Source organism: Xenopus laevis, chromosome 3S (assembly GCF_017654675.1).
Source record: "Xenopus laevis strain J_2021 chromosome 3S, Xenopus_laevis_v10.1, whole genome shotgun sequence".
NCBI lineage: Eukaryota > Metazoa > Chordata > Amphibia > Anura > Pipidae > Xenopus > Xenopus laevis.
Genome location: NC_054376.1, coordinates 102793242 through 102847929, shown reverse-complemented (window position 1 = coordinate 102847929; position 54688 = coordinate 102793242). Strand labels below are relative to the sequence as shown.

Below are 54688 nucleotides of genomic sequence, written 5' to 3'. Positions count from 1 at the left end.
TTTTGAACTTCGAAATTCGAATTAAAAAACACCAATTCGACCAATTGACTCCAGATAGGTTCTAGGAGGTCCCTCATAGGCTAAAACAGCAATTTGGCAGGTTTTAGATGTCGAATGGTCGGAGTCTAATTTTTAAAGAGACAGTGCATGATAAATGATATTGGAATTTTCGATTTTTTTTCAAATTCGAATCAAATTTGGAAGATTCCCCAGTCGAAGTACACAAAAAGCTCGAAATTCAAATTTTTATAATTCAAATTTTCACTTCGGCCTTTGATAAGTCTGCCCCTACGAGTTAAATTCTAGGTGAAGCACCCCTTTAATACTAGAAACTTTTTGTATGTTGGCACCTAACATTTATAACACACCTCATATGAAAGGCCCATTGCCGCAAGGCTGATCAATGCTATAATTCACGTTGCATGATGGCTTAGAAATCATGTATTGTGTTTATTACTAAGCAGCCATGCAGTAAGTGGCTTTTATAAGTGCATTGGCATTAAATGGATAATGTGGCATTCCTTATTTTTAGCTTATCTGGAAGGGGAATATTAAACACATTTCATGTGGAGCAGCATGATCTATATCTTTATCTAAAATTATTAACTAACTGATTTTATTTAAGATAATAATAGCCTACTTTGCCATTGTCCATTCACAAATATACATACATTCCCTGTAACTTTCTCAAGAAAATAAAATATAATACAATTTTTAGAATTTTAGAACTAAAAAGACTTATTTAAAAGGGACAGGTTTCAAGTGTTTAATCTTACAGTCATATGAAAAAGTTTGGGAACCCCTCTTATTTCTTTGGAGTTTTGTTTATCATTGGCTGAGCTTTCAAAGTAGCAACTTCCTTTTAATATGTAACATGTCTTATGGAAACTGTAGTATTTCAGCAGTGACATAAAGTTTATTGGATTAACAGAAAATATGCAATTTGCATCATAACAAAAATAGACAGGTGCATAAATTTGGGCACCCCAACAGAGATATTACATCAATACTTAGTTGAGCCTCCTTTTGCAAACGTAACAACCTCTAGACGCCTCCTATAGCCTTTGATGAGTGTCTGGATTCTGGATGGTGGTATTTTTGACCATTCGTCCATACAAAATCTCTCCATTTCACTTAAATTTGATGGCTGCCGAGCATGGACAGCCTCCTTCAAATCACCCATAGATTTTCCATGATATTTAAGTCGGGGGACTGTGACGGCCATTCCAGAATATTGTACTTGTCCCTCTGCATAAATGCCTTTGTAGATTTTGAAGTGTGTTTAGGGTCATTGTCTTGTTGGAATATCCAACCCCTGCGTAACTTCAACTCTTTGACTGATGCTTGAACATTATCCTGAAGAATTTGTTGATATTGGTTTGAAATCATCCGACCCTCGACTTTAACAAGGGCCCCAGTCCCTGAACTAGACCCACAGCCCCAAAGCATGATGGAACCTCCACCAAATTTAACAGTAGGCAGCAGTGTTTTTCTTGGAATGCAGTGTTCTTCTTCCGCCATGCAAAGCACTTTTTGTTTTGACCAAATAACTACATTTTTTTCTCATCAGTCCAAAGCACATTGGTCCAAAACGACTAAGCGACTCTGTTTGTGGTGTGAGTGCAGAAAGGGCTTCTTTCTCATCACCATGTCATACAGATGTTCTTTGTGCAAATTGCAGAACGATGTACAGATACACCATCTGCAGCAAGATGTTCTTGCAGGTCTTTGGAGGTGATCTTTGGGTTGTCTGTAACCATTCTCACAATCCTCCACATATGCCGCTCCTGTATTTTTCTTGGCCTGCCAGACCTGGGTTTTAGAGCAACTGTGCCTGTGGCCTTCCATTTCCTACTTCCATTCCTTACAGTTGAAACTGACAATTTAAACCTCTGAGATAGCTTTTTGTAGCCTCCCCCTAAACCATGATACTGAACAATCTTTGTTTTCAGATCTTTTGAGAGTTGCTTTGAGGACCCCATGCTGTCACTCTTCAGAGGAGAGTCAAACAGAAGCACAACTTGCAATTGGCCACCTAAAATACCTTGTTCTCATGAATGGACAACTGTCTATGAAGGTCAAGGCTTAACGAGCTAATCCAACCAATTTGGTGTTGCCAGTAATCAGTATTGAGCAGTTACATGCATTCAAATTAGCGAAATTATATGGGGACCCACATTTTTGCACAGCCAGTTTTTCACATTTGATTTAATTTCATACAACTGAATACTGCTTCACTAAAAATCTTTGTTCAGAAAACATCCCAGTACTGGGAAATGAAAGACATACCACTGTTATCTTTTTTTGTTGAAAGTGGAGTAAATTATTATGCAGGCTGAGAGGGGTTCCTAAACGTTTGCATATGACTGTATGCCTGTGTCCCATGGGGTATAATCTATGTAGATACAAATGTAACCCAAATGTCTTGATTTTTCTAAATACACATGATTGGAAGTAGGTTACATAGGAGACTTGCAAAATAGAGATGCACCACTATCCGACCTTAGGGTAAGTCCACACAGGGTGTTTTGGGGAGATTTGGTCGCCTGGCAACTAATCGCCTCGTTTTTGCGGTGACCAATCTCCCCAAACGCCTTCCCTGAATCTGCGCCGCCTAAAATGAAAAAACGCTGGCGCTAATCATGCGCGGCCATTCGTTTTCCGAAGTCGCCTCGAGGAAACAGGAATCTCTCTGAATAGGATTGCTGTTATGACTGTATATTTTTGCACAATCAGAATCAACCTATTCAGTAGCTAACCATAGAAATAAATATACAGTACACATCCCATGAGCTAAGGTAACAATACATTTAATTAAAATGTATCTGCATTTTCCTGTGCTCCGTTGGTGCCTTGGTATTCAAGCTATCTTCTCCTGTAAACTATATCGATTATCTTATATCATATTTTAAAATTACTTCAAAATAAAAGAATTCGACATGTGGGTGACATATATTTTTAATTCTTTGTACACGCATTGCAAAAATATATAATAAAAGAGTTAGGGAAAGAGGAACACAGTACTTCACTATCCTCGTTTATGTTTTATAAGTTCCCTAACAAGAACAGTTAAAAAAATAAGAATAAAAAATATTTACAGCCTTATAAGATAGAGCAACTTTTAGACTGTGGCGCATCTTCAGGAACAGGGATGTTTCCTCCATTTTCTTTTACTGTGGGGTGTGGAACTATAAATGTAGAAAGATAATAATATGTTATTGTTACATAAGAAAACAACATATAATCATTTTGCAAGCTTATTCTTAAAGGAGAAGGAAAGGCTAAAATTAAGTAAGCTTTATCAGAAATTTCTATATAAATACACCATTTTGTGTACAAATGGGCTTCTGTATCACACTTCCTGTTTTCATCTTAAACCTCCAGGACATGGGCTTGAACATGCTCAGTTTGCTCCTCTCTCCCCCTTCCTGCTGTAATCTGAGCCCAGAGCTATATGGAGCAGGGATTCAGGCAGGAAGTGATGTCACACCAAGAAAATATGGCAGCTGCTATCCTAAACAAACAGAGAGCTTCTGGAGGTTTTTACTTGGTTATGGTAAAGCATTCTACAGAATAAATATAGTGTTTTAGCTTGTACTATTGTGGCTAATCTATTGGCAATAAACTCCCTTGGTAGCTTTCCTTCTCCTTTAAGGTAGCAGATACTGGGTGCCAGTTTTGCCATTGTGTATTTCCTCAGCCTGTGTATGAGATTCAGCTTTCCCAATCAATCTGATCCATCTGGATCAAGTAAAAAGCCTCTTGTACATATACTTTTTAAAGGTGATCTCAAGGGTAAGAGACCATGGTCACTAAATAATTACATTCCTAGCTCCTGTGGTTTTGTGCCTTCATTGTGTTAATTGTAGCCCACAACCCCAAAGTTAATCACTCTGCTTTTAGTTATTACTGCACTAGCATAGATTTGTATCTTGTTACTAAATGAGCACCCCAACCCTGTTTATTAAACATTGTTTAATATCCCAGATCAGATGACATTTTAGGTACTGGGTTTCTCTCATCTGTACAAGCTTGTCCACTGAGGTCAATAAACTGGAGGTTGCAAACTAACCCAATAGACTTCTGCAAGCATGCAATTCAAGTTTGTTGCTATGATGGTTTTGCAAAATATACAAGTATTGGGACCTATTATCCAGAGTGCTCCAGACCTGGGGATTTCCAGATAAGGGGTCTTTCCATAATTTAGATTTCCATACCTTAAGTCTACTTAAAAATTATTGTAACATTAAATGACCCCAATAAGATTGTTTTGCCATCAATAATATTGATACTATATCAAGTACAAGGTACCGTGTTTTATGACTGGGAAAAAAGGAAATTATTTTTTAAATGTGGAATTATTTGATGAAAATGAAGTCTATGGGAGCTTTTTGGATAATGGCTTTCCAGATAACAGATCCCATACCTGTATAGACCCCAGTGGATGTTATAAGAAATAGCTGTTGTTGCTAATGGACATGTCAGAAAAAAACTGATTTTTATAAATAAGAATTTAGGCCACCTCAGGACTTTCTCCTTAAAGAGCATGTAAAGGCAAAAAAAAATAAAAATAAAATCCCATCTTTACTTTCTTTAATGAAAAATAAACCTATCTCCAATATACTTTAATTAAAAAATGTGTTTATAAGAAACCTGACTGTATGCAGTGAAATTCACCCTTCATTTACTGCTGTGGATAGGAATTGTCAGACGGTCCCTAACTGCTGAGCAGGGAAACAATCATACTTATGAACAGCAGGGGGAGCCCCGCCTTACTTCCCAGCCATGCAGAACTCAAGCAGCTTTGCTTGTTTCCCTGTAGAGCAATCAGCGAATCAGTGTAAAGATTTGTATTGGATTTTATTTTTGCCTTTACATCCCCTTTTCTGTTTCCAACTCCAGCTGCAGGGACAAAGATCATGGAGCCAGATTTAAACAGATAAATTGGGATTCTATTTGGAGGATTATTTTGCTGCAGCCACTGGTTCTGCAGAGTTGGAGAAAGTTTGTATTAAACAATACAAAAACTATAAAATCCACATTAGATTACATGACAACACAGGACCCAGTGCAGTCTGTATATTCTGATTATTGAACAGTCTTGCTGTATCGGTTTCTGGCAATTATTTGACTTGTGCTGTTTTGAAAATTTATGACGATCCCTAAGCAGCCCAGACCACACTGAGCATGTGCACAGTCTTGGTCTTGAAAAGACGTTTAACAAAGTTGGTGACCCCTGGTGGCCAACTTTGAAAGCATAAATCATTTGTTTAATTAGACTTGTGGTGCAGTAAATTCATGTTTATGTTTAGTATACAAAATACAGCATTTCTAGCCTTATTCTATTTTAGACTTTACTTCTCCTTTAAATAAAAGGCGAATTTGCTTCATTGTTCTTTTATACATGTGCCCCACATACAACAACTGCCACCCCCAGCATAGACATTCTCTATTTTATTAAATAAATGCTAAACTCTAATTATAAGGAAGTGGTAAGTATTTCATCTAATTGTGTTACCTTGTTTTGGTGGTTGTATCCCCTCCCGTTTTTGCTTCTCCTCTTCCAGTACTTTCATTTTTGCATCATATTCATCTGCCAACTTTTTCCACTCCTTTTTATTATTTAGAATCCCATCATACATTGGCTGTATCTCTGGATGAAATCTAGAAAATTCCTGAAAAAAAGAGGTTTTATTTTAATATTTACTTGATCAACATGATTTCATTCGTCAGTGACATTTCAGCCACTGTTGTTGCTTGCAAATGCAAAAAATTATGTTACATAGTTTAGAAGACGATTTATGATTATGAAATGTGTCACTGGCATCAAATTCCAAATGAGCGTATATTTTTCGGAAATTATTAAATTTCTATGTTTCCATTCATAATAGGTTGTCTTTGTATAATTTGCAATTAAATATAGGGTTTGAACGTGGAAAGCAAATTATCCAGTTCTCTTTTTATTTATATTTTATACAGTTTTCCAAGTTTTTTTGGAAATTAGCTTGTAAATCATAACGATTATTCCATCTCAAATACTACAACATTAAAATGCTATTATCATGCTACTGTATGTTCTTCAAGTTAAAGGCATACTGTCATGGGGAAAAAATGTTTGTTTCAAAATGTATCAGTTAATAGTGCTGCTCCAGCAGAATTCTGCACTGAAATCCATTTCTCAAAAGAGCAAACAGATTTTTTATATTCAATTTTGAAATCTGACATGGGACTAGACATATTGTCAATTTCCCAGCTGCCCCAAGTCCTGTGACTAGTGCTCTGATAAACTGCAATCACTCTTTACTGCTGTACTGCAAGTTGTAATGATATCACCCCCTCCCTTTTCCCCCCCAGCAGCCAAACAAAAGAACAATGGGAAGGTAACCAGATAACAGCTCCCTAACACAAGATAACAGCTGTCTGGTAGATCTAAGAACAACACTCAATAGTAAAAACCCATGTCTCACTGAGACTCCTTCAGTTAAATTGAGAAGGAAAAACAGCAGCCTGCCAGAAAGCATTTCTCTCCTAAAGTGCAGGCACAAGTCACATGACCAGGGGCAGCTGGGAAGTTGACAAAATGTCTAGCCCCATGTCAGACTTCAAAATTGAATATAAAAAAATCCATTTGCTCTTTTGAGAAACGGATTTCAGTGCAGAATTCTGCTGGAGTAGCACTATTAACGGATGCTTTTTGAAAAAAAACATGTTTTCCAATGACAGGATCCCTTTAAGATTCTTCACCTAGGGTAGAGTCCTGCAGCGCGTCTGGGAACCCACGGCTTACCCGCAAAAAACTGTGGTACCCTGTGGGTTGCATGTAGAAGTTTTGGGAGCGGGTATAGACACGGGTCGCCGGTTCTCTGGGTTTGCGGGTCACAGATCTTCTCAATAGTGAGTTTTACTCTTTTTTTCTGATCACGGCCACTTCTAATGATGTCACTTCCGGTTGACAGTGACAGCACTTCCTGTTTCTTGATGGTTAGCGGGTCGCAGATCAGGTTGCGGATAAGGTACTTGCTAGTCGGGTAGCGGGTCCAAGCGGTTAAGTATGCGGGTCAGGTTTAGCAAATTGGTTCCGCAGGACTCTAACCTAGGGTCACACATTTTTGTGCCAATATATAATGGGTTGTTCCTAATATATATATATAGTTTAATATATAGTTTAGTACCTTTTCAAATGCAAGTATTGTCTTGAACACACAAGATATTTTGCTCCTACCTTATATACAAATGTGCACACAAAGTCAATGAAACCGCACTGAAGCTTTGGGAGTTCATCTGCTTTTTTCCTGTCCATCATTGGCTAAATAAAATAATAATACATTATAATGTATTTGGAACAGTCATTTAAAACACGGTCATTATTTGCAGAAGTATAGTATAGATATGACTACACTTCACTTTTTGTCTACAGGAAGGACCCAAAGAAAATCCCGATGATAATCAAAATCTGTTCGTTGTACCATGCAGTGTATGTAGAATGATAAAACTTATAAAAACCATAACAAATTGAATCACTTAAATCTGTATTGTTCCTATATATATCTGCAAATTGTCTGATGTTATATCATATACTATAAAGATAGAGCACCAATGCCCCCTGGTGTTTGTCAGTAGTTAATAATAATAATAATAATCAAAGATAAAACTCATGTCTAACTGTAACTGATATTGTTGCTTAAACTGTCACTTTTCAGTAAAGGCTTATTTCCTTTCTGTAACCCATTTTTACGTTATTGGTGCTATACTCTCTCCCTTTATACTAGGTGGGCTGCATGGGTTTATTAGGCTGGAATAAAAGCCAATAATATCCTTGTTCCATTGCGTGCACAGTGTAGCACAGAACAGCAATGGGAGAAAAATAATATACAATGAATACAAATTTAAAAAACATATTTATAATAGCTCACGCTTTGCTAAAGACAAACCCCCCTACATAGTTGGTGAAAACATTTCTTTGCACTTACAATTGGGTTTTGTTGCAATACAGTCCTTTCCAAATCACCTTGCTCCCAGAACTCGGCAGCAACCAGCAATGCAACCTGTACAAACACAAAGAGAGATTGTGCGGTTTAGTTTTATGTGTCAGCTTGTAAGAAGTAGAAATAGTTTGTGTTAATAGTTTTTGTAAAATATATCTGTAGTAGTTTACAGTATTTGTGTAAATATTGTACATTTGTATCAATAGTAATAATATTATTTGTTTTCCAGTCACAAGATGGTGCTGTTAGGTAGGGAATCCCCTTGAGGAGGTTCTAGAGCAGGGGTGTCCAAACTGCGGCCCGAGGGCCACATGCGGCCCAGGATGCATATGAATGCGGCCCAACTTGAAACGCTTGGTTCCCGAGGAAATGTCATGTCGCAAAGGATAAAGGAGGAGGGGGGACTCTGTCCATTGCCCAGTTAGTAATAATAATATAATAATAATAATAATAAGGTGTCCCATATTCCACTGTATAGCTCCATCTGGTTATCCAACTGGCATTGTAGTTCTTTTCTGTGTATTTCCTTAACTTTTACAAATCAAACGTGTTTGTGTATTTCATGTGTGGCCCCAGACAATTTTTCTTTTTCCAATGTGGCCCTGCGAGCTAAAAGTTTGGACACCCCTGTTCTAGAGCAGGTTCTCAGTGGCACTTAAAGGGGATAGCCCTAGAGAGGGAAAGGCTATATACAGAAGATAACAATGTACCAACTCCTCTTTGACTGATGTGAGAAGCATAGTGAATGAGCCTGAGTAAATAGGGTAGAGAGTGATAGGCTTGATTTGTGGATCTTATTGTAAGTGGTGAGAGTTTGTGGTAGGCCACTTACACAAGCAATTGAGAAGCCAACAAGGAGTAACGAAGGTGGCCACTGCTCTGGTGGTACCTCAACAGACGAGGGGCCATTGTAAGAGGGAACTAGCTTAAGCAGGATCTAGCATCTTTATGCAAGGCTGACCCCTGTGGCCAGAGTCTTTATGGTACAGAGCCCCTGGCCTGAAGAGAGAGGCAGGAATGTAGGCAACAGTCATGCCTATCAGCCTGGAAACCCTGATTATGTTTTAATAATGATAACTGTGGGACTTACACAATAATTACTGTTGGAGAAGCTATAATGGTGACTTTGAATAAAGTTGTTCCTGTGTTCAGCTGCAAGAGCGTGCAGACCTCTAATTTAATCTCATCTACAGTAAGTGTGCAGCTACAGTCTCTTCTGTATGGTGCATGTCCTAAAGGGAAGTCAAGCAATCCAGAGGCACACAGAACTGATGCAAGCAAGGAACACCTTGCATGTTTATTGAGGGTTGCACTGCTGTACCGCAATAAACGTGCAAGGTGTTCCTTGCTTGCATCAGTTCTGTGTGCCTCTGGATTGCTTGACTTCTAGATTGGATTTGGGGTTGCCGGACCTCTACCATTGTGCACCAGACAGCACTATAATTATCTCACACAAGGGTGTGCGAGAGCCAGATTTCTCTTGGGCATGTTCTAAAGGGTTCATTTATTACACAATAAGGGGGTGATCTATTATGGTTTGAATTTAAATTTATACACCGATCTACAATTTTTTTGATATTTTCAAAAACTCAAAACTCAAATATAAAACTTTGGCATCCAAAAGCTTGTGAGCTCACATAATAGTCAATGGGAGTTATCCTATCCCATTTTTTAAATTCGAGTTTTTTAAGTTTTTTTGAGCTATAAACTAAAATTACGTTTTTTGACCTTGTACAAAAATTCAAGGTATTTGAGTTTTTCCCACAATAGTATTCAATCAAGTTTTCATTATATTCGGATTTTTTTTAATAAATAAGAAAACATTAAAAAAAAAATCTAAAATTGAGGGTTTATTCAAATTTAAAAATAAACATCTAAAACCTCACATAAATTTTTTGATAAATAAGCCCTTTAATAGTTAAACACGTCACTGCAATATAAAATAATGCATTTTTTATGGTGACAATAGCATACATTTGTATCAGCAGCATATGTATATAGATTTGTCTTGACAGAAAGAATGGGAAGGGAGCAAAGGGTAAAGGCACACAGTGCTATTTGAAGTGTTTGGTTCCCTCCAGCATTTTTATTTGGTGGAGGATAAAGCACTTGAACCACCTCCTGGCCACTTTGAATGTGAAAATAAAGAATTTATTGCATATTGCTTAAAAACAAGCATACTGATTTTTGCCTCGCAAAAACATCCAATCTTTGAATGTCATTTGATAATACTGAGAGGCAGGTAACCATTTGTCAGCTAATGAATCGGAACACCATGATCATTATGAATACCACCCCCGTATATAATACAACATAAGAGGAGTGAGTAATTGATCTTCTAACACAGATCTAAATTCTTAATTATTGATGATAATGATACACTAACTGAATTAGACCCAATCAGAAGAAAGAGAGAGGAGAGATTGATAGTAGCTAGCTAGATGATACAATTAATTAAGATAGAAGTATAGATTGTTTACCTTGCTTTGTATCTCCCAGGGCTTGGCTATGGCTGAAAGGTCACAAGCTGTCATCATCATTGCCCTTAAAGAAGAACAAAAAGTAATTTAAGTTTAGGTATTATTGCCCAGAGGCTACACAAGTGGTGTATTAAACATATAGCCAGCATAATGTAATGACATGAGCAATGGGTCACTCTTGGACTGAAAAAGTTCCAGCCAAGCAGAGAGGATAACATCATTGTCAAGGGCATTATAAAAGGTATAAATCTGCGTGGCACTGCACACATGGGTTGGATTTCAGCCCAAAAACACTCGCTGCTGACTGACAGTGGTTAAGACTTAGAACTGCCCTTCATTACCTTTAACGATTATTGCCTGGACCCGGCCAGTGAACTCATGGGTCAGTCGACTTTTACTTGGAAACGCTCCCTTTGTTCAAAAGTGAGTTGTTTTAGGAGTTTTGAGAACTTTTAGGGGTTATTTATTAAAAATCCGAAAATTTCTCACTAGTTTCTTAAAACTACTTCGACCAAACTCCCCTGCCCATTTTTACCATACCTATCAATAAATTTACTCGAAAAAATCTGTGTGTACAGTGTGTATAACTATATTTGTAAAGCACTGCTAAGGAGCCGCAGCGCAGAACAATGCATAAAAGTACAATATATATAAAAGTATACATGGGGGAGACAATTCACACAATGAATATATACAGAGTTCATATAAGAACAAAGAGTTTAAGGGCTATGTGGTAAAAGACACAGTGGGAAGGAGGTCCCTGCCCCGTAGAGCTTCCAGTCTAAGTGGATGGGAGGCTAATATACAGGCACAAATTGGAGATGAAAAAGTGCACAAGATAAGACATAGTCAGTAGGTACAGGACTAGGCTAATGTTCTAGTGCTCCAAAAGGTAGACTTTTAGTTTTTTCTTGAAGAGGATTCCTTACGGAGGAATTCAGGGAAGGAGCAGCAGGACAGAAGGGTTTGAGACAAGAGGTGGCAGTGGATGGTGTGAAGAGAAGGTGGCTCTGAGAGGAGCTGAGAAGATGACCAAGAACGTTCAATGAGACAAGCGAAGGAATGTAGTGAGGAGCAGAGGAGTAATTGCTTTGATTGTTAGTAGAAGGGTTTTATATGCTATCCTTTGCTTAACAGGCAGCCATGCTAAGGATTTTAGTTAGGGTTGAGCAGGTTCCCTTTAAGTAGAGAGCAGAAGGATCCTGGTAGCAGAGTTTAACATTGATTGGAGGGGAGAGAGATGGGAGTCAGGAACGTGGCAGGTTTAAGATGGAGTACTTTTTTATTCTGACTTTTAGCAACATCGGAGTTTAATAAATCAAGGAAAGAATTTAGTTTTTCCCTCCGTAAAAATTGTGTTTTCCCATTTTATTCCCATTAAGGGAGACCTGTGCACATTTGGTTAGCATTGGTCCACTAGGGTATAAATAACATGTTGTTACACAGAACTTAGGATATTTTTGTAATTCATACTTGTTTATGGTTTCCTGCCTCAACCCACCCATGTATGGAGATTCCCAACCCCTTTTCAGGTCTACAAATTAAGACTGTCACATCTAAATAGAGACAGCTGGGAAGTATAGTTGTTAATGGTTAAATAACTTTTGGATTTGTTTTCTAGAACATTTCTTTGGCAAAAGGAAATCAGAAAATTCCCATTACATTCCATCACACAATACATTCCACTATTTATTAAGCAGCAATCTCAATATAGGTATTGTATTTAGTGACTGGAGCTGGTACATTTTCACACAAGTAAAGAAATTTTAATCATAATGAATAATCTAATGTTGTGTATCTTAACTTTAATACTAGAATAATAAAAGAATACCATCTTCTATTATGATATTTTCAAATAATATATATTCAAATGAAAACAGAAAGATTCAGCAACCTACATGACTATTTCTTTTCGGGTCTGTTCCAACATCATATATTCTGTCCAATCTTTTTCACTCGTGAATGTTTGAGACTGGTCAACTATCTTCTGAAACATCGTCCTCTTTCTGCACAAGAAATTCAAAATTCCAGTTAGAAATACTAATAAATATTAGTTCACGTTATTACAGTTTAGGAGCAGGCATAAAATTCCACCTATATACGTTTAAGGAAACCATAGACGTTGCAGAAGGTACGTAGTCTTATATCATAGTCTAACCCTCTAACCATGTTGCCTGGCCCCTGACCAGCACCCATGGTCAGGACCGGATTTACATACTGGGTACCACTAGGACCACTGTCGTCGTCGCACCTGTCCCCCCTCCTTTTATTCGCTCAAATTTTCATCATTGGGGCTGGAGCAATGGGGATTGGCGCATGGGAGATTTAAAAAACTATTGTATCTCCTGCTTATCTTATGTTTCTGAGCCAATGTGGGTGTGGTTGGGCTGCATGCCGCCCCCCAAAATCCTGCCACCCTAGGCCCTGGCCTTGGTGGCCTCTTCACAAATCCAGGCCTGCTAATGTTCAGTAGAAGGAAGGGTTAGAGGACAGGACATATTCCTGAAAGATGCTGGCTGCTTATAGGACTGCTATAAAGCCGGCACTGGATTTAGTATTTAATAGGAACCATACAGCACCAGTGGCTACAAAATAAACCCAATAGCCGTTGACCAGAGATATATAAAAGGAAAACATGGAATAATGTACTCATGCTTAGTTCAGACAGGAGTGAAGGCTGAGATGTGCAGGAGGTGTCTAACATTACTGTTGTGAGTCAGCAATGGGGAGCTGCCTATCAACTCCACGCCAGTAAGTAACACTTCATTAGGATGATTGGTCTTAGCTAGTGATGGGTGAATTTCACCAGGCGTAAATTTGAGGCGAATTTCCGCGTTTCACCCGCCAGCAAATAAATTTGCGAATTTGCAGTGAAAATTCACCGTTATCAAAGTCTTTTTGTTTCCGACGCCGGTGACAATTCTGATGCTGGCGACAGTTAATCGCACGCCCATTGACTTTAATGTATCTGTGTCTGATGCCAGCGAATTTACGCCGGCGTCAAAATTAGAGTTTCGCTAATTTTTCAGCGTTTCGTGAATTTCACAGATTTTTCCGCAAAGCTAAACAGGACAAATTCTCCCATCTCTAGCTTAGTTTAGCTAGAGATGGGAGCTTAGCTCTTAGCTACATAAGAGCAACTGCTATTTGGAAGGCACTGAGAAGGAACATTTTTGCTAGACTGATCTTTGCCTTCCAGAGTCCATGAAAGTACTATTAACTGTGTTAGTAAGTCAGCTTGCCTGTGTTCAATAGTTAACAGTCTGTACAAAGACACAACATGACTACTTGCTTCATATACACTGCTCTGTACTATTTACAGATTTACAGTACAGCTATTGTTTATATTAGATTGCCTTTCAACAAAATACCTACTTGAAATACAAGGCTAAATCTGTGGCAATGATTGCAATATCCATCATTTGGATTGCATGGTCATACTGCCTCCTGTTGAGGTTTTGGAAGATATTCAATGACTGTGAGAAAAAAAAAAAAAAAAAAAAGAATTTAAGCAACTGCAATCTCCAAACAGAACAAAAAATTATAAAAATCGTGAAACATGAACGTGAAATTGTACTAAATGTACATACAGGAAGTCTAGATATAATTACAGAAACTTGTACAGGTATAGGACCTGTTATCCAGAATGCTTGGGACCTGGGTTTTTCCATATAACGGAACTTTCCCTGATTTTGATCTTCAAGAAAATGATGTAAACATAAAGCAAACCCAATAGGCTGGTTCAGCTTCCAACAAGCATTAATAATATCCTTGTTTGGATCAAGTACAAGGTACTGTTTTATTACTACAGAGAAAAAAAATTGGGATTATTTGGATAAAATTCAGTCTATGGGAAACAGCCTTTCTGTAATTCGGAGCTTCCTGGATTTTCAGATAACAGATCCCATACCTGTACAGTGGAGAGCTTAAATATAGGGCTACTGAACAGAAGGGAAGTATCTTTTGTACAGGTATATGACCTGGTATACAGAATGTGCTGGACCTGGGGTATTTTGGATAAGGGATCTTTCTGTAATTTGGATCTCCATACTTTAAGTCTGCTTAAAAAATCATTTTAACATTTATTAAATCCAACAGGACTATTTTGTCTCCAATAAGGATTAATTATATCTTAGTTGGACTCAATTATGATGTACTATTTTATTATTATATAGAAAAAGGGAATACTTTTTAAGATTAGAATTATTTCCCATAATTCAGAGTTTTCTGGATAATGGGTTTTCGGATAGATCTGTATATCATAAAAACATAGGTTAGTTATGGACTTAAGGATGCTGGTGCTGAATAATGTGCCAGGGTTAATAAAGCTAGCATGATCAGAATCCCCATTATATCATGGTAGATATAGTATTTCCAGTGTTGTTCTTCCTTTTGATGACGTGTGTAACATTAGTAATTACATGTATGGCACCTATTATCCAGTACCTGTACTTACTTTTCAGAGATTAAGGGGCAGATTTATCAAAGGTCGAGGTGAATTTTCAAATTCAAAAAATTCGAATTTCAAGCTATTTTTGTGTACTTCGACTAGGGAATACCGTAGTCCAAATTCAATTTGAAATAAATCCAAATATTTGAATATTGACATTTATCATTTACTGTCTCTTTAAAAAATTGACTTCAACCCTTCGCCATCTAAAACCTGGCAAATTGCTGTTTTAGCCTATGGGGGACCTCTTAGAACCTATTTGGAGTCAATTGGTGGACTTTTTTGGGAAAAACTTTGAATCAAATTTGATCGAATGTGCTATTCCTTCGATTCGTACAATTGGAATTTGGCCAAATACAGACCTATTCAATTGAAAACGAACCTATTCGGCCAAAAAAAACTTTCACGCAATTTCGGTTGGTCTTGAATTAGAATTTCAAGTTTTTCAAATGCGTAATTCGACCCTTGATAAATATGCCCCTAAAATGAAAGTAACTGCTATATATAAGTATAGGACCTGTTATCCACAATGCTCGGGATGTGGATTTTTCTGGATAACAGATCTTTCTGTAATTTGGATCTTCGTACCTTCAGTCTACTAGAAAATATTGTAAACATGAAATAAACCCAAGAGGCTGGTTTTGCTTCCAATAAGGAGTAATTATATTTTAGTTTGGATCAATTACAAGCTACTGTTTTATTATTACAGAGAAAAAGGAAATACTTTTTAAAAATGTGGATTATTTGGATAAAATGGATTTTATGGGCGATGGCCTTTCCGTAATTTGGAGCATTCTGGATAAGGGGTTTCCGAATAGTGGATCCCATATCTGCATAAGTATATAGGTATACCAAATAATTAGCGATGGGTGAATTTTTTTTTGCGAAACTGCGGCAACAATTTGCAGCTAAAGATTCGCTGCAACAAAAAAGTTGCGCAAAAAAAAACAACACTGACAAGTTAATGCAAAAATGAGTATGAAAGGAAACTTTAATCAAGTCCAGGGCCCAATTGTACAAAGTATAGTAAGCAAAGTAAAGTAAGCATATTACCTCATCTTTAAGTAAAAATTTGCCAAATTCCAAATGATGTCTTTCTAGGATTGAGGATCCATGGAGCTTTGCTAAGGGATGTCCGGACCTGCGTGGAAAGAATGTGGTGTGTAGTATTAAACATTTTGGTAGGTCCAGACCCTATGGCCATATCAGTCTAGGATAATAAATAATGAAGCAGGCAAAGTAGCGGTGTAATATTATAATACCATATCCTCACCCTATTTAACCTTATACCAGAGTGCCAGCACCACAGATTCTACTTTAAACTATTATTTAATAATTAAAGGGGACCTGTCATCCTAAGAAATAATTTCAAATTCTTTTCTATCATGTTAGTTGAGCAAAATAAACTTTACTTACACTGTATTTATTATTTAAATTTTGTTTCCTTCTGTCTTGGAATTATACAATCACAGCAAGCAGGCAGCAGCCATTTTGTGGACACAGTTATTAAGGGAAATTGTGTATCACCCCAAAATCTTGTGTATGCACCAGAATGGGGGACCTAATGTCCATGTGCAGTGCCCTACACAATTATAGAGCCTGAGGAGGGAAGGGGGAATGTGAGGAGAGCAGTGACATGTAGGAAGTGCTGAATGGAAAGTGAAAGTAATTGACTGCCCCTCCTCTATGCCACGGGCATAGAGGCGGGGCAGGTAATATTTGATTGACAGTTTAGATATTTAAACACCTTTATAACAGGTATGGATGTTTTAATGAAAATTTTTTTTGGGGTTTCATATTTAATTTGCAAAGGACTTTCATTATGCAGCTTTTTATGTGTAGGTGACAGGTCCACTTTAATAATTAATCTCCCAATTATGCCAATTAAGTCATTTCCCCCCACACAGGCATTTTTATTTTTAGCATACAACAGCAAGAGAGAAAGACAGTCTTCATGCATTATATATATAATTATATATTATAATATTATATATTAATATACAAATATACTCACTTCAGCTGGTACAAATTATTAGTTCCTCTGTGATCAATATCATGACAGAAAGCTGCTGTTACCATAGCCATGGCCTCCAGATCTGTATAATATCTCTTTAGGTTTCCAGTCTGAAATTGGAAAATGGTTCACTAAATATGTGCAGCTGCCTAGTGCAGAGAAGTCACTTAGGGGCAGATTTATTCAAATTTTGAATTTATTTTAGTGTAATTCGAATAGGGAATAGTCCAAATTCGATTAGAACTTTAAAAAAAATCTAATTTTGAAATTCATCATGTACTGTCTCTTTAAGAATTTGAATTTGACTATTCAACCTGTCAAATTTGCGTTTTAGCCTCCTAAAACCGATTAGGAGTCATTTGGTGGACTTTGAATTTTTTTTTGTTGGTGTGAAAATTTTTTCAACCAATTCGATTGAATTCGGTTTGAATTCAATTCGAATTTGCAGCTCGAGCATATTCGCCCATTTTTTAAAAATTTTATTATTTTTTTAATAAGGTTCGATTGACGTTTTTTTTTCTAATTTCAAGTTTATGGGAGTTGAAACCGTTTTAGAAACTCCTATAAACTCAAAATTCGACCCTTGATAAATCTGCCCCTTAGTGTATTCTCTGGATGAGAAGACGAGGGACAATAATACAATAATACAATGTTATAAAAAACTTGTTTCTGAGATTTCTTGTGAGCCACCATTTTTTTTAAACATAAATGTATAGTTTCCTTCTATCTACTAAAGATTATCTTAAATATCACAGTCATTTTTTTCACGCACCATTATAACCCAAGTCTAAAACCCAAGCAAGTTTGCCAAAATATCTCTATATGGATTTGACAAATTTCACCAAAAAAAACTGCATGACACGTGGAGGGCTATAGTATCATTTTGGTGGTTTTGGAGGATTTTGAAACCACAACAATACTCACTTTCTCTAAAACTACCAATGTCATGAAATTAATTAAAAGATCCTAAATGAAAAAACACGAATGGGAAAAGTCGCAGAAAAGACATATAAATTTGACTATTGTCGCACAATAACTATGACTTTTTAGCTGGAGTATTTTCGGAATTGTTGCAGTTTTGACGCATAATTAATCACAGATTTTTGTCCCAACCCGAAAAAGTCACATTTTAATAACGCGGTCCTTTAGAGGCCAATTTGTTAAGGGTTGAATTTGAATGGTTTTAAAGGTTTTTGAAAACACGATTAAGCTCTATTTCTCTAAAACCACGAATACCATGAAAGTTATTGAAAAGATGCGAATATAAACTATGCATGGAAAAAAATGCTGAATGATGTGCTAAAAAATACGAATATATCTCTAAAACTGATTACTAGTGATAAAAATATTCGAAAAACTCTAAAAGTCTGAAAGGTTATGAAAAAGATTCAATTGGATCACTGCAGGTCCCATTGACTTCTATAGGACCTCAACTACTTTAACTTAGTTTTGAATTAAAGTTTTCTCAAATATTCAAGTTTTAGAGAAACAAAAAAATCAAGTTTTTAGCGAAAAAATATGATTTGTGAAAAAAAAAATTAGAAATCAGAATTTTAGTAAATTGGACCCTTTATTGTGTAAGAATAATTTAATTAATCTAAGTAATGGGAAGTACCCACCAAGATGATGCCAAGACAAGATGAGCCATTTTGAGTGGAAAAATTGTGACAGTACTGTATGGGTTCTGTAATCTAGAAACCCATTTTATTTTATATTATTCACTAGAGCTAGGTTGTACAGGATCCATATATTCCCCCCTAACATGCCTATCTAATTTCCTTATAGCTCCATAGCCCACCATGATATACAGTATTTTAAAAAGTAGAAATTACATGAAAAAATTTGGACAGACCTGCTCCACAATTTATACAGTATATACTGTTATTACTTCCCCCAGTCCATGGTTTCTTCCATGATAGATGTTGTTAGGCTTGAACATTTGTCTCTTACCATGAGAAGTGTAAACATTGTCTGTCCGACATTAAAGCCATGCCGCCAGTTGTGATAGGTAATTTTCCGGTATCCTTTGCTTACAGAAAATAAAAAGCGGACTAATACCTGATTACACAAAAAAACAAACAGAAGTCAAAATGAATGTCTTTCATTTTTTAACGATATTAATAGAATGTATTTTTAACCAAGTGCCAAGTTACAAATGTTTTAATCGTAGTCAATATGGTGGTACAGGTATGAGACCAGAATGCTAGGGACTTGGAGTTTCCTGGATAACAGATCTTTCCGTAATTTGGATCTTCATACCTAAATGATCCCAATAAGCTCGTTTTGCTTCTAGTAAGAATTAATTATATTTTAGTTTGGATCAAATACAAGGTACTTTTTCATTATTAAAGTGCAAAAAGGATATACTCTTTTTAAAATTTGGATTATTTCATTATAATGGAATCTATGGGAGACAGGCTTTTCAGAGCTTACGTTTAACAGATCCCATAGCTGTATGATTTACAAATATATATAATGTTAAAGGGGACCCGTCACCCCAAAAAAATAATTCAAAAATCCTATTTTATCACATTAATCAAACAAAATGAACTGTAATTACACTATATAAGTTATTTGAGTCTTGTTTTCTTCAGTCTGGGAATTCATAATTATAGTAAGCAGGCAGGAGCCATTTTGTGGACACTGTTATGACGACAAGCCTTGCATCATCTCAGAATCTTGTTTGTGCACTAGAATAGGGGACCTGATGTCCATCCCCATGTCCTGGCTACACAATTTAATGGTGAAGAGAACGGGGGAATGTGGGGAGAGCAGTGACATCTGGGAAGTGCTGAATGGAAAGTGAAAGTAATTGTTTGCCCCGCCTCTATGCTTAAGTCATAGAGGAGGGGCAGACAATATTTGATTGACAGCTGAGATTTTTAAATGAGCTTACAACAACTATGAATGCTTTAATAAAAACGAATTTGGATTTCATGTTTAATTTGAAAAATAGTTTTATTATACAGATTTTTGTGTCTGGGGGACAGGTCCCCTTTAAAAAAAAGAAGTCATTTCTATAGACTTGCAGGTGGCACCACAAATATTATTGATTTTATAAAGCCCAAACATATTTCACTGATGCTCGCCTACCTCTTGTGGTATATGGAACTTGTCCACCACTTCCAGCTCATAATACATCTGTATTGCACATTTGACCAAGAAAAGCTCAGAGACTGGTAAGTCGCTGAAGTGGAATTCGTAAATTTCGGCTTCTGTTGGGTCTGGAAGCTCTTCTTGCTGCAAAAATGGCAAATTTTAGAATGATAATAATGAAAAGATGTATTTAATAAAATACAGTTATATTGATGTGATACTTACCAAGATTTCATATAATTCTTCTTCCTCACACTCCTCTGGCACCCTGTTATACTTTTCCTTGGTTTTCTGTAAATGCCACAGGAAGGAAATTGTTATTTTAATGCCAATTGTTATTAATGGAGAATGATTATCAGTAAAAATTAAAATAGTGTAATAGTACAGAACACCCAGCGAGCCTTTTTGTAATTTGTGGAGCAGTTGAATGATTATACACAATTATTTCTCTTTTGGAAAATACCTACATTGCATAATGGATTGTGATTTTTGGTCCATCTAATTTGGTAAGAGATCATCGTAGGTCAAAATTAAATTCAAATATACTTGAAATTTGACTGGGGGGTTATTTAAAAAAAAAAAAAAAAAAAAGAATATCTAAAACTCAAACGAATTTTACCAACTTAAAAATATGTCCGAAAAACATGTCCAAATTGGTCCATGGACGTCTCCTATTCACTTTTACATGAACTTGGCAGGTTTTAGGTGGGGAATAGTCAAATTCGAATTCTTAAAGAGCCAGAGTATGATAAATCTCGAGAATTCAAATCTAAACTCGAATTGAGTTTGGATAATTCTCAATTTGAATTTGGAAGTTTTGACCATAATTTTTTTTTACCTAGTTATCCTGATATACATTATGAGGCAGAATTATTAAGGGCACATTTACTGTGCTCGAGTGAAGGAATAGAATAAAAAAAAACGTCGAATTCCGAATGTTTTTTTTGGCTACTAAAAATCGTTCGAATATTCGACCATTCCATTCAAAATACTGTCTCTTTAAAAAAACTGCGACCCCCTACTTCTCCACCTAAAACCTACTGAGGTGCAATGTTAGCCTATGGGGTAGGTCCCATAGGCTTTCCTATGTTTTTTTGGTCGTAGAAAAATCGTTCGATTGATGGATTAAAATCCTTCGAATCGTTCTATCGAACTAATTGAGGTGAATCCTTCGATTTTTGATATTGGAAGTCGAAGGATTTACATTCGGCAGTCGAATATCGAGGGTTAATTAAGAATCGATATTCGACCATATGTAAATCTGCCCCTTGAATTTTGACTCTTTTAACTCTATTAAATTCGCATATGTTCAAAATTAGATTGGGGGTTATTTAATAAAAAAATCGAATATCTTAAACTCACACAAATTTTACCAACTCAAACACTCGAAACAAATTAGAATCCAATGAATCTTGATTCAAGTTTTTTCTCCAAAAAAAACTTGAATATCAGGAAGGCTACTAACATGTCCAAATTGGTCCCTGAACCACTCCCATTGACTTATAAATAAACTCGGCAGGTTTTAGGTGGCGAATAGTCGAATTCTAGTTTTTAAAAGGCCAGAGTGTGATAAATCTCGAAATTCTAATTGAGTTTGGATAATTCACAATTCGAATTAGAGAGTTTTGACCATAAAAAAAATTCAATTATCAATTTGACTCTTAACAAATCTGCCCCCTAAAAAAGATCCTCTCCAGGTAGTCTTAAAACTACAGAGGGGTAAGTCAATTCATTTCACTTCTTTTTCTTTTCTAGAGGATATGTGATGAATAATAAACATGGAGTCCTATGTTATAGGATGGAAAGATAATATCCAACCTTTAGCGCTAGAGCTGTTATTATTGTTTTTTGCTGATTAAAATAGCTAGAAGGACTTAGGTTGAACATTTTTAGAAGCCTTTGCACAGTGCTCAGTGTTTGGAAAGTACCCTTTATATATTAATAATATAAATCTTCTTGCAGAAAAAGCATCACATGGGTAATTAATAACAATCCACCTAAGGAATCAGGCTAACTGCAATATCATTGAAGACACATTGTAAGAGTGTAGCATTTAATACAAGGGATCCAAATGAAATACTTATGAATAAAAGATTTGCAAACTGAGTGTCAGTAAATATAGCAGGGTTAATACAGATGGCCAAAATGCAACCAGCAACCTGTGTATAAACCATGTAAGATGTTTTGTTGGGGCAGTAAATAGCTCACATATTTTACAGCTCATTATAATAGGATTACACGTGGATAGCCTTATATAAAGGAGAGATTTTATCAGTGACATTATTAGCATTAGCAATGTGCTATGTTAGCATATTCAGCACAGTAAATCCTCCTTTGAATAACTAATAATGAAACCGAAGGAGAAAGAATAGTCCATGTGCCAACTGCAAAATTGTATTACCGCACAAAATATACTGCGCTCCTTCTGTGGATTGTGTTGAGATACACTGAAAAATGGAGAAGAATATAGAGTCGGTTGCTTAGACATTCGTTTTTGCTCTATGGCTGATGCTAGAAGGCTTTGTTCACTTTCAGTGTCAATTCTTTGTGAACTTGGCTTAGTTCCTTTAACAATTTGTTCCACAGACAAGAATTCGGCTTGGGTCTTTAACTACATTCCCCAAGGTCTTTAACTACATTGCCCAATTGTTTTAAGTTCTGTGTCAACCCTTGCACCATGACTATGTGGCCTTAGGGAGGAGGTACCCAATTTCCGTGACTCAACATAAAGGGGAAATGTCCTGTGTCAGCCAAACCTGCAAATAATACATTAAAGTACTGGTGTGTGATAACTACAAGTGCAGGACTATGGGTCACCCCTTCCACTGATGTCAATGAAAAAAAGGGCTGTTAAGAGAGTTTGCAATCTAAAGTGGGTGACTTCCAGGGGGTAGTCTTGAAAAGGTGGGTCTTCAGGGGAACCAGTGAAATTTTGGAGCAAAGGGTAGATGGTATGGGATTTGGAAGAGTACCCCAGAGACACAGAGAGCAATCTTACAGTGGCCATACATAGGCAGATCTAAGCTACCAATATGGGACCTTATGGGGGTTATTTATCAAAGCCCGAATTTATCTCAATATTTTCTGAAAAATTCTCAGATACAAATCCGCACGTGTTTTTTCGGCTTATTTATTAATAATTTTGTTTGCGGGGAAAAAAATCTATTAATAAATGTGATTTTTTTTTTTTAAAAGTCCCATTTTATAAAAAAAAAATCACCAACTTTTTGTGACTTTTGCATTCAGAGTTTAGTAAATAACCCCCTATATGTCCATGTATGGGGACTTCAGACTGGCCTGCCCTGCTGATCTCTTGCCAAAACTCTGCCAATCAGCAATTGAGGACCTCATTTGCGGGTTTACACAGTCCTTGATAATGGTGGGCATATCAATGGGAATATCGATGATCAACTCTTTTGGTGGCTTGGCCAAAAGAGAAGGTTATTATAATGTCTTTCCATATTTAGTGTGCAACGGATAGGAGCTGATGCTTTAAATATGGTGCATTTAGATGTTTAATTGCTGTGCCTGAACATTTTAGTACCTTGGGAAAGAGAAATAATAAAGTGTTTTAAAGATAATATAAATATAATTATTGACAATGGTTGTATAGTACTATTTTAACCAAAATACAGGAATTTTAACTTGCAAAAAAGGTAATGCATAAGATTTCATACCAATATAATCTGCAGCTCATCGCTTGAACATTTCACATGATAGTTGACCATGTCTTGGTAAATATCCTTTCTGTTCTCAAGTTTGTTCATTTTTTCATACGTATCAGTATTTAGGACAGACCAACCGAGGAACTGTGTTAAGGACTGAAAAACAAAAACATTTGTACAATACCGCAAGCAATGATATCTAATATCTACTAGCAAACCACTAATAACCTAGACCAAAAGAAAGATAGATTTCTAGTTATGGGGGGGGGGTTGTATTTTTTTTAGATTTTTTTATTCTTTTTATTTATTATAATGGCTGTAACATATCTTATTGGTCTACGGACTAGAATTAGGTCATGATCACAACAGTAACCTTGACTTACAGGAATACAGTGAGATGCTTTAGTATAAAATATCAAGTTTATGTACATTTTTGCTTTACTTGCAAATGCAATTTTCTCATTTTATATTATTTCCCTAATTGTTATTGCAGTTGGTTATGTATTGTATTGGCAAAGGAATTCACATAAACAAGGCCTCAATGCTTCCTTAAAAAAAGGTGACATACTTCTGTTAAAACTTCATCCATTTCATCAAAAGGTTTTCCATCCTTTCTGTTGTAAAACGTTGCAACTCCAACAATTTCTTCTTTCTTGTTGACAATCGGCATAGAAAGGACATTTTTCATGATCCAACCAGAGTCGTCAACTGGACCTTTCTATGTCAGAAAACAAAAATATTACATTACTGTAATTTTTTCATATGTATATACTCATTCAATTAATAGTCTGTGCTTTTACATTTTTATTTATTAAAAATAGTATCAGAAAAACATTATTTACAGCAGAGCTACTTCTGTAGTATTTTGTAGTTTTATGACACCTCACCAATTACTCTGTTTAGAAAGTCTTAAAAAATAACTAAAGTTCAACATCTCAGGGGGTTATTTATTAAAGGCCGATTTCTTCTCATTGGCCTTTTAAAGGGGACATTTCATATAATCTTCATATTCAGATATAGTAGTCTCCCAACCCCCAGATGTGTAATGATGCGAGAAAAAAGTTGAAAAGGGCTAAAACACCATTTTTGAGGGAAAAAACCCCTCAAATTTATTACTTGATTTATTAAACCCCAAGGGTGTTAAATTCCGAATAAAAAAGTACTCAGACCTGCTGAGTTCATGTAGAAGTCAATGGGGGAAGTCCAGAAGATATCCTGATCTGCTCTGGGTTTTGTGTAATAATCTGAAGATTTTGTGGTTTTCTGGCGTCAAATCCAAAAAAAAGTTGTGGTACACGATTTTATCAAGTTTTTATCTGAACAAGACATTTTCGAGAAAATGTATAGAAAAATAAGGGGAGAAAATCTGTGCGGCTTTGATCGGAGTAGTTTTCAGAAAATTAATAATTGAAAATTATTTTCGGAGTTTAATAAATAACCCCTTCAGTGTTGCTGGTCTTTTTTGTAACAGAAACCAGCATCAACTGCTGCTCAGAGCCTATTGAGCATGTGCAATGTCGCTTATGCTAAAAGCTGGCCTAACAAGATCCAAAATGGAGAGTTTGAATTAACAATTTTGAAATATGAATAATTGAGATTATAGGGCTGCGGTTCCTCTCAGCTGGACAGCATTTATTACTATGTTCTTCTAGTACTCATTTAAGGGCTATTGTATTGTACCTGATGAGAGTATTGACCTTTGTCTGTTCTATGTACAACTCTATGGGGGTTATTTACTAAACTCCAAATGCAAAAATCATGAATTTTTTAAAAATTGGACTTTTAAAAAATCACAAATTTTTCGTAATTTATTAAACCCCGGAGGATGGAAAAGACCAAATCAGAAAATTCGGCATCTCAGACCTGTCGAGGTTGCATATAATTCAATGGGATTAGTCCCAATGATTTTTTTGATGTGCGCTGGATTTCGTGCAATACCCCCAAGTTTTGCGGGCAAAAAGCATAAGAAATCTGAGTTTTCGGGTGAAAAATCCAAAAAATTTTTTCCCACAAAGCGAATTTTCAGGAAAGTGTAATGTAATAAATAAGTGTAAAAAAAACTGAGCGGATTTGATCAGAGTTTGTACCAGAAAATGTTGAAATAAAAATCAGACTTTGATAAATAACCCCCCTATGTGTACAAGTCACTCTATTAAAATAAATAAATATTTATATATATACACAAAGTGATGTTCGGGTGATTCTTATTGGCCTGATTATCACTTTTGGCGATTTGTTGTTTGCAATTTATGCTAGGAACAGGTATGGGATCCGTTTACCCGGAAACCCGTTATCCAGAATGATTTGAATTACGGACTATCTCCCATATTTTAATCAAATAATTCCAGTTTTTAAAAATGATTTCCCTTTCATCTGTAATAATAAGACGGTACCCTGTACTTCATCCCAGCTAATATACAGTATAATAAATCCTAATACTTTACCTGAAACTCAAAGTATTCATCAGCACTTGTGTTCATAATATTGCAAATCTGTGAAAAAAAATGTAACAATGTTCTTTGTACATTTGGTTCATTATGTACTTTAAAGACATCTGCCATTTAACGTCCATTACAGAACCTCTAAATGCCCTTTATTGGTGAAGCCCAATTTCTCTGCAGTACTTACAAGACCATTTTCAGCAACATAGATTGGTAGTTTGCTAATCAGAGACCAGTGATCTGCTGGGGGGTTCCTGAATAGAAAAAAAAGATTTTCATTAATTACTCATGAGGAAACTTTGGGCGACTTCAGAAAATGAAGAGCTCCGAGTGCCATCCTGCCGGCAATTTAAATTCTAGCTGGCGAGGAGGCAGTTAGGGGAGATTAGTCGCCCGAAGAAGAGGCGATTTGTCGTCGGGTGACTAAATCTCCTCGAATCTTCTCGTCTGTCGCTGCCCTTACTGTAACTGAGGAGGAGGATTAATTACGATTCTAATACCAAACAGATATATGGATTGCACACTCAGTCTATATAAAAAGTAAACATTTATTGTTTCAAAAAACGTACATATTAGCATACAGCCCTACGCTTTCGACCACATTGGTGGTCTTCATCAGGGGCAAAATATTTTGATTCTAGCGGCAGGGAGGCAGTTCTGGGAGATTAGTCGCCCGAAGAAGAAGCAATTTGTCGCTGGGCGACTAATCTCTCTGAATCTTCTCGTCTGTCTCTGCCCTAAAACTCCTCAGTAACACTGAGTTTCAGTTAAGCTATAAGACCACTGGGCCGGTGCAGTTTTCTGCTGACAGGAGTACAGGCCTATGGTATCTGGTACTGTAAGTGATTACAATCACTGGTGGTGTCTCCATGATTTATACTTCTCCTTTAAAGCATGGCTTTACACAATCACTGGGGGTGTCTTACATTTTAGCACCCCAGTAATTTACACTTTACTTCTCTCTGGCTATCTAAGAGGCATATTCATTAAGGGTCGAATTTAGAGTTTATGGGAGTTTATAAAAACTCGAAATGCAACAAAAAAAGTTGACCAATCGAAATGTATTAAAAAATTTGAATTTTTTAAATTCAGTGAATAGGATCGAAATTTGATTTGATTCGGGTTTTTTTTCAAAAGTCCACCAAACCACTCCAAATTGATTGTAGGAGGTCCCCCATAGGCTAAAACATTAGTTTGCCAGGTTTTAGAAGGTGAATAGTCAAATTTGATTTCTTAAAGGGACAGTACATGACAAATTTCGAATTTTGATTTTTTTTTTTAAACTCAAATCGAATTTGGACTATTCCCTAGTCAAATAAAACTAAGGGGCAGATTCATCAAGGGTCGACTTTTGAATATGAAAAATTCAAAATTCGAATTCAAAAAGACCAACCGAAATTAAATCGAAGTTTTTTTTGACCGATTAGATCCGTTTTCGACCGAACAGTTCAGTTTTCGATCGAATTGAAATCGTGCTAATCGAAGCAATAGCGCATTCGAATCATACGATTTGAAGTTTTTCCCAAAGAAAACTTAGATTTTTCAAAGTCCACCAATTGACTCCAAATAGGTTGTAGGAGGTCCCCCATAGGCTAAAACAGCAATTCGGCATGTTTTAGATGGTGAATGCTCAAAGTCAAATTTTTAAAGATACATTTCGAAATTCAAATTTTTTTCAAATTCGAATCGAATTTGGACTATTCCCTAGTCAAAGTACACAAAAAGTAGCTCGAAATTCTATTTTTTTTTATTTGAATTTTCACTTCAACCTTTGATAAATCTGCCCCTAAAATAAATTCGAATTTAAAAATTTAAATTTTTCAATTCGACCCTTGATAAATCTGCCCCTAAGAGTGAGGTCAAAGACTTTTGATATTTCAGTGAAATACTGGCTCTAATTTATGTGAAGAATTTTTTTTAAAACACCTCTATATTAATTTATATAATACACTGCTTGTAGGAACAACTTCAATTTTGTATTGCTTTTGACAGTTTCCATTGAATTCAAATCATTTACATCACTGGCTATTGAGCTTTCTTGCATAGGCTTAATTTCTGACGAAAATACTAGGGGGCACATTTACTAAGGGTCGAATATCGAGGGTTAATTAACCCTCAAATTCGACCCTCAAAGTAAAATCCTACGAATTCGAATATCGAATTCGAAGGATTTACCGCAAATCCTACGATCGATTGATCGAAGGAAAAATCGTTCGAACAATGAAATCCTTCGAATCAATCGATCAAAGGATTTTCCTTTGATCAATAAAACCTTAGAAACATTAACATTGACCTCGGTAGGTTTAAACTGCCGAAGTATGTAGTCAAATTTTTTTTTAAAGAGACAGTACTGCGCATGGTCGAATAGTCGATTTTTAGTTCGAAACGTTCCAGTCGAAGGTCGTAGTAGCCTATTCGATGGTTGAAGTACCCCAAAAAAAACTTCGAAATTCGAAGCTTAGTAAACGTGCCCCTAGATGTTCAGCGTCTTATAAGCAATTTTTTACTGGCAGTAGCCAGATATCAAATGACTGAAAAACCATGAAACGCATTACAAAAAATTGGAATATATTTATTGGTCTTTTATTTGGAAAAAAAATTGTTCTGATTTTGTTAAAAGTTTCATTTTAACTTACGGTATAACTTTAATTTCTTCTTTTCCATGTAAAATATAGTCAATCACTTTATAGAATGATATTTCCTGAAAATAAAAAGCACAGTTTAAGTTGGAATCTTATAACCACAAAGTGGTGGAGCAACCCTGAATTTCCGAAAAGGGTTAAGCTTTTCATCATTGCTCTGTCCTTGTCCTTGCAGTCTGACTAAGAATTTAATGGTATCTAAATATAACAGATGAGAAATTGCTGACAATACCTGTAGAACACCTTTATTGTGTGGATCACAACATGATTCAGGATACCTCCCTTTATCAAGTGAAACATGTTGTGATCCACACAATAAGGGGCACATTCACCAAGCTCAGGTGAATGAATAGAGGGAAAAATGAGGGAATTTTGAGTAGTTTTTTGTGCTCCTCGACTATCGAATTGGCGTAAATTCGCCTGAGTAGAATGATTCGCATAGATTGAGCGACTATTCGCCCATTCGATAGTCGAAGTACTGTCTCTTTTAAAAATACTTCGACTGCCTACTTCGATACCTAAAACCTACCGAATTGCTTTAACAGCCTATGGGAAAGTCCCATAGGCTTGTTTTCTACGTTTTTGATCGAATAAAAAGGCATTCGATCGAATGAAAATCCTTCGATCGAACATTCGATCGTGCGACTATTCGCCAGCGCGTAAATTCACCTGAATTGCCTATTCGATTCTATTCCCCAGTCGAATTTCGAGGGATTTAACCCCTCGAAATTCGACCCTTGATACATGGGGGCCCATTCACCAAGCTCGAGTGAAGGATTCGAAGTAAAAAAAACTTCGAATTTCGAAATGTTTTTTGGGCTACTTCGACCATCAAATGGGCTACTTCGACCTTTGACTTCGACTACGACTTCGAATCGAAGGATTCGAACTAAATATCGTTTGACTTTTCGACCATTCGATAGTCGAAGTACTGTCTCTTTAAGAAAAAACTTCGACCCCCTAGTTCGCCACCTAAAAGCTACCGAACCCAATGTTAGCCTATGGGGAAGGTCCCCATAGGCTTTCCTAAGTTTTTTTGGTCGAAGGATAATCCTTCGATCGTTGGATTAAAATCCTTTGAATCGTTTGATCGAACTATTTGCGCAAAAATCCTTCGACTTCGATATTCGAAGTCGAAGGATTTTAATTCCCAGTCGAATAGCGAGGGTTAATTAAACCTCAATATTCGACCCTTGATGAATTTGCCCCAAAGTGTTCTGCAGGTTGATAACTGTGCATTGTCAGCAGTTTCTCATCTTTTATATTTGGATATGGAAGTATACTGACGGGCAGTGCAAGGAAAACTGTGACAAACAAGATATGGTACAGGTCCCATCTTTCATGATTTTGCATTCTTTAAGAATTATTTAGCTAAAATCCTACATTATCTCATAATCTGGGTGTATTGTAAAGTAATGAAGGCATTGCAGAACTCCTGTTATTCAGTATAGTATGCCAAGTGCACAAAGGCTTGCAGTTTTCAGAACTGATTCTCTGAATTCGATACACCTATAATAAATGATGTCAGAGACACATGCTCACATTATACACCCTTTTCTGCTAGAAAATCATTCTACCTGTTTTTGAACCCTAAATATACCATAACAGCATTGCCTTTCTACCTAGAGCAGATATACTGATGAGTATAATATAATATAATGAAATAATAATCAGTCATAAAAAGAATAAGTACCAGACACCTACCCGCCCATCAGGAGTCTTGGGACCTGAATATGGGGGGACTTCTCCCATAAGTATTGGCCATTCATCAAAAAATTCCTGAAACAAGAAAATAGAAACCACATTAACAATGTAGATTTTTCTGACATTAACAGGCAGAATCCCATATTAATAATTCTCTAAACAAATATATAAGATGTAAATGAAGACGAATGGGAAATCAATTGTCCAGCATGCAAAGGTAAGAAAGACGATTTAGGGACACGCTGAATTTCTTCTAAGTAAACTTTCTCAGAATTTTTTCTAACATAAACTTTCTCCTAATGTTTTTATTAACTGATGTACAGTAAGGGGCCGATTCACTAAATTCGAGTGAAGGATTCGAAGTTAAAAAAGTTCGAATTTCGAAGGTTTTTTTGGGCTACTTCGACCATCGAATGGGCTACTTCGACCTTCGACTACGACTTTGAATCGAAGGATTCGAAGTAAAAATCGTTCGACTATTCGAACTTTAAAAAAAACTTCGACCCCCTAGTTCGGCAGCTAAAAGCTACCGAAGTCAATGTTAGCCTATGGGGAAGGTCCCCATAGGCTTTCCTAAGTTTTTTTGATCGAAGGATATTCCTTCGATCGTTGGATTTAAATCCTTCGAATCGTTCGATTCGAAGGATTTAATCGTTCGATTGAAGGAATAATCCTTCGATCGTACGATCGCAGGATTTGCGCTAAATCCTTCGACTTCAATATTCGAAGTCGAAGGATTTTAATTCCTAGTCGAATATCGAGGGTTAATTAACCCTCGATATTCGACCCATAGTGAATCAGCCCCTATGTAACGTTATCATAGTCTCAACGTGAAATCTTATTGTGGAGAAGTCAATAAGCTTACAGATGTTATTCATTTATTGCGATGCCAATGAGACTCCATTTTCTGGGATTTAATAGACATTTTACAGAATAATGTAACCTGTACAGAAGCTTCATTTTATTGCCTCATTTCCACTAAACCTCCAGCCATTTTTTCTGTTCCTTTCTTGTCACTAATTCTAATGCAAATGGACAGTTGATTTTCCTGTGCCAATTGTGTAGCAGTCAGTTATGCAATGCATTAGCCCGTGAACTACCTTTAAGGAGAAACAAACCCTTAATAAAAAAAAACCCTACCAGCCTAGCGGCCCACGTGCATATCCCTAACTCTTTACTTAACCCTCCGTGCAGATTCTGTCCAGCGCAGTTCATGGGCGCCATCTTCAGCCGCTTGGTAATCTTCATAATGAGACCGGCGCTTCTGCATTTTTTGTGAGTTTCGGCACATAGTTGTCGTGAAACAGAATTGCTCCAACTGCACATTAGCTGCCACGCCGGTCTCAATCCGAAGATTTCCAAAGAGAAGAATATGGCGCCCGTGAACTCTAATGCCTGAATCTGTACCGAGTGTTAAGTAAAACGTTAGGGGCAGCTAGGCTGGGGGGTAGGGTTTTTTTTAATATGGGTTTGTTTCTCCTTTAAAATTAAACACGGGGAGGCCGATTCACTAAGGGTCGAATTTCGAAGTTAAAAATACTTCGAAATTCGACCCTCGGATTGAAATCCTTCGACTTCGAATATCGAAGTCGAAGGATTTAGCGCTGATCCTGCGATCGATCGATCGAAGGATTTTCAGTGCGATCGAACGATTAAATCCTTCGAATCGAACGATTCGAAGGATTTTAATCCAACGATCGAAGGAAAATCCTTCGATCAAAAAATCACAGGCAAGCCTATGGGGACCTTCCCCATAGGCTAACATTGACTTCGGTAGCTTTTAGCTGCCGAAGTAGGGGGTCGAAGTTTTTTTTAAAGGGCAAGTACTTCGACTATCGAATGGTCGAATAGTCGAACGATTTTTCGTTCGATTCGTTCGATTTCGTTCGACTTCGAACGAATTTAACCAATTCGATGGTCGAAGTACCCAAAAAATACTTCGAAATTCGAAGTATTTTTCATTCGAATCCTTCACTCGAGCTTAGTGAATCAGCCCCTGAATGTTTTTTACCCGCTCTCACCTTAGTTTTAGTCATGTCCAGCAGTCCCACAGAGTATCTGTCACAGTTAAGGAAGGCGCGGACTGTGTATAGCGCTTTGTGAAACTGTCTCTCTATGTCAGTAAGTTCTTCAAAAACCTTATTGGCTGACCACAGGAGTATCTACAGGGATGGACAATTATACATTAGTGTTGGCGGAAAACAACTATTAGTATTGCAGTTACACAGAGCTTCACAGCAAAAATAATTTGTTATAAAGGACCATACTCAATAAAACGAAAATAATGGGATAACATATGAGCTACATTCACGTAATTGAAATGATGCAGCCCGCGGCGATAATCACTTCTATCTTGGTGTACAAGTACTGAGATTAATGCCTGAGATGTGCTGACTTGAGAAAAGGTGTAGGGATGTAGCGAACCGCCGCCGATGTGTTCGCGAACGCCGTTCGCGAACACCGGCAAAATTTGCGAACTGTTCGCGAACTGTTCGCGAACTTCGATCATCCGAAAATCGTTCGATTCGAACGATCGAAGGATTTTAATCGTTCGATCGAACGATTTTCGTTCGAATCGAACGAAAATCGTTCGATTTTAGCGATCGAATGGTCGAATGGGCGACCGATTTTGACGCGAACGCCTATTGGCGAACGTCGCGCGACGTTCGCGAACTTGCGGCGGACGCGAACAGTCGAAGTTCGCGCGAACTAGTTCGCCGGCGAACAGTTCGCTACATCCCTAAAAAGGTGACAGATTGGATTAAGTATTGAACTACAGGTGGCCTTTTTCTTAACTGAAACAATGTCCTAAATTTGCTCTAATTATCGGCTAGATTTCAATCCTTACTATCTTAATTTTTCTAAGGGTTACCCCAACCACACCAGAGTTGTACAGTCTATGTAATAGAAACAAGTTTAAAAAAATTTAAAAAAAACTCCCAACCACAGAGACTCCTACATAGAATGCTGGCAATGAATGTATGCCACAGTCACCCCTAATGAAGAAGAGCCTTGCCTCTACCCTGCCCATTTCCCCACCCAGCTCTCCCATTTCTCTGCCCAGCCCGCCCATTGGCTTGGGGAAGCACAGTGATGATGTCACAGTTTGGGGTAACCTGTGACATCATCACTGTGCTTCCCCAAGCCACCCCCAACCCAATAGGCCAGTATTACCGGCAGGAAAATTTGGCAGCCCTTTGATTGATTTGTTTGTACAGGTATGGGACCTGTTATCCAGAATACTAGGGACCTGGGGTTTTCCGGATAACGGATCTTTCCGTAGTTTGGGTCTTCATGCCTTAAGTCTACTAGAAATTCATTTAAACATTAAATAACCCGAATAGGCTGGTTTTGCTTCCAATAAGGATTAATTATATCTTAGTTGGGATCAAATACAAGCTACTGTTTTATTATTACAGAGAAAAAGGAAATCATTTTTTAAAAAAAAATTTGGATTATTTGGATAAAATTGAGTCTATGGGAGAAAGCCATTCTGTAATTCTGATCTTTCTGGATATCGGGTTTCCGGATAAGGGATCCTATACCTGTATTTGGAAATAAATGTTAGATTGAAGCACACTCATTAACCTTTTATCTCAAAAGACTGAAGAAAAAAAAAGTCTAAAATGTATTTGTGGAAAAGAATCAAGTATCCAATTAGTGGATTGTTTTAAATTGCAATGGGTCTTCAAATCGAAACCTAAAGGGATATAACACAGCAAGAGAAAAATTGTGTTTTTTTTATTTAAAACTAATATATGTACAGTAGATTGTATTAAACTCACACAATTTGCTTCATATTGAATATGCTACACTGTATGAATGTGGCAGCAGTCTGCAAACTGGAGTCTGGATCATCACTTCATCTAGGTTTGCCCCAAGCCCATTTGTACTGAGATTACTATAACAGGATTCCATTATAATGGATACAATGGAATAATAATCCAGTGTTTTTACAATAACCATGTAAGATTCTTCATAAAACCTTTTGTGTGCTATTGCTTACCTGACCTCTTCTCGTCTCACAGTTGTGAAGGTAGGAAAGGTGATAAACCTTGAGAACCAGATTGGCAAAACTCAGGTACTTAAGGAACTTCTAAAAAAAAAGCAAAACAAAGCCAAAACTATTCAGTATTCCAACCTTTACACATACAATTTTTCATGTTTATTGGCAAAAAACTTTCTGTATCGAATCTATGAACTGAATATGCACTATAGTTTACCCAACAACAGTACAGGGGTCGTTTACAAACCACAATACATTGTGCAAAGTGCAATTTTGGATTAAATTACCATGATTTTTTTTTAGGCTTTAGTGGCCTTTGTGGCCTCGCCACAAATCCGGGCCTGTGAATTGCTTCCACCTGCTCCTGTGCCATTTGACATTGTTGCCAGTATTTTGTATAGTTTATTTCTGATGTTTTGTAACTTTATGGCTACTTGGGAACTAATGTAATTAGATAACAGACTGATCATTTATCACACGCCAATAAGGTGGAGATGCTGAATTATAAATACATCATGATGTATATCTATCTATTTTATCATAATGAATCTGTAGTTGCTATCCATTAATGTTTGTCTTGATGTGGCTAAAACCGTGGTAACTCCTGTTACAACTGCTAGTTGTCCGGAGCACGCCAGTGCGGATCGCTCTGCTTCGTATTCAAGATGGAGACTCCCAGCGACATGCACTGATGGCATTGCGCTGCACTGTGCTTCATTTAGCTAAAACAGCTACAAAATTTCAAATAAAGACACCGAGGTTACCGATTCAATGCCCAGTTATAAGACACGTTCACTAGTGTTCCTGGGTGCTCCATTACTGATTCCTGGACTTTTGACGTCTTGCCTTGACTCTGACTATGATTCCTTGCTGCCTGCTTATTGAACTTTTGCCTGAATCCTGACTACGCTTTTTTTAACCCTTTGGCTACCATGAAATGGATTTTCAGCCTACTGCTTCCTCCTTGGTCCAGACCTGTCCATCATTTGAACCGCAAGGCCCTGACCCTGGAAGTGGAATTATTTCTCGATGTTCCTAAGCTTTCAGAAGATCTTCACTGCATTTCACATTCGGTTAAGATGTGAGGCTGGATTGACAGTTCCTGATCTTGTTTTCTTGCTACTGCATCAGTTTTCTTGGTTTTGAATGTATTCCTTGTTTTGAAAATCTGTTAGTTATACTAAGATGCCAATCAGTAGTGGCACTATATAAATATTCACTGGCAGATAAACACAGTTCAACATGGATCATAGAGGAACCCACTAATATAAAATGTACAGCATTGGCATTAGGGTCATTCAAACTGAAATACAAGTATTTCTGAATTGGATAAAGGATAATAGTTCACATCCAATAAATATGTGTACTTGTCTATAATGCATATGTAAATAAATATATTTTTTCTTTTCACATTTTGTACATATATATACACATATTAATGTGTATAATTTCAGCTCTAGAAATCTTAAATTGCTTTTAAAGCCTTGGGTCAGCTTTAAGTTAACTTTTAGGGGGTTATCTACTAAACTCCAAATGCAAAAATCCCGAAAATGTGTGATTTTTTTTATAAACTTTTAAAAAATCACGGAATTTATTAAACCCTGAGGATGGAAAGGTCCGAATCTGAAAATCCGGCATCTCAGACATGTCGAGGTTGCATATAATTCAATGGGCAAAGTTACAATGATTTTTTGATGTGTGCTTGATGGGTTTCGTGCAATGCCGCAAAGTATTCGGGCGAAAAGCATAAGGTGAAAAAGCTGAAAAAATCATAAAAATCAAATGAAAAATCCGAAAAAATCATGAAAATCAGTTTTTTTTCTGCCAAGCAAATTTCCGGGAAAATATCATAATAAATAAGAGTAAAAAATCCGAGCGGATTAGATCGGAGTTTGTAGCAGAAAATATTGAGATAAATTTCGGACTTTGATTATTAACCCCCTTAGTATGTTATAGAATGGCCAATTCTAACAAATTTTCAGTTGGTTTTCTTTTTTTTAATGATTTTTTTTATTATTTACCTTTTTTCTTCTTTCCAGCTTTCAAGTGGGTGTCAATGATCCCATCTAATAGCAAAAGCTCTGTAAGGCTCTAAATTTATGGTTATTGCTCATCTTTCTATTCCGGCCTTCTACTATTCACATTCCAGTATTTTCATATTCAAATAAATGTATTGTGGCTAGTGGAATTTGAACCCTAGCAACCAAATTGCTGAAATTGTAAACTGGAGAGCTGATGAGCTCAAAAACCACAAATGTAAAATGAAAACCAATTACAAATTGTCTCTGAATATCACTCTACATCATACTAAAAGTTAACTCAAAGTTGAACAATTCCTTTAAGCAAATAAACCATTCCAGCACATATCCCCATTGTGCTTTTCTTACCTCTTCGTCAATATTGGTGAAACTGGTGCCATCTTTTTTGTTGACGGCCATTATCACAGCGACAACATCCTTTCCGTTCAGCACAGGGGCAGCCAGAATGCTTTTGGATTTATATTCAGTAAGGTTATCTACAAAGCTGCAGAAATGAGAATCCTAAATACAAAAACAAAATCAAATCTGTAAGTAGGTAACACTTACCAGGGATGGTTATTTATTAATGGCATTTTATTTTTATGGGAAATCAAGATCTTGGTCACTGTTCATGCACCTCTTACCTTTGATATTAGATATAATTAGATTGTCATGTGATAATAGTTGCCACTACTAGGTCTAGTAGAAATTTTTTTTCATATATTGCCTAAATATGTACGTATAACGTTATTTATATAGCACTACTAGGATATATGGCACGCTACAATTTTACAATATCAGTATATATATAAAAATTTCAAAAAGAGCCGCACTCACAGGTCTTAAGCATCTAACAATATTTATTGAAGTGAGACTGACATTTCGGCTGCTCCCACAGCTGTTTTCAAAGCGTCAAAGTCAAACACACAGATAAAAACCCTCCATTTGTGGGGAAAACAGGTATGACGTCACAGTGAATAATAAGGTCACCCCCACACCCATCAAAGTTCAAATTAAACAAATTACAAGGAAACAATACTAAAAGTAAAAAAATTAATGTATAAAAGCACCAGTATAATAAGTGTGTATTCATCAGGACCAAGAAAGTGAAAAAAAAAATAATAATAAAAAAAGGAACACTTAGAAGAGAGTACAAGGGACACGATGAACTGCAACTCACACCTCATTTATTGGATCAAGTGCAACGAGTAGTAAAGAACTTGGAGCCATTCAAGATCTTGTGCCCGTATTAAATATAAGATATTCATATATAGACCATATGTTATTCTCCATGCGGGCTGGTTCTGACCCATGAACTATACAACACTGTAAATTCAGGCTGGTCACAGGAAGAACAAATGTGTCAAAGGTATTAGAGTAGCGTTCCGTGAATATGCCTGTAATCATAATACGAAAAGATACATCAGAAGGGGGCTCTACTGTTAATAAAGACCAATAGTATATATTTGTGTACATAGGAGGTGAGAACCCTGCCTACAGCATGTCCCTCAAAGGAAATCAACAAGATACAAATTATACAAATTATTAGTCACTGCTGCGGGGCTGAAATATTCCACCATTTCAAAGAGACAATAATTTTTTGAACAATAATTAAAGTTCCACAGCTGAAAGAGAGATCTCCATAGTCTGTATTAGGGTCAATAAAAAGGAGATTAAGAAATCAATTCATTTAAGCCAAACGAACTGATAGTATTGAGTCAATGGATCCGTTGTAGTTCACACTGAAGCAACAGTTTGTCTCGGTTGCCCCCCTTGCTGTTGGGGGGATAAAGTCAATCAACATGGAGCGCAAGCTTGCCAGTGAGTTCATGAAATGTGCAGCGATTGGAGTATCCACCTTCCCAGTAGCTAGGGCCAACCGAATGGCAGATCGATGATTAGCCGTATGATCCCTAAACAAAGTAATCGTTTTTACAATGTACATAAGTCCACATGGGCATTAGAAGAAGTAAATTACATATTTCAAAGTACATGTGAGTTTGTGTCTAATTTGAATGCTGCAGGCCCATATGTGGATACTGAAAAGTAGAGAAGTCAAGCAATCCAGAGACACACAGAGCTGATGCAAGCAAGGAACACCTTGCACGTTTATTGCGGTATAGCAGTGCTTCCTTGCTTGCATCAGCTCTGTGTGCCTCTGGATTGCTTGACTTCTGTACCGGATTTGAGGTTGCCGAACCTCTACCATTGTGCACCAGACAGCATTGATTTATCTCACACAAGGGTGTGCGAGAGCCAGGTGGTACAATTGGAACACATAGGGGCTGATTCACTAAGCTCGAGTGAAGGATTCGAATGAAAAATACTTCGAATTTCGAAGTATTTTTTGGGTACTTCGACCATCGAATTGGTTAAATTCGTTCGAAGTCGAACGAAATCGAACGAATCGAACGAAAAATCGTTCGACTATTCGACCATTCGATAGTCGAAGTACTTGCCCTTTAAAAAAAACTTCGACCCCCTACTTCGGCAGCTAAAAGCTACCGAAGTCAATGTTAGCCTATGGGGAAGGTCCCCATAGGCTTGCCTGTGATTTTTTGATCGAAGGATTTTCCTTCGATCGTTGGATTAAAATCCTTCGAATCGTTCGATTCGAAGGATTTAATCGTTCGATCGAACTGAAAATCCTTCGATCGATCGATCGCAGGATCAGCGCTAAATCCTTCGACTTCGATATTCGAAGTCGAAGGATTTCAATCCGAGGGTCGAATTTCGAAGTATTTTTAACTTCGAAATTCGACCCTTAGTGAATCGGCCTCATAGTATCCAGTCCTTTGGGCAGGCAGCCAAGAGCTTGAAGTTGTAGTCGGATAACAGTGGGTTGGGTTTGTCTTGACCATAAAGTCTCTAAGGCTCCTGTCTTGTCTATACGCAACAGGTAGTTGTGATCTAATGGAAGGAGGAAGTGTCCTGTCTTGTTCCAACACTGATCAATGATCATATAGTCAGTGCATCGATAGGTGGCTTCTTATCTGGAATATAAGTAGTGAGAAATGCGAGTCTCTCCTCATCAGAAGTAGAGGCAGAATGGTCATCCCTGTGGAAGAGATTGCTTTGTGTGAACATCAGTGCTTGATCTCTGCATGTTAGTAGATCTTGTAAAGGGTATCCTCTCTGTGAAAACCAAGTCACTAAGTCATTGAGTTGTTCAATCCGTATCTGGGGGTCAGAGTTGTTCCTGACCATCATGCCCTTATAGTTCCATTATATTTCTGAGCTCCAGTTTATTAGGTCTTTATTTTCTAACACTGTTGTAGAAGGTGATGGAACCAAAAACAGTGAAACCAGTGTTGCCAGCACTCAGGCCACATCTATATCTACTTACCCAACTTGCTTTTACATATTGCTACTAAACAGGTTTATCTGGAATAACACAAGTATAAAGCGCAACACTGAATGCAAAATATAAGAAATAATTGTCACCAGTGTAACAGTAGGTGCATAGTCCCAAGGTCAGGGAAGCTCATGCAAAAACATTTTTAGAATGACATCACTCTTAAGTCAGCATACCTTTATTTTGTACACAAAATCTTGTTGACTGAAGCACTTTATTATTATTATTATCCTATCCACAGCAATTAGCTTGCAGGCAAGAGACACATTCAACTGAAAGTGATACAGAACATACCCCTTTCTACTTAGTATTGAGTGTCAGACTTGCTGGGCTTAGCCTGCCTCAACCATAGCAGTGGCCTTGGATCACACTGGGGTTCCCGCACCATTCTGCTGTAGGGGGTTATTTTTTATTCCCTGGAGTGCAAGTGCTAAAGTACTAAAGGGTGCTTAGTAATCACTGATTGTGTTAGTGAATGTTGTATTGGAGGGTTGGCTGTGTCTCCTGATGCTGCTCTTTGCACTGAGCACCAGATTTTTGATCCTTGGGGCACAGAGTAGCATTCCCAGGGACTCAAGTGCTTGGTAATTAAGCATGTGCCCTTACACCCCTTAGTGCCATAACACTTGTGCCCGGGAAATAATAAATGGCCCCTATAGACACAAAGACATGGGCACACACTCACACATTGCATGCACATAGAAAGGCACAAATCCTCAAACAGATAAAAACCCATGCACACCTCAGGGTACAGGATACCACTTTGGAAATTAAAAATTGCATTTAAAAGGTGATAAATTCATTGGTTAATTAAGTCAATTTAAGCTTAGCAAACAAGGGCACACACACAGTACTGGAAGCAGACCTACAGATAATAATGTTCTTCTTGCAGGTTAATCTAAGACTATTCTAATTAAATTAGGATTATAAGATTAGCATGGACTTTCTTGTCAGATCTTTACATAACTACAGCTAGATACATTTCCTAAAATGGCAAAGGAAAGGAAAATATACTTTGTTGCTTATTGATAACTCATTAAAATAAAAGATTCATGTCTAGATTGCTAGGAAGAGTGAGTAAATTGATTTTGGGTATAATATTATAAGGAAGTGATACTCATGACCCATTGCCACTGAAATACATAGGGGGAAAGTTACTAATCGGCGAAAATTTGCCTGCGACGGCATCGCACCCATAACTAAACTTCGCCAGTCGAAAATTCACTTAGACAACACTGATTTACTAAAATGCGCAGTTGCGTCAACAACGCCAAACGCTGGGGAATTTTCGATAGTGTTACTTCGGCAATCAAAGCGAAGATTTGCTAGCGGTCAATTATGCCTAGCGCAACTTCATTAGAGGTAATCACTCAGGCTAATTTGCATACGGCGGAAAATTATAAAGTTGAATGGACGTATATTTTGCAGCAAATACGTTACATTACACAAGTCCAGGGAACCTTAATAAAGAAAATAGAGTTGTTATAATGCCCTACACTTGAGCCCACTGTATAGTTTATGTTCCCTATCAGTGCTATCCAATTTATATCATACAGAAGGGCCGGAATTTTTCTAATCTACATGGTGGAGGGCCAATAATGGAAGCCAGTGTTAGCCACTCCCTGTTTTTAGACCACACCCACTTTAAACCACACCCATTTTACCAGAAGACCATGCCGACATTAATAGCACACCAAAAAAACCAGATGGTTAGCAGCTCACTGCAGGAATCAGGGCCGGAACTAGGGGTAGGCAGAGAAGGCGGCTGTCTAGGACGCCATCATTGAGGGGCGCACTTTTAATGGGGTTTTTTTTTTTCTTTTTTTTTCAAGTGTTTATTTAATGATTTGTTTCAGTAATCATGGTCACTCAGACGGGTGGAATCTCCCTCCTTCACCTTCTCCCTCTTGCTAGCAAGTAATAGTAATAATGGATGGCAGAGAGAGGCAGAGAGCTGGGGGGCTGCTTGGTGTGGCTCACACTTGCTGCTCTCAGCCTTGCACAGTTGCACTGAACTGAAGACTTTCTTTCTATTACTGTAAAGTGTGAAGCTTCCTGCTGGCACAGCCAGGTACAGATTTGGGCCGGGAGCCATATGTTTGCTGTTGCTGCTGGGCTGGGCGCTGGCACAGGTACATAAATACTTGGGGGCAATATGATGTGATCAGATTTATTTTTGGCTGCTGCTGGCACAGGTCCAGGGGAGCTGTATGATGGATGGCTGCTGGGCTTGCTGGTACAGGAACAGGGGGCAGTAATATAAATAAAAAAGTGTTGTACATTTTCTTGCTCTCTTTATTTAAAAACCATCATGGTAAGGAGGGAAATGGTAATGCAGGACAGGGGGCACTGATTGAAGCAGGGTGCCAAACTACCTTGGCCTGGCACGCATATGTGAAAAAAGTTGTCATATTAAGACATACCCTTAAATCCATATGCCTCCCCTGTGTATAATACAGTACTTCAGCATATGATTAAACACCTTAGGGGCCCCTAACAATAATTTCCAAATGCTAACAAACCCCAAGAACAAATACTAGACTTTTGTTCCATAGGGATCATAGGTCAGACAGAGTATGGCAAACACAGGGTGCAAAGAGCAGGCAAAATATGACACACACAGGGAGCATAGGGAAAACAGAACAGAGCAGGAAAATCAGGACCAGTCTAATATGTACTATATACAGTGACACAGTGCTGGTGCACCATTTGCATTTTGAATAAGGTGTGAACAAGTGAACAATGTGGGCAGTTTCAGTCTGGGTCTCAGGTGGAACAGTACAGGCCTTTAGAATATAAACAATAGAGGTGTCACAAGTGTGAACAATACAGGGGGATTACAGGTGTGAACAATATTAGTTCTATTAGTCTGAATTTGATGTTTAAACAATGCAGGGACGGGTTAATCTCTGTAGTGATACATTTTAAAGTTAACATATGGTAAGCAGACACAGCAGGCAGACTTTGATGTGGAGGGCCACATAAAGGGGGGTCGCGGGCCGCCAGTTGGACAGCCCTGTTACATATGTTAGGAAATGTATGGGGAAACCCGGTTACCAAATAATTTTAACCAATTTTAAGGACTATTGCAGGTTATCACTCTGAAAAAAAAGGAAAAGACGCCAGCGTTTTTTTTGGACTTTTTTTTTCTTTGCTATCGAAGTTATGCCTGCGCCTGTTAGTAAATCGGCGAAGTGCCTAAAAATGGGAACGCTGGCGAATCGCCAGCATTGGTCACTTTGCCCTTTAGTAAATCTGCCCCATAGAGTATATTGCAGGTATTGTATGTATATTTTCACATTGCTTTTTTCTTCATAAAAAGTTGACCAGTGGAATCATACTTATTTGTGACCAGGAGATGGCAGTATGCCCTGATTACAATTCATGGATAATGAAATATGTTTTATTTTGTGCCAGGTTAAGTAACCTATAGTAGCCCATTGGATATTTGCTTATAAACAGGTGACAGTAAATGCTGCTTTTTGACTGGTTGCTATGAGATACTAGCTCTGGTACAGCCACTGTGACATTTATAACATTATACCTAATCTGTATCTTGATCATCAATATGAAAATGTCACAGCTGTGCCTTTTTGCACTTGCCAACTGATCGCATTCTGGTTTTGCTCTGAAAGAACATTTTCAGGATATTTTCTGCTTTAGCAAATACTGCAAACATTTTAATCTTGCAATCCAAAAAACAGGATTACATTCCAAATAAAAAGCCTCCTACAATAAGTGCTTTGATAAAGTTTAATAAGAGCTGCTGGCCCCCTGACAAATTAAATATGCATAATAGAGGTTATATTTAGGGACCTTTGTGTTCTATGATGCTTCTAAGGGAGAATTTGTTTTATTTTATATTGCGCATATCTCAGACACCTAAGCACAAGGGTATTATGAGATAAACCAGAGATTAGGCTCATCTCACCCTTGTACTGATTATCAACTAAAAATGTGCCTTAGAGGCAATGATGGGTATTTTTGCATTTCCCAATTATAATGCAAATTCAAATGACAAAAATATACATCACATAATAATTTAAATATATAAGGCTGTAAATTGTTGTGTGTAGAAGCAGATATTTTGGATTTTAAAGGGAATTACAGGTGGTGCCTTTTTATTAACCTAGAAAAGTCATACAGAGCGATTTCTGCATAATATCACAGGCCAATTTTAATACTATAAGGGCCTTTAAGATTATCATCCTAGACCAGCCAGAAATATAAATCAATGAGCGTTGTGTTTATATCCCAGAGATACAGTAAGCTTTATTATCACCCCAGATAGCCTAGTAATGCAATGCAGTTGGCTTTGTGCATGTAAGTCTAGGCATGCCACTTATACTAATAGTTGAGATCAGCATGAACAAGGGACCTCAAAGTCTGCTTTATAATATTTATGTACAGTTAAACCTTACTTACAGGTATGCTATTTATTATATTTTTTTTAACCTGATCGTAACAACACTAGTTTTCCCTTCTGATCTTCTTGTTTTTTTAACCTTTGCAGACGGGTGAGAGACTCAGTTCAAAGAACGTTTTTACTCCCGCGAGTTCAGCAATGCTGTGCAATGGGCTTTGTGCATATTATTCCAGTAATACAATGATATGATGGAGTCTTGGTATGTTATGATATTTAATGTTCCGTGTAGACCAGTTTTTCATCCCAGAGTAACCAGCAATACAGTGTGTTAATGCAGGCACTCTTACTGCTACCTGACATATAGCCATATATTTTATATATATACAAAAGCCATGAATATCTTGTAAATTATATCCTTATAAACGGTGAGTTCTGATGTCATCAGTTATAAACGTGAGTTCTGATGTCATTTCTGTCACCTGACTCATTGAAACTTGTGTATTTATATGGTCATGAAACTCCTCGGTAACTTATAATATCCTTATATTTTACAAGAGGGGGTACTTTATTCACTATATATGCACCTTGATCATATCTGTGGTAGCATCACCCGGCAATGAATGGCGGTTTTAGAGGACTCTTGACATTCACATACAGCTCTTCTTTTGAGTACTGTAAACATCATAGAAACATCTATGATGCTTCTGGGAGTACAAGGTTTCCACTGTTTAGATGCAGGAAGCGGACCTGCTGCAGGGATCTAAATAAAAATGGAGGTGGGAACCTGACCTGCTACTGGGATCTAAACAAAACTCAATGATTCTTAAATCCAAAACCACAAAGTAAACATGCAATTTATAATTATTTACATCTGCACAAATACAAATCATTGCATAATTATTATCATATCCATTTTAAGAATAATTCAGAGTGTTAGAGACATCTATCACATTGGATATACTGTAAGGCCTGCCTCAGTTTCTATGAGGCATAGACTAGTTTTGCATAAGGTCTGACTTACAGAGCAGGGTCACACTTAGTTTTAAAAATACTTCACTGGGAGCTGGAAAATTAAAGCCTCAATCCTCCCAACCTTACAAATTAGTCATTAAGAACAGTCTTAGGCCTTGAGACCATTTCATTAACTTCAGTGTATTGCTCTACAAAGAGACTACAAAGACCAATGCATCCGAAGTCCATCCCTGGTTCACCAAACAAAGGGGGAGGAAAACCAAATACCATATAGCAATGTTAATGGTTTGTGTCCGGTAGGGGTAAACTATTTATTGGTTACAGCTTATCAGTGGAATTCTCTGCTTGACAAAGGCTTGTTCCTGAACATTGGGGCATCTGTAAATATAATCCATATTCTTTACACTGTACCTTTTACAATAATGGGCTTTATATTGAACACATGTCTCAGGAGTAGATAAAATATACATCTTTGAGAAAAATCAAATATACACTTATAATTTATAAAAAGTGTGTAATGAGAATTTTCCTTTTGGAATCCATTTTGTTTATGCAGAATACAATTGTTACTTTGCCTATGTTTAGAGATTTGTGTTATGTTTGCAGCTGGAAATATCTTAGGTTTAAAAAAGGTTTTACAGAAATAGTTTGGTATTTCTATATCCTGAATGGAAGAATGGACAAGTAACTTTGTGTTGAGATAAGGACATTAACTAGGCAATGGAGAGAAGATGTTTGATTTAGGCTGTGGTTGATTGGATTAAATGAAGGGGTTGTTTGGGTGCTGTGAGAATTAGGAGGAAGTGATGTGAGAGTCTAAGGCACTGATTAATACAAATGGCTTCATGGTATTGCTAGATTGGCATATTGGTGTTATGTTTCACTACAGTGGCCTATAATAGGACCCCAGACAGTAGAGCAAAGAAGTCCACCCCTTAGTGCTCATATGGAGTGTCCTTCTTCATGCTCATACAGAGTGCCCTTCTTCATGCTAATATGGAATGCCCTTCTTCACTCGGCACCTTGCCCTGAATAAAAAATCTGCCATGAGGCGTCACGAGGGGCAAGCAGTGTCGGACTGGGACACCAGGGGCCCACCCAAAAACCTTAGACCAGGGGCCCACTCTCAGTACTATTATTCTTCCTCTCCTCACTCAATCTCTATTCTCCTAGTCTCTTTTCCTTACATACTATAATCTATTAATCCATCTATTTAGCCTCTTTATTCTCATAGAGAATCATAAGGAATGGCCATGAAATAGGCCAAATGTTTAGAAGCCGTAGGGCCCACTGACACCTGGGTCCACCGGGAGTTTTCCTGGTATACCAGTGGGCCAGTCCGACACTGGGTGCAAGTCAGCCCTGTCTTTATGATTGGCCTATTTTATAACTTTGTATTTTGTCAAAAAGTATCCAGACACCTGCCTGTGCAACATTCATTCTAAAACCTAGGATTTTAAATCAATATGGTCCTCCCTTTGCAATTATAACCACTCTACTTTGTTGGCACAGTTTTATAATAAATGTTGAAACAGCCGTAAGAGAATTAGTGTGTTTGCTGATGATGTTGAATGATCAGGCCTGGCACTTGGTGTTTCAATTATCCTGAGTTGGGTTGAGGTCAGGGCTCTGGGCAGGCCAGTCAAGTTTTTCTTCTCCCATCACAGAAAACTAACTCTACACAGACTTAGCTTGATACATGGAGGTATTAGCAATCTCAAACAGAGAATAACTGTCCTGAAACTGCTTCCACAATGGTATGCTGTAGCATTAAGTTTTGTTTTTACCAGGACCAAGGCCTCTAGCCCAAACATTGAAAATCCTTCCCAGATCATTATTTCTCATCCACCAAGCCTTACACATTCCAGCACTTAGCATTCCCTTTGGCATCCTCCAAACCCTGAATAATCGGCAAAACTGCCAGATGTGAAATAGGATTTGGATTTCTTACACTAGAGAACCTAACTCCACATTTTACACCCTTCCAACCTATGTATGGCTCTGACCATGGTGGTAAAAGTCTTGTATGCAACTGCTCACATGCAATAAATGTCATGCGTTCTATAAATAGTTATTTTGTTGAATACTCCTTTAAAGGAGAAGGAAAGCCATAGAGGCATTTTATTGCCAATAGATTAGCTGCAATAGTGCAAGCTAGAACGCTATATTTATTCTGTAGAATGTTTTACGATACCTGAGTAAAAAGCTCTAGAAACTCTCTGTTTGTTTAGGATAGGAGCTGCAGTATTAATGTGGTGTGACATCACTTCCTGCCTGAGTCTCTCCCTGCTCTGGGCTCAGATTACAGTAGAAAAGGGAGGGGGGGGGAAGAGGAGCAAACTGAGCATGCTCTTGCCCAGGGCAATGAGGTTTAAGCTGAAGGCAGGAAGTCTGATACAGAAGCCCATGAGTACACAATAGAAGGAAAGAAATGCAGTGTTTCTTTTGACAGGGGACTCAGAGCAGCACTACTTTGGGGGTTTACTGGTATATTTAGATGGACCTTTCTGATAAGGCTTACTTAGTTTTAACCTTTCCTTCTCCTTTAAGGCTATGGCACATGAGGGATTTGACCACCATTGTTTTCCAACTGATGGCAGTAGTTGATAAACAACCTCTGTACTGTAACCCTAAATATCAAACCACCCCCTCTGTCCTTCAGCTCTTCCCATACAAAGGAAAATTAAGTGCTTGTTAAAGCAATTATAGATTTGACAAGTGAAAGCTCGATTTGATGGCTTAGAGCAGTTGTCACACTGTGACTGTGACAATCAGAACATCACTAAAAGCAATACATTCAAGCACAGAACATATTAACAAATATATTGTTTTTGGTTGGCTTTTGAATACATTTAGATTGTGCTCCCTATAATTTATAGACTTGTTGTTCAATAAAGGAACAGGCTGGTTCCTGGGATGTGTTACAATTACTTTGTTCAGACTTCTCTTTGTGGCACAATAGTTTCTGAGCAAATAAGCTTCCACTACAAATCTCTACCCAACTGCTGTTTAGGTTTAAGGCCCCCAACAACCACTAAGCCTTGGCAACATTAAACAAGAACATAAGAGCAGTGACACACCAGGAGATTAATCGCTAGCGATAAATTGCTGCTTCTCTGGGCAACTAATCTCCTGCACACTCCAGTAAAAAGCTTTCCCATAGGCAATAATGTGAATCGCTGGTGGTAAAACACGTGTCACTCTAGTCTCCCAAAATTGCTACAAGAGGAAACTTCAAGCAATTTTGGGAGACTGGAGTGACATGTGTTTTACCACCAGCGATTCACATTATTGCCTATGGGAAAGCTTTTTACTGGAGAGTGCAGGAGATTAGTTGCCCAGAGAAGCAGCGATTTATCGCTAGTGATTAATCTCCTCGTGTGTCACTGCCCTAAGCCATGGTTTTTAGTTTAGCAAAATTGCTCTGTTGCATTCAACAATCTCTTAACTAGTCTAAACAAAGTGCCACCTGGTTATATTTGTTTATGATCTGCCCAAAAGCCCACAGAAACAATTATACAATGTAAAATATATTTGCTATTCAGTTGTTTTGCTTTGCCTTATCTCAATGACTTATCTAATTAAAGGCTCAAAATCTAGTAGTGTTGCAAAATATTGGTCTTAGATTTTATCTCAGATGTCTGTTATCTGAATAGTCTCTTATAATGATACGAGAACTGGGTTACTCACTCTAAGTATTAAAACATATGTTTGCCAAAATGCAGTAACCCATAGCAAGCAATTAAACAAAGTAACAGAAATCAGATTTGTCCAATGTTGTTAAATGTTTGCCCAGGAGCAGTAAGTAAGTTAATAAGACATTTTTTCAACAGTTGACCAATAAATGCTATATGTTGATTGGTTGCTAAAGGTTACTGCTCCTGGGCAGACTTAGAGGGGGTCATTTATGAACACTGACTAGTAACCAATGACAACCAAATTGTTGCATTCATTGTTCTACATGCAGCTGGCTGAAACAAAGTCAATCACTTATTGGTTGCTATAGGTTACCGCCCATGGGCAAATTTGGCCAGTGTTGAGGCCTTCTATCTGTCTATTACATAAAGCTGTGTGTTATATATGTATATTGTTAAATAGTGACTATAAATTTTTTTTGGCATATAGTGTTTGCATCAGCGGATATAATTTTAGATGTGAGCTGGATATACGTGTATATAAGTGCTGAAATACTAGGTATTTGGTTCCATGACTAAAGTATATTCATTCTTCAGATGTGACGCAGAGCTCAGTGCATGGAGCTTATCTGACAGACATGAAAAGAAAGATTTAATCCCAGATTAGATACCCATATGTATTGTAAGTGCCCTGTTTGAACTCCCACGTAATTATAAGTAACATGATATCCCAAATTTTCAGATTGCTGAAGCAGTGCTCCTTTACATGGCACTGTTGCCTCAACTAACAAATAAATCAATAGTACACAGAGGTATTCTTTATGAAGGACGCAAGTTCCTTTGTTCTTTTTTATTACATATAACATTGTTGGACTCACCTTTGTCACATCTGCAACATTCACTAATTTCTTAGATTGTGCCACAAAGCCCAACACTCCAGTATCCAGGGGAAACACAATCTCAGAATCTGGAACCACCACACACTCATCCAAGGTGGCATCTATATTAACGTTAAAAAGTCTGGTGGCAAGCTCAGCGGTGCCATTCCTCATGCGGTACATGAACAAACTCATGCGCTCTGCCTGAATTATGAAAGACATCATCTTGAGCACACTGAAAACACATCTTTCAAGATTGAGGTTCTCCTGGAATACTCTGATGAGGTCAAAGACAATCTCACTCTCCTCCACGCTGCTTAAAGTATGAACGTGGGAGAAGTCCACATTGGTCCTTTCGGTGCTGAGTAGATCACAGATTATGCCGGGTCTAAATTTAAGGTCATAGTACTGTTTGGCAAAGGATGGGTTGGAATCCAGAAATTTCTCCACTTCCGACTGTGTTATAGAACTCATGATGTAAACCGTGGCTTAAATCTTACAGGAAATCAGACTGCAACTTTACAGAAATGCCTATGAATCCAAAGGTAGAAAATCTGCAACAAAAACAATCAACACAAAAATTTAGGGTGGGGAAAAAAATTTAAACCCAGGGAAATCCAGGTATCCCCTGGGTGTTTCTCCTTCAGGAGACAAAAGGAGATCTCGGAGTCATGCCATCTTCTTTCTCTGAGCTGTAAGCCTGATTTGGTAGAATACACTTAAGATGATTCTTAGCAAGGCTAGCATTATTCCGCTAATAGTGAAGGTGAAATGGGGATTACCCTGATCATTTTAAATGGTCACATGACAACTCTATAATCCACTAGCCAATCGAGTTAAAGGCTGCAGACCACTGTCAATGCCAATGAAGCAGAGGCCACTACAGATGGCAGTTTAAGAAACAGAGAAGCAAGAGGGATGCTGTTGGTATAACGAGCAAATAGTTCATAAACTGGATTCAGTAACAGAGAAAACACACTGCCCTTAAGGGTATTTTCAAAAATGATTTTTGTTAGCTCTTCTCCAAGTACCTTATTTTCACTAATTTTATTAGTCAATCTGTTACTGCTGAAGAAAATGCACATCATTGCATCTTTGCAGTTCTTCACACTTTTTGATAGCTTACACTATTATGTGTGTGTGTGTGTATAGATATATTGTAAGAGAAACACTGGGAAACAGATGGATGCAACGTATGTTTCCCCTAGATTCCTGTCATGTGTGTAGTAACTTCTTAGTTTTGCAATGGGGAAAAATAAAATGTTTTGTTTTACTATTGTTCAGCTTAAGTAAAAGAAGGGTTACAAAGTCCCTTGAGTCAATGGACAAAAGTGGGTGAGTCCTCCATTCCAGTACGGGTAGCTGCATGGTGATTAGGCTGCAGCTGCATAAGGGTTGGCTCCCCAAGAAAAGGAGCTGGGTTTTTCAGTGAACCTTGATGAAAAGCAGGAGCTGCTGTCCTGTGTGATCTAACTGCCATGGAAGTGTGGAAAACGTATTTGTGCATTTTTCTTTGTAAAGGAGTGAGACACAAGGCTCTTGTGCTGGGTAAATAAGGGAAAGCTTCTGTGTATTAGTTAGTGCTGGACAGGCTTCGGTTTTTGGTTTTCTGTATTTTGTTTTTCTTTTCTTTCTGCAAAAGCCTCAAATAAACTGGCCAAAGAGCTATGCTCAATTGAACCATCTGTGCCTCTGTTTTGGAGTGTCTGGAAGTGTACACAAAGGTCTATTCCCAGTGAGACTACAGTCCGACTACCTGGAATCAATAATATATATATATATATATATATATATATATATATATATATCATAAATATATATATAGATATATACTGTATATGTGTATATATATATATATATATATATATATATATATATATATATATATATATATATATATATATATATATATATATATATATATATATATATATATATATATATAAATATTCCCCTTATATTTTATTTTATCATTACTAAATATCACACTCACAACGAGTAGAATATGGGCATTTGGATCGCGGACCGCAAAAACAACCAAATCAGTCCTCTGAATCTTAATTATTGTTTGTGTATAAAATTCAGGTTAGCTAATTATATTCACAAGTGTGGTGCTACAAAAACATCCTGCTCATTTATCCAGACTCAGGGTCATCCAAGAAAATACTTATTTGATTAAGTGCCCACTGAATGACACTGCCTAGAGTTTTGTAACAGTTTGTTATCCCTAAATCCTTCTCAATTATTACAGCATTTTAGTATTGTATATAGTATTGTATATCTGAACCTATTCTAAGTAACTAATATCATGCACCGGGAATGTAAAAATATCCAAGCCATTTATACCATTAATGGGACTGCACTAGCCAAATCAATAATGGAAAAGGACCTTGGAGTCCTTGTAGATAACAAACTTGGCTGTAGCAAGCAATGCCAGTCATCAATTGCAAGGGCAAATAAGGTCTTGAGCTTTATTAAAAGGGGCATAGATTCACTGGAGGAGAGGGTCTAGAACTGGAAAGCTCCCATCTAGAATATACAGTGCGATTTTGGAATATTATTGAATTAGGAAGGGTCCAAAGAAGGGCAACTAAGCTAATAAAGAGTATGGAAAGTCTCAGTTATGAAGAAAGACTGGCCAAGTCAAAGAAAAAATATAAGGAGACCATTTAATAAACTCTCTAAAGCTTAATTTAGTAGATCCTTCCAGCAGATATGAGGGGATCTATTTCTTAGTATTCAGAAAGGGGTTTTTTAACAGTGAGAGCTGTCAAACTGTGGAATTCTCTCCCTGAATCATTTGTATTGATAGATACTGTATATTAGCTTCAAAAAGGGGTTGGATGGCTTTTTAGTAAGTGATAAAGTACAGGGTTATTTAAAATAGCTCTTAGTATAAAGTTGATCCAGGTGCTGCTCCAATTGCCATATTGGAATCGGGAATGTTTTTTTTTATCCCCTTTGAGGCATATTGGAGACACTTCAGTGGGTGTTTTTTTTCACCTTCCTCTAAAATAACTAGCAGTTAGGTAGGTTGAACTTGATGGATGTGTGTCTATTTAAATGAGTCATGTGACACCAGTGGCATCACTAAGCACAAATTATATTTGATGACCACCATTTTTAAGGATTTATTTTACATGAGAATGCAAAATCAGAGAAACTACAGACAGTGGCGAGAAGATAAAATACAGGCATTATTTGCAAGAAAATCGAAATCCTGCAATATACAATTAACTGGATACAGTTTCAGAACTCAGATAACACTGGCTATTCCTGAACAGATCACAATTGGTCATATGTGAAAAACTGATAAATTCCCTTCTGACTAAAATCTACAAGAACAATGTATAAAAAACTTACACTTCTGTTTAAAAAAAAAAAAAAAAAAGCTAATACAGTATGTATAAGAGAATTTTATCAGATAATCTAATGCTAAGGGTTACGTTTGATCTCCGATCATTACCAGTTTTGTACCTTGTGCCTTAACAACTAATACATTTTGAGCTGTCCCTATATTCATGTAGAGGAGCTGCACTGATACATAATGAATGAGCCAGCAGTGCATAGGTAATTCTACACAACAGGTCACTGGTTAGTCTCCAGCAGTGGTCTCCAGCTATCACTCCTCATTAGTCTAATACCTCTCCTGACATAGAGGATTATATGACTCATCCGCTCTTCACAATTATTGAGACGGCAGAAGACTTTACAAGGTGAATGCGGCAGATTCATTTTAGCAGCTATCAAAGAATTATTGCTAGCTAGCCCAAGAGGTAATATGCTGCACTGAGTTCTTCTTTTTTCTTCTTTTTTCACAGCTTAGATAAATTATCTCTTTTTTTGACCGTGTAGAAACTTTGTAGTAGTAAGTTTTATTGAACTTTGGCTGCATAAATGCAACACAGCATTTTAAGTACAAAATTAATAGCTTTGTAATTGTGTTAAACTGCCCATACACAGACCCGCATTGGCTGATGACTTAAGCTGGCCATACACTTTAAGATCCACTTATGTGGAAAGGTCACCATACAAGTAGATAGATATTTGCCTGATTTTGTCACTCATGTGTTGGCCAAAATAGCATCATCCGATCATCGGTCCATGGTCCAACGTTCACATTATTCTGTAGGGCCAACAGAGATCCATTGGGCAAGATTTCACCAATTAAGTCCTTGTATGGTGGGATTTTTTTAAACCTATCAGAAGGGCTCCATACTCAATCAAGTATACTGCCAACCCAGTCTGGAGTGGGCAAGTCAATAACTTTTATTGGCCTGTGTATGGCCAGCTTTATTTAGAAGCTTATTGGCCAGTATATGGTGCATGTAACCTGAATTATATCTAGTCAGGGAGCAGATAGATATCTTTTGGAAAGGTGTAAAAACTCCACTGGTATGTAAATGTAGTCCGTTTGAATGAAGTCTTCATAGACTGTTAATGTAATCCAATTTTATACATTGGTGCCAAATGATTGCGTTAGCATAAATGGACCCACCACCTGGGAGACCAAAGCAAGAACTACCTGCATACTTTCAGTGCATGGACAGCTCCCCACCATCTGCATTTTGTGTAGGGTACTGTATATGATTACATTAAAATATACTGGATATCTTATTATGGTTATAGATGAAAGGATTTATATGGTTATGTAAACAATGATTGGATAACTCTGTTGTACTTATGGGGTAATTTTCTACTCCTCAACCCTTCTGAAACCCTCTTGGCCATGAAACTCATACATGGACTGATGCAGTCCTCAGCAGATGGGATTTTTCCATTCCTCGTTTTTCCATTTTACAAATCAATGTCTTGTTCTTTCACCAGTAGACAACCATTTTGTTCAAGAATGATCAGCACAACCAGTCCATCAGCCCCTATATCTTGAGAAGTAGAAGGTTGGAACTTAGACCCAGTATTTCATCCGCAACAGATCATTACATACTGTAGCTCAGTACAGAATATAGCAGCAAAGCTAAGC

General features: G+C 37.4%; 1 protein-coding gene across 1 annotated transcript; it reads right to left on the bottom strand.

The window, feature by feature from the left end:
• Window positions 1-2762: 2762 nt before the first annotated feature.
• LOC108712399 (rod cGMP-specific 3',5'-cyclic phosphodiesterase subunit alpha-like) lies at window positions 2763-50396 on the bottom strand. Its single transcript, XM_041588706.1, has 22 exons — window positions 49708-50396; window positions 36871-37023; window positions 34484-34573; window positions 32499-32639; window positions 30478-30552; window positions 28768-28832; window positions 26319-26385; window positions 26135-26182; window positions 24259-24408; window positions 23703-23846; window positions 20251-20316; window positions 20023-20169; window positions 18880-18987; window positions 16930-17039; window positions 15969-16056; window positions 13841-13941; window positions 12364-12471; window positions 10466-10529; window positions 7971-8045; window positions 7223-7306; window positions 5519-5675; window positions 2763-3188 (listed from the first exon to the last, which is right to left on the bottom strand). Exons 1-22 carry the CDS (start codon window positions 50179-50181, stop codon window positions 3103-3105), a joined length of 2601 nt encoding a protein of 866 aa, XP_041444640.1. The 5' UTR covers window positions 50182-50396; the 3' UTR covers window positions 2763-3102.
• Window positions 50397-54688: the final 4292 nt, after the last annotated feature.

Bases quoted from the DNA above. Each gene is read 5' to 3' on its own strand.
- LOC108712399 (XM_041588706.1), bottom strand. From the start codon at position 50,181: ATGAGTTCTATAACACAGTCGGAAGTGGAGAAATTTCTGGATTCCAAC. The intron at 30,553-32,498 runs GTGAGAGCGGGT...TTCTTGTTTCAG, and splicing joins TGGACATGACTAAAACTAAG to GAATTTTTTGATGAATGGCC. The intron at 12,472-13,840 runs GTAGGTATTTTG...TTTCTTGTGCAG, and splicing joins GATTTAGCCTTGTATTTCAA to AAAGAGGACGATGTTTCAGA.